The sequence below is a fragment of the Cricetulus griseus genome (assembly GCF_003668045.3).
Source record: "Cricetulus griseus strain 17A/GY chromosome 1 unlocalized genomic scaffold, alternate assembly CriGri-PICRH-1.0 chr1_1, whole genome shotgun sequence".
Classification (NCBI taxonomy): Eukaryota; Metazoa; Chordata; class Mammalia; order Rodentia; family Cricetidae; genus Cricetulus; species Cricetulus griseus.
Window position 1 is genome coordinate 146,063,513 of NW_023276807.1, and position 72,089 is coordinate 146,135,601.

General features: G+C 35.0%; 1 pseudogene; it reads right to left on the reverse strand.

Annotated features, from left to right (window-relative positions):
• Window positions 1-24,937: 24,937 nt before the first annotated feature.
• LOC100766196 lies at window positions 24,938-27,041 on the reverse strand (annotated as a pseudogene).
• Window positions 27,042-72,089: the final 45,048 nt, after the last annotated feature.

The window sequence follows — 72,089 nt, forward strand, 5'->3', positions numbered from 1 at the left end:
AATGAAATATTAAACAATAGTCATGAGTGCATGGAGAAAGAATTCATCTTGAAAGCTACTTTGGAATTTTAAGTCCTTGTTTTCCAAATTCTTTTTAATGGAATGATACAATACATAATGGATGAATGGCTGGCAGTGATGTCAGATCAACAAGCAAAGATAAACACAAAAATGACACAAGACAGAGCACTCCTGTTCAATATCCTTCAAGTCACTTCAGATTCAGATTACTTCTAGGCACTTGGCTTCTGAGCTATCACCACGAATATCTAAATTGCTTCCTCACAGGTTCTACAAAGCACTCTCTATACTTTATCTTCTCATTTTAGATGGCACCTCATTGAATTTCTCCTAGCCAATTTACTTTCTGCAAAGCTCACATTTCTCTAACAATAGAGAAATTTCTTTAGATCTACTTTTAACTTCAACATAATAGTATGGTGGCTTTCTTTTAGTTTTACCATCAGCAGAAATGCTCACATTTTACACTATGGAATCCACTTTTACTAAATAGCAGAAGAGAAAGTGTTATACCACGGGTAATGGGAATATTAATTTTCTCCTCCATTTACACGATTATTTCACTGCATCTCCAAAGAAAACTAATATACTGATCAAATCTAATTAGCTTCAATTTACATGAAATTATAGTGCATGCTGTCGAAAAATGTTAGAAAAATGTTAGTTAGAATGGAAAAAAGTCATGAAAATTTGGAATATTGATCTGCCACACAAAGTTACTTCAGTGTAATAGTAACTTCAGACAAAATTATGATTTTATAATAGGAAGTACTTTTCAATGAAGAATATTACATTTTAATTATAACTTAAAGTGCTGGCATAAATCATGATATAAATATTCATATTCGTTTTTTCTTTGGAATAAAAATGTAAAAAGTTTCTAACAATATTGCTGGCAACACTTCTCAGAGATAAAATTATAGTGACATTATTTGTTTACCTTTTTAAGATAATTTTCTTGTGACCTCTCTCAAGATACTAACATAAAATGTGATTATAAAATGAAAGGCCAATTGCATCAATCATTATTTGAATAAAATATCTAACCTAATTAACTTATAGAGTGAAAAGTTTTTGTTTTATCATATTTTGTTCACTTTTGGTTCTGTAAGAATCTAGTTGAAATTTTAGTGTCCTGCTCTTTGGGGACCTCCAACTAGGTCAATCCTGTTGGGAGCTTTTGACTAAGTAAACCACTTTGTTCATAGCAATGAAGCACACAAAGAGAGGACAGGCCAGCAATCTTACAATTCCTTTTAGATGATTGTTTTTCATGAAGTAAGAACCTCCTAGGGAGGTGTCAATTTACAAAAGCTGAACCGCTACCTGAGAGCACCCTGGGTATAAAGCACTTAAGCTGCTTTTTAAATGGTATTCAACCTCATGTGCAATCTTCCCAAAGACAGACTATAGGTAGTTGAGCAGAGTGTCTGCTAGCAGCTATGTCATTGCAGGTTGGTGCTAAAATATGTAGGAGTGGAACTGCAAGATTCAAAACATACTCAAGAAGATAAGAGGAACGAACTGACACCCACATTCAGGAGGTTTGGTTAGGTCCTATGTTGGTTTGTCAGCTGCCCAACTGGGGTCCCTGAGCTCCCACTTGAAACCAAATTTTAAAATCAAGGAGGCATTAGCAGAGTAGGGTGAATGAAGAAAGTAATAAATTATATTACTATACCAATTAGATGCTAGAAGAAAGCATTAAGCTAGCAAGAAGCTTTCCAAAACATTGGAAGCTAGACAATAAATAGAGGTTTTTGAGATGTGAAGAGAGCTTTGCAGGTATCTATTTATGAAAGTGTTTAAAGATTTAAGAAATTTAAAGTTTATTCTGGGAGGAAATAGAACTACTTAAAATTATAAGTAAGAAATTACTCATAATGCAACTTGAGATACTAAATAATAAAAGAATATTTTTCAAAGGAATAAGAAACCTGTTATATATAAAATAAATATGACAGATACATTTTAATTTATGAGATAATATAGTTGACAGTGTTCATGATCATATGTAATATATCTCAAGTATAGGACTATTTTTTTCTGTAAGTCAAAATCAAGAATTATAAAATTCCTTTAATAAAAAGAAACAACTTCCCTTGCTTACAAAAATTCAAAAACCTATTATTTTCTAGGAAAAGTGTCTATATACGGTTATCTTTTCTACAATCACGGTAAAAAAAATCATTCATGATTCAAGTTTTCCATGTATGGAATTCTTTGCATTGCTAATATTTTTAACAAGTTATATCAACCCAGAACAATTTTAGCATTATAAATAGCTTAGTCAAAATAAATTTAGCCAAAGACAAAATACAAATTTAAAAAACAGTTCATCTGCCTTGTTACTTTTGCAAGTTGGTGCTCAATGCTCTGGTGAGAGAAGGCCCAGTATAACCAGGCTCTCCAATGTCTAAGTCTTTGATACTTTTCTAAACTTTTTGGATGTGTGTTCATATGTGGATTATACATTTGTGTATAGGTACACATGTTCATCTACATGAATGTGGAGGACTGAAAAGGATGTTGGGAGTATTCCATATCAATGTAAAGGAAATTTATGTAAACAATTTTAAATATGTATTATTTAATTTAAAAACAATCTTATCTTACATATCAATCCCAGTTCCCTCTCCCTCCTATTCTCCCATGCCCCCCCACTGACCCGCAATGCCAACCCCCATCCACTCCCTAGAGAGGATGATGCCCTCCATGGGGGAATCATCAAAGTCTGTCACATCATTTGGCACAGAACCTAGGCCCTCCCCTTTGTATCTAAACTAAGAAAGCATCCCACCATGGAGAATGGGCTCCCAAAGTCCATTTGTGCACTAGGGATAAATACTGGTCCCACTGTTAGAGGTTCCATAGACTGCCCAGGCCTCCGAACTGACACCCACATTCAGGAGGTTTGGTTAGGTCCTATGTTGGTTTGTCAGCTGCCCAACTGGGGTCCCTGAGCTCCCACTTACTCAGGTCAGTGGTTTCTGTGGTTTCCCCAGCATGGTCTTGACCCCTTTGCTCATCCTTCCTTCCTCTCTACAACTGGATTCCAGTTGTTCAGTTCAGTGCTTAGCTGTGGATGTCTGTTTATGCTTCCATCAGCTCCAGAGCAGCTAGGAAACAAAGAGGAACCAAAGAGACACATACATGTTCTCCAGAAGAAGGGGAAAGGGATAAGCTCTCCTGAGCAAATTGGGAGCATAGAGGAGAGTGGTCCCAGAGGGAAATAGGAGGAAGAGGAGGGGAGAAGAGGAGTGGGAAGAAGAACATGAGGGATCAGGAAGTTTGAGTAAGTGGAAGAATAGAGGAGAGTAAGAAAAGAGATACCTTAATAGAGATAGCCATTATAAGTTTAAAGAGAAATCTGGCACTAGGGAAATGTCCAGAGATCCAAAAGATGAACCCAAGTAAGAATCTAAGCATTAGTAAATGCCTTTCCCCTATGAGATTGATGAGTACCTTAAATGTCATCCTAGAGTCTTCATCCAATTTTAAATATATTTGAATCAGATACCTTTATTTTGTAAAATTCCTTAGATAAAACTAAGACCAATACTCTTTATCATGCAAGATCTATGTTTTCATGGGAAATACATTTCTCTTTGAGTTTATAAAAATGTATCACATTTAGACTGCTTTTCTATATCCACTTTTACAAAAGACCCAAAGAAGAGGTGTCAATTCAACATTTTCTGTGTAGACATTCACCTTTGCCAAGCAATCTGGTGTTCCTCACAGTACACCATCAATATTGCAAACCAAGCATCCATATTTACAGAGAAACCTTGACACTGCCTTTTGTGCATTTATCTAGAGATCAATTTTTCCAGAAGTAAAGTGGCTACACATTTATAAAACTTTGCTGTGACACATTATTTTAAGTCATTACATGTCTGTGAGCTCCTGTTTCTTAAATTTTAAAATCATGTGCAGCTTACAGAATAATATTTAGAAATATACCTAAAGCTTTTTTTTTTTAGTTTTTTGAGACAGAGTTTCTCTTTGTAGCTTTGGAGCCTATCCTGGCACTCACTCTGGAGACCAGGCTGCCCTCGAATTCACAGAGATCTGCCTGCCTCTGCCTCCCGAGTGCTGGGATTAAAGGTTTGTGTCACCAATGCCTGACAAACTATTCCTAAAGCTTATGCCAACTCTTACTGTGATTTTTTATAATAAGTATTTATTTATGAAAGATGTTACCATTGGAAAGATAAATCAGAAGAAAATGTTAATTGTTAAGAATAATTTATATGCATTTATATGAATTGAAATTTAGTTCTATTGAATTACATATATGTGTGTGGTGTGAAAGTGTGTGCATGTTTCATGTGAGGATCATCATATGTGTGCAGGTTTTGTATGTCTGTATAGATGTAGATGCCTGAGATGATGTCTAGAGCATTTCTCAGTTATACTCTCTCTTATTCATTGAAGCATCATTTGTAAAATGAACCCAGAACTCTGTGCTACGGCTGCTATTGCTAGATGGCTTTCTCTGGGCATCCAGTATGTAATAGGATTTTGCCATGTTTTTAATGTTTTCCAGTGTATTACCTTTCTTTTTTATACAATGTTGGTCACAACCTTTTGTATTTTACTGAAATGCAGACATAATGGCAGCATCATGATGATGTATATATCTGCTAGTAAAATGAATTCAATCATTTTACATCAATTTTGTAATATGTACATTAAATTCTATTTGTTTTGTGTGAAAATTTGTCAAAAACTTGGACCTTTTACTAACTTGAAATGCTCCTTTATAATTATTAATATTATGAATTAAGTTTTTGAATATTCAAATCTGTAACCATTCCTACTTATCAGCTTTTCCTACTTACCTGGGGCAGATTACATTTTATTGTAACTCATTTTCAACAAATTTATTAGGCCTCATCAGCTTTAAATTATCAGTAATTTTGTTAGTTACTTTTTTATGTGTGATAAATACCGTGTTCAAAAGCAAATAACAGAAGAAACTGCTTTGGCTTACAGTTGCAGAAAGAGAATCTACAATGCTGGGGAATCTTAATAGCAAAGAAGGAGTCTGATCACATCTCTGTTCACAAGTGGGAAGCAGGAAGTGAACTGTAAGACAAGTCTATAATCTTTCAAATTCTACACAGTATACCTAGATACATATATAAATTTGTATAAAGTATACAATACAGTATTGTATTATGTAGTCCCTTTTAATTGGCCACTTTGTGTTGTGGCCCTGAAAAATAATTTATATTCTTTATCATTTCACTTTTCAAGCTTTGAAGGGGGAGCAGTATCACTTAAGACAGAGTTTGTTAGTGTTAAGGCAATACACACATAACATTTAAATGGCTACCTGATAATTAGCACACAAACCTTGGACAGGTTATTCTCATGACATTTACATGTAGACAAGCAATAAAGAATTTTTAAAAAATGTTATCAGTTAAATTAAGTGCTAGTATGATGGTGATTATTATAATCATGATGATGATGATGATGGTGGTGGTGGTGGTGGTTATATTAAATAAGATATCTCTATGTAAGCCATGTGGCCTGGGACTAATATAGATCAGAATAACCTGCACCTCACAGAGATCTACCTCCCAGGGGCTAGGTTTAAAGGTGTGTGCTATCATACTGAATTATCATGTGTTCTTCATTGTGAAATCCCTTACCCCACATCAAAAATCAGAACCTTTCCAAACGCCTCAATATTCACTAATTGTAAACTCCTAGGTTACTGAACACAATATACTCACCATTTTCTTTGTCCCATTACTTCTCATTTCATTCTCACTTTTAATATTTAACTCACTCAGAATTCATGAGAAAGATGAGATTTTATAATCCAAAAAAGAATAGGGTGTCATTTCACTGTTTTTTGCAGTTATAAGTTGCAGAGATGAATAGATTTTATTTCATGTTTTACAGAAGAAAACCCTAGAACAAAGAAATGATTGGACAGTAAGTCTACCAAAACTTCCATTCATTATTAACCTCTCTTTTTTTAGGATAAAATAGGTAGAGATTCCTTACTATGTGGAATTCAATCTCTACCATGTCACTGAATCTCAAAAAGTATTCTTTGTATATTTAAAAATCTAGATATTTTTAGTAAACCTTATTACTGGGAGGCATAGGCATGAGGATCTCTGGGAGATGGAGACCATCCTGGTCTACAGAGCAAGTTCCAGGACAGGCTCCAAAACAATACAGAGAAACCCTATCTCGAAAAACCTAAATAAATAAATAAATAAATAAACGTTATCATGTCATTACTTTTGATAATTCATTATGGTCATGTGATTATTTTCATAGATCTACTTTAACAACTTATCTACTATTGGGAGGGTTATGGAATTCATAATTCCTTTATAAAACATCAGTGTGAGTTTGACCTCTAAGGCATTGTGGTAATAATTCAGGATACTTGTATATCTTGGAAGTAATTCTCTTTCTTAAAGATGTTTAACTTCTTCATAATGATAAGCACTGGAAAATGTGGCAAAATAGAATCAGCAAATGACTTCCAAGAACATTAGGCAGAATATAAAAATTTGCAGTGGACTTTTAATTTTGAATTAAAATAATTCTTTTTAGTAAACACATTTTTATAATCATTGATGATATTGTCAGCTAAATATTTTACTTTACTACTTTGTGGCCTAAAACTCTAGTTTATTTACAAGCCAACTGTTATGCTTATCATACATTTCAACTTGCCATTATCTAGAATCATTTTGGGAAATAGCCTCAAATCAGGACTGACTAAATAAAGTTGGCTTGTGAGCAGGTTTGTGGTCAATTGTTTTGATTGTTGATTTATTTGAAAAACGAAAACCTTTGTAGGTTTTACAGTTACCTGTATAGGCGGCCCAGGAATACCTAAGTGAAGGAAGATGGCTGATCATATCCAACTAATCTAGCATACATGAGAAGCTAGGGCAGTATATGTACATTCACTTGCATGTTCTTGCCTAGATGTGAGGTGATTATCCACTTGTGTCCCTGTCTTTACTTCTTCATAATGATGGATTATATCTCAGTTTTGTAAGCTAAGTAAAGCATGCTCTCTCCTTGTCTCTTTTGGTCAGCATATTTTGTCACAGTAATAAAAATAAAGCTACAAAATCAAAATTTATAAGATATTGGAGTGTGTCTGTATCATTCTTCTGAACTAACCATAAGAACACTAAATCAAGATAATGAAATGTTTGTCACCAAATTTTGTTTGGCAGAATTTGCACAACCACATTCATCTGTTGATTGATTGATTGATTCATTCATTCATTCATTTATTCCATGACAAATATGTGCTGATGCCTAGGATTCAATGTCCATCAGAAACATGTCATTTCCATTCTCCTAAGTGTAGGGCAATAGGAAGTCATTTTGAACAAAAATAGGAATAATATCACAACAAGATTTTTAAAAGAAAACATGAGATTTTGACCATGTAAGATATATAAAAAGTCCCCTAGCAGCAAGACTGATTATGTTCTATGCTTTATTAGGTTGAATTCCTGAGTTAAAAAATAAAAAAAAATTATTTGTTAATCATCTTATTTTAGCATAATTAAAATGTTCTATGATAAATGTCTAACATAAAATCATTTTTCTAAAAAATAATTACTAATATGCAAGATATATAAGCTATCTGTATGTATATGAAAAACTAATGCTGATCACTTAAAATTGGATTAAACTTGGTCATCTGCATAAAATATAATAACTGTATATAAGAAAATTGAGGTTCATTTTGTTCATAAATGTTTTTGTAGACAAAACACTCCAAAGGAATTTATAAGGTTTCTTTTCTAATCAATAACACAGAAAGTGAAAAATCTATTTTGACTACTCCTATGTGTAGCATCATACACTTAAAAGACAGTGTCTACTGGCTCAGTAATGGTAGCCATAAAGTATAAAATGTGTACACCTATTAATAAATGAGAAGGCAAGAGTTTTAAGTTACCTCAGAACACTTAACATGAATTTTTCAGGTATACATCATTTTTTCCCAAAATACAATAGAAAAAAGCTTTGTATGTAATTTTATGAGCCACATTATTTCAAAAGATTATAAAGGATGAGTTTCAGAATTTGAAACCAACTAGAAATCTGTCTCCCATACTGATCTTACAATCTGAGACCTACAAAAAGTTTTGGGTATAAGACTCTATATTATGAACTAAAATCTTTAGCAAAAGCTCTGAAAATTAGTGCAGTAAAATACTAGGTTATAATAATGAAGTTTTGTGAAATTACAACCATATCATTATATATCAGATTACATTATGTGTTTGTATAAAATATGTTACATATGTACATATGTAAAAGTGTGTGTGTGTGTGTGTGTGTGTGTGTGTGTGTGTGTGTGTGTGTATAGTTGAATAAATTTTAAATGAAGTATTTTGGGAAGTGTACAGAAATGATATACAGCTCTACTGAAAAAATGTTAGTTTTTTTTTTTCTTGAACCTCTACAACTTCATTAAGATAATATTGTGTAGTGAACATTCCTTAACCTCAAGGCCAACATATTTTAATTCATTTACTTAGCAACAAGTATAAACATAAAAATAAATCCTTATGATTGTAGTTAAGAAATTGGAGAACTGGAGGATTTTATGATTTGTTTTAGGTACTACTTGTTGAAAAAGGATGTGGGCATAGGGGTTTGGGACCAGAGTTTACACTTTTACTCACAAGTTTTTATATTGGCACAAAGAAAATCAGATCATTAACATAAAGGTTGATAGTATTGTTCATATTTATTGTTCATTATTAGTCCATAAGTGACAAGTCTTTTAATCAATATAAATTTAGATTACCAAGTAGATCTTGGCTAAAAATTCTCATTTGTTGATAAATTTTTCTGTCACCAGCGCCAGTGACCTAAGAACTGAACCAGACGAGAGACTGTGGATTAAGAAAAAAACTCAGGTCATTTGGTAGAATCGAATGCCATCAGTTTATTGCAGCCAGCAGTTTATATACAAGAGGAGATGGAAAAACATCAATTTCTAGCAGAATGTACCCCCACACCCTATCATAAACAAGGAAACCATAACCCCCGCCCAAATGGGCAAGGCTTAGAAAACAGGAGGTACCTGTGTTTATGCTGGAAAACAATTCACAGACACCCTGTGGGGGCAGGGTCCCAACATTTTTCCTTGGCATTTTCCGTGTTTCTACAACCACCGAAAGAAAGATCAGTCTACTTTAGAAAATAAATTATAACTTCCATATGAAACTCCATTAAGATTGTATATATAAATGGCTTGTTTAGAATTTTAGGCACTATGAATGCAAGTCCATCTGTCAAAGACCAAAAAAAGTAAAATAGGACTCAAGGGATTTGGTGACTACAAAGCAAAGCAACAGTGACAAGCCTGTCTTGCCCACGCTGGTTAAATGATAAGTGTTCTAATTAGGAAGGTACTAGGGCTGTCTTTTTCTTCAGAGATGGTTTTTGTCCCTAAGAGAAGTACCTATTTCATAAAGATTTCAAAGTCCATAGTCACTTTGATTAGTAGGACTTTGTAGTCTACAATGTTCTCACTGTACCAGTGAGAAAGAGAACCCATATTTACCTTTAATAATAATAACAAATTTGTCTATACATTTAGTTAATTTCCTTTCTTAAAGATTCTTTTATTTTCATTTATTTATTATTTCTTTATCCAGTGTGTGTGTGTGTGTGTGTGTGTGTGTGAGTGTGAGTGTGTGTGTCCCCACAAGCATGTGTGTGTATTGTGTGTGTACATTCATGAAGTTCAAACTATAATTTTCAGAAGTCAGCCTTTTCCTTCCACCTTGTAGATCCCAAGGATTGAATTCAGGTTGTGAGGCTTGGCAGCAAACACCTTTATTATCTGAGTTTTCACTAGCCCTAGTTGCTTCCTTCTCTTGTGTGTAGCATTAGCCTGTGATTTGCTTTTGACAAATGAACTAATATGATGATGTATTGTTACTCTTCATATTATGTCACCCAATAGATGATAACTATACGCTAACTTTGTGTTGTGGTTGGCTGAATCTTAAACAAAGGCCATGACCATCATCAGATGTTAGCGTAGTCATTAATTTTATCAACATTCCAAAGCAGTTGAAATAGTTTTGTTTTGCTTATTCATCTATCTATCTATCTATCTATCTATCTATCTATCTATCTATCTACTCATCATCTAATTTATAAGGAGGCATCATGCAGCCAAGGCTGCTCTTAAACTCACTATATAGCCAAGCAATTTTGAATTTCAATCACCTTACTCCAACCCTCTCGAGGCTGAGAGTACATGCTTACAAAACCTTACCCAGTATGTTAGTTGCCAGGTATGAAATGCAGAGTTTTGTGTATGCTTGACATCTACTTACCAAGCAACTTCACATCCAGAACACAGAGTTTTTAAGAAATTTTTTCCTTAGATGTGTCTCCTGATGGAAGTGTAGCCAGGTTTAACACCTTGGTCAGAGGCCTGTGCAAGAGCCTCTTAGAAAAACAGTCTGCCTTGCCTGGAGTCTATCCACCAAGAAACTGCAAGAAACTACAATAAGGTGTCCTTGTCTGGGTAGTTAGGTATAATATAATTTGTCAAAAAAAACACAAAACTGTGAAGATTTGACAAAAAATGGCCCCCAAAGAGAGTGGCACTAATGGGGGTGTGGCCTTGTTGAAGTAGGTGTGACCCTGTTGGAGGAAGTGTATCACTGAGGCAGTGGGCTTTGCAGTCTCTTTTGCTTAACTGTTGATTAGTGTTACAGGCTACTTTCTGTTGCCTTCTAATCAATATGTAGCCAGCACCATATCTGCCTGCAGGACAACATACTCCCTGCTATAATGATAATGGACTGAACCTCTGAAATGGTGAGTCACCTCAATGAAATGTTTTCCTTACAGTAGTTGCCATGCTCATGGTGTCTCTTCACAACATTAGAGAACCTAAGACAAAAATTAATTTAGTAAACATCAAACATTCTTTTGCCTCTTAATTATTAGCATAACTACCTAATGTCTACATTACAAGTGCCTGCAGGTTTATTATTTCACTAGAAAAAAATAAGCAAATGTCTGACACATTTATTTCTGTTCAATTTTATCACAAACATTCAAGTATAAGTTATTTAATCCATATTTATAATACTAAATATATTATAATATGCTAATTGTATAAGTGATCACATAATTAATTGAATGAGTAATTTATTGCTTCTATTTAAATGATGATGAAGCTGCAGGTTGGGAATAGTGCATGCCTTGTAAATTATAATGCCAAGACATGAATTATATAAACTTGCTATAATTTTGTAAGTCCTGAAATTTTTGCAGTCTTAAGTATTCCTATTGTTAGATTATTGCATTGCTGAGTAAGGAAAATAAGACAGTTAATCTGCTGAAAGGGATGTCTACTATGCAATAAGATTTTATTATGCACAAACTCCCAGAAAGCCCAATTCTCAAATTTGTACTCAATTACAGTAATCATATTATCCCATTGCAAGTAATTTTATTTCCCCTTCATTTAAATTGCATTTTCAAACATGCATTTCAATGATCCTGTTTAATATGGTTTTAAACCTGAATGCCTCAAAATCATTTTGTTGGAAATAGGCAAGAATATATATATATATATATATATATATATATATATATATATATATACAGGACTTGACTCAATGATGTAAGCTGAGGGAAATATTTTGCTTATTACCAGAGATTAAAGCATCAAAATTCTCTTAACTGCTGTATTTATTTCTATTGGTTCATTGCATTCAAACTTCCACATGATAAACAATAAGAACAATGTGGTTTCTAGCTCTGTCATCTATTTCTATTCATCTGAAGTTGCAAATAATTTCTCTTGCTAGGCTTTTTATTTTAAAACTCCTAATACCACAAATCTTGGAGGAGAAGAACACAACAACCACCACTTTACTAAACTAGCATTATCTCTAACTACATTCCATTTATTTGTCCTTATGCATACAGAAACGCAGCATTCTCTCTTTAATCAAGGAATTTTTTCTTTCTAATAAAGGGCAACTACTATAAAAAAATCAAAGTACAGAGTTGTGGAAGTCCTTCCCAACAAACACAACTCTGACATCTAAGGCTCAGGGAACGTTCTTGAAAATAAGAGAGAAACATTGTATGAGCTGTACCTGATCTTTCTTTAGATTGCCAGTTCCCAAATAATGACATGCAGACTTTATTTAATTATAAAAGCTTGGTCTTAGCATAGGCTTCTTTCCAACTAGCTCTTAAACTTATGCTAATCCATTTATATTAATCTACATTCTGCCACATGGTTCCTTGCCTCTCCTCCATACAGAATATCCAATTACCTCTACTCCTTGCTGGCAAAGCCTGCACTCCTCACATTCTCCCAGAGTTCTTATCTCTGCCCAGAAGCCCTATTGATCTCATTGCCTAGCTACTGGCCATTCGTCTCTTTATTAAACCAATCAGAAAGTACCTTGGGAGAGACACACCATCACAGTGTATAAAAAGATTATCCCACAACACAGAGCCAGAGGAACACGGAGTTTATTGTGTGACAATGTCTCTCATAGGAATGTCAGAAGCTACCTTCTTGAACTTTCATCAGTATACATGCCTCAGCATGAGCTGGACAAGGATGATATCTAAGACAAGGAAAGATCAGGTTAAATAGTCTTCCCCAGGATAGAACACACCAACTGGTTTCCAATACCAGTCAGTGCTGGTATACATACATATACATACAAGTAACATTATACAGAATGATAAGGTAGTATTTGTGTGTGTGTGTGTGTGTGTGTGTGTGTGTGTGTGTGTGTGTGTGTGTGTCTGTCTGTCTGTCTGTCTGTCTGTCTGTCTGTCTGTGTATGTGTGTGTACCTGTGCGTGTTGGCAATTAATGAAAGAAGGGACCATGAATTTGGAGCTGACACATCATTTCTTGGTATGAGTTTTATTGAACCAATCAAATAAGAAGTCATACCTTTAACAGATGCTAATTTCAGATGATAGCTGAAAAATGATACTGATATTGATGTGGACAGAGCAATTAATGGACAACCTCACTTCTTTTTGGTATCTTGCTGTGGCTTTGCAAGCTTTTTCACTGATTTTGCTAGCTTTTGCTTTTGAATGAAATTCTTTGGCAAAATGCATTTTGATATTGAAAGCTCATTTTTGTGCCACTATTAGTTAGCACTCTACTTTTCTTTATAGGCTATATGCTACAAGAAAGAAGACCTTGTAAATGTTCCAGATATCTATCTTCTCCTACTCTCCTTCTGTCAGATCTATCTCAAAACACTTAGATTTAATATGCTCCATTTCCCCTCTTCTCTGAAAATTCAGAGGACACCTGCTAACCACCAGCTTTACATGTTATCAGTGTTTGAATTTAGAATTTAGGAGACCTTTGTGTGAAACCCAACAATTCCCAACTGCCTGATTCTAGACTGATAATGCATTTCTTCCATGGGAAATGAGTTTAATTGTCTATAATTTGTAGATACCCTATGAGAATTCAGGAATTGTCAACAGCCCAGTATTGATTCCCTCTGACTTTTCCAGAAATCTTGCTTGTATTATATACCATGCACTCATAAGTATAAATAAAGTTTACAGCATTTGAGTTGCAAATAATTCAGTTGCAGAACAAAATAAAAGATAATACTTTGAAATGTTATTCTAAAATGCATAATTTTTATTTATTCAAGCTTTATTATACTCAGATGATAGAAGATTTATTGATCTATAGGTGAAAGCTGTATACAGGCATATACAATATATTCATACATATGAATATATTTAAATAATACAGTTTTAATTATATATAGATATATAGATAGAAGACAGAAAGATGTCAGGTAGGTAGAAAGGTAGAGAGATGATAGACATACTTACAGAGAAAAGATATACAGACAGACACATAGATATATGATACATAGATAGGTGATAGATAGATAGTATCTATAGATAGATGGATAGATAGATAGACCAAAGCCTCATGCATGTAAACAAATACTGAGAATAAACTATTATCATTAACTTTAGTGATGTGCATTACTTGATAATGTGAAAAATGCCAAAGACCTACTTAATCATAATCAACAATGAATGAGTGGGCTAATTTTTAGTTTGTTTAGTGTTGTCTTTAATAAGGAACTACAAAGACATTAATACAAATGAAAAGACTTTAAAAGTTGCATTAATTTATATGTTATCAGAGTATATTACTTGATGCAGTAAATTTTTTTAAATCGTTTTAACTTAAACTGATGAGTTTACAAACCTCATTTCCAAGGTATAGCTTTTCATCCAGGCTTTCCAAGCAGGAAATGGAACGAGAAGCATATTTTCTTAGACACAATAAGCCATGAAAAACATTCAGTCTCAGTAACATTACTTAAAGTTTCATTTTACTGAATGTTACATCAATAAGCCACAGATTATTTAAGTGTCATAAAAATGCTTGCAAAAATTCTTTCAAACTTTATCATTCATTGTTTAACTATAAACAGCCCTCCATCATGAGTTCTCAGAAGATTCCCTAATGGGACTGTGACTAATATACATTGTATCTAGTTACATCACTGGCATTGCATTAAGCTTGCAAATGAACTCCTCTCTGCCACATCAAACAGCCAAGGCATCAGCCCTGGTTTATTTCCTACCACAAATAATTACTGATTATAGCAGATTTCCCAGCCAACCAAGTTTGAAGAATCTGCAGTAATTTACTGTATACTTAGTGCTACATGTAAGCCACCTTCCAAAACAGCCTCCCTATTGTAGGAAATCTGCAAGTTTTCTGTTTTAGGAGTGCATTAGGGTTTCTTTCCGCTTCTCTTTATCACTGTCAACATCCTCTCCTTTCCCAGAAGCTCATTGGTGAGCTTCATCTGCATGGATCTCCAGTAATTTTTGGTTCCACAAATTTTTGTAGAGCCCCCCAACTAGGAGATTCACTACGTTTTCTGCTGTTTTTCTTTTCTTTTTTTATTTGTGTGTATACTTAACATGGGTTTTCATCTAACTCAGACAGATATACAATCAAGCATCTTCTTATCTTTTACTTCCCCTTGACTTGAAAATTTCTAATTATTCTATCCATGTTTATCTTGCAAACACTCTTGTTCTGTAAGCATGTCCTCATAATGGTGCTGGAGATTTCTAACTTAGTCCTGCAGTACAACATTTATGAAATCAGATTGAATATGAAACCCACGAAGCTTTAGTTCTTCCCTGAATCCACAAGTTTATCATAACTAAAGTATTTTATTCTTTTATTTTGGAATAGGTCAGAATTATAACTAATATACATAACAAATTTTAAAATATGCATGGTAATTCAGAAAAATCCTGTTAAGTGTCTGACTTTGTGTGCTGAAAAATAATACTGAAAATTATGAAATTCATTCTCTTTACTTTGCTAATAATAGACAGATCAAAAGAGGTTTTTTAATTGTTCAAATTTAATTTGTTCTTACCCAATTTCAGACATGTACATATGTATGATGAGAACTCTACCAAACTGTCCATTCCTTTCCATAACCTACAAATCTCTCCCCAATTAATCGTGATTTATTTTGTTGCCCATTGATTTTAAAACACAGCTACTTGTCTGACCTTGGGTTTGGAAATATCTTGTATACCCTGATGAGCTAAGCAATGGGTACAAAGATAGTTATTCATCAACTCCTAAATCTATAAAATTTTATATATGAAATAATTTAGAGTGTTAAAGTTCCGGAATATTGCCTATAAAATTAAAAGCAAACATCTTCCAGATTTAAACTACTTGCTTGTTTTTGTTTCTTTTTAAACAGTTTTAGTTTGTATGTGTGTGATTGTAAATGATAATTTTGTTTTTCTCAGGCAATCAATCAAATTTGTCATATACATGCCCACATTTACTTTTCTTGTTTTTTTTTAAATCTGGTGTCATTATATTTAAAGACACTTTATTCTGTTGTTCCTTACACATTTGAACATCACTGTCTAAAGTTGTCAGATAATTTACCGTTTCACCTGACACAGTGGTTGCTTTTTAACAGTCTCTCATAATTGTGAGAAGAGATTAATTTACTGAGACCCACTCATTAGCTCTCTTGTCAATCTAGTTAAGTTTTCCACATGTACACACCATTACTGCACAGTGTCATGCACCACTATGCGGAAATACTCCTTAATTGCATATGTAGAGTTTCAAAATGATATCCACAAGAATGTTGGCTCCAGTGGGGCCTAAGCTGTTTCATGGAGAATAAAATTTATTACATTAGTCAGCTCTCTGTCCTAGATTCTCATTTTCGTTCTTGCTGCCTCTCCTCTCTCTCTCTCTCTCTCTCTCTCTCTCTCTCTCTCTCTCTCCCCTCCCTCTTTCTCTCTTTCTCTTCTCTGTCTCTTTTTCTCTCTCTTTTCTCTCTCAATGAAACAATTTATAAAGACATGGTCCTCAATACTTTCTGTTAGCATTAGTTATGTATTAATAGCTGGCTTTCCCATAGGTAGTTAACATTACTAGCAGAAAATCTCTCCTCACAGACAACTATGTCAGGATGCTACCAACACTATAGGTCAGAGATTCTCTGTTATTATTTAATTGGGCAAGCCAATTAAAATGCCTTTTTTGGTTTTTTGCTATAACCTTTCCAGAACAGTGTCTTAAATGTGAAATGTCAACTGCAGACAATGTGTTGAATATTTGATACAAAGCTGGTGGTTCTATCATGAGAGCTTTTAGAAATTTTAAGACATAAATTCTGGTGGGAAAAAAAAAAAACTGGTCACTAGAATGATACATTACAGCATATTTCACATTACCCCATCTGCTCACTCTGTGCTTCTTAGATTGACAGGAAATGGTTAACTTTCCTATACACCCCTACCAACTTGAGGGGCTGCTCAATTGCATGGAACCAACAAACATGGACCATAGCTTCTTAAATTGTAAACAAAAGTCCTTCCTGACTGACTTACATGTCAAACATTTCATAACAGTATAATAAAAGTAATAAATACACAAGATTTAAAAGAATATTATTTAAAAAATGGGGGGAGTGACTAAATTTTAAGACTAAATTTACTACTATACATTGGTTAAATCTTCTCCAAGGTAAGAGACAAACTACCTTACTTTTCTTTTTATAAAAAGGTCTAACAGTATTCATTTTTATTCCCTAAGTAATTTATTTTGCTTTAATGCACAGAATATAACATTTAACTTTTTTTTCAACTTTTTTATTTGAATTAGTAACAGGATTGTTTTACATGACAATCCCAGTTCCCTTCTCCCACCTGTCCTCCCCTACCAGCACGACCCCCCAACTAAAACCCTACGTATCACATATTCTTTCTGCTCCCCCTGGATGATGAGGCCTTCCATAGGGTGTCATTAGTGTCTATTGTATCCTTTGGGATAGGGCCTAGACCCACCCACATGTGTCTTGGCTCAGGGAATATTCCTATACATGGAACGGGCTCCCAAAGTCCACACCTATGCTAAGGATAAGTACTGAATTTCTTCTTATCTATGGAGGTCCCATAGATTTCCGAGGTTTCCTCACAGAAACCCATGTTCCTGGGGTCTGGATCAGTCCCATGCTTATTCCAGCTATCAGTCTGGGGAGCAAGAGTTCCCTGATGTTCAGTTCAGCTGTTTCTGTGGGTTTCACCAGGCTGGTCTGAACCCCTGAGGTCTTCACTGGTCCTTCTCTGAATCTGGGTTTCAGTTCAGTTCTGTGATTAGTTGTGGGTGTCTGCTTCTACTTCCACCAGCTGCTGGATAAAGGCTGTAGGGTGGCATATAAGTTAGTCATCAATCTCATTATCAGGGTAGGGCATTTAAGGTAGCCTCTCCTCCGTTGCTTAGATTGTTAGTTGGTGTAATCTTTGTAGATCTCCAGACATTTCCCTAGTGCCTGATTTCTCTTTAAAGCAAAAATGTCTCCCTCTATTATGATATCTCCATTCTTGTTATCATCTATTCTTCCCCTGACTCAACCTCTCTGCTCCCTCATTTCCTCTGCATCCCTCTTCTTCTCCCCTTCTCATTCTCCTAGCTCACTCCCCCATCTTCTTGTGCTCCCACATTTCTCAGCATATCTTGACCCTTCCCCTTCTCCAGGGGACATGTATGTCTCTCTTAGGGTCCTCCTTGTTTATTAGCTTCTTTGGCAGTGTAGATTGTAGGCTGGTAACATTTAACATTTTAACCTTACACTTCATGTTGCTAAACATAACCAGCATTTTCAATAAACACCTTAATAACTCTTTCCATCCTATAAAGATGATCATTTATAACCATCAAATTTCCATATCCTCACATTGCAGTGGCCCCTACAAAACTTAATATTATAATTTTCTAAATTTAAATACACATTTCTGACACCTTAAAATAATATATATTAAAAAATGATAATTTCTTTAATAAGTAATACAGGGAAATGTGAATACCCATATACAAAGAAGAAAAACTAGCTCTCTGCTGCTCTCATGTACAAAATTAATTCAAAATGTTTCAAGAATTTAATACACATTGGCAACTTTTAAACTACTAAAGAAGGATGCTGAAGTATCGACAAAAAGAAATGACTTTCTTAATTGGACCACAAGAGACTTCAGGAAATAATAGCAAGAACTGACATTTGCAATTGTATCAAATGAAGAAGTAACTATACTTAAAGAAATCAAAGTGAAGAGAAAGCTTTCAGATAAGAAGAAGATATTTGCCACATACCTCCTCGGCATTTTACAAAACTAGAATATGATAGTGCTAATCTTGTGTCTGCAAGACAGTTTCCTAAGAGTTACCCATCCCCTCTAGCTCTTACGACTATTTCTGCATAGACCCTAAACCTTGAGGGGAGAGAATGTGATAAAAATTAGCTTATTTACGACTGGATGTTCCAAAGCTTCTTATTTTCTGTATATTGACTAGTTGCCTGTGCTAATTCCCAACTTTGGCAAAAGAGGCTTTTCTGATATAGGCTGAGCAAGACAATGATCAATGGGCACAGATTGTTATTATTCATTGTTTCACTGCTACATTACTTTATTTGAGTAATTTGTGCATTTCCACTAGGCCAGGTTCTATCTAGTCTCAGGTTTTTTGCCTCTTTAGCAGTGTCATGTTTGGATATCATTTCATGAAGTAGGCCTTAAGTCCAATTAATAAAATGTTTGTTACTACCATAACCAGTGCATATTAATGCAGTAGTTTATCTTGTGCACAGGTCACTGAAGTAAGTCACAGGGTTGGTAGCTAAGTAATACTGCTATCTTTCTACTACAGTAGTATGAAGAGTGCCTTCCAATAACATCAACACTAATCAGTAGGCATAAAGCTTCTCTTAGGCACTGTCTTAACTTCTCTGGGATCTATGATATAAGTACAGCTGGATTTAGCATTAGAACCTTACAAAAATATGTGGAGAGATTTCCACAGCCTGTTAGGATTGAAGGTTGACATGGTGCTGTTTTGACAAGTGACCCCACAAGACATAGTTCATTCCAGGCACTGGAAGTATTACTTAGTGACACAAGATGTCTAATTGGGGTCTTGTCTCCACCATTATTTGATGTATTTGATGATTCCATTTAGATGACTTTAATTAATATATAGATTTAGGAAGCTTCTTCAATGGCAGTTTTCCATACAGTTTTTCAAATGGCCTTTAGTGTTAGTTGTTTCTCCCATATTCCTTCCCCTACTCTTCTCTTCCATTCATTCCCCATTCCATTATCTCATTCTAGTATCACCATAGTCATTTATTCCCTTTCCCTTTCCTTCGGAAATCCTCTCTTCCCTCCTTGTCCCTTTATACATTTCTTTTCTCTTTTTGTTATTTAGAAGGCTTAAAACCTAACCCCCATAAAAAAAGTAATACTTTCTTTTTGGAGTCTAGACTACCTCACTTAGGTTGATTTATTTTTAGCTGCATCCATTTGTTTGAAAATTATATACTTTTCATTTTATACAAATAAATATTATTCCATTATATAAAAATGTGCCATAATGTAATTATCCAGTTATCAGTGGATGTACACTTAGGCTATCTTCTTTTTCTGGCCATTATATAACAACAATGAGCATGGTGAACAAGTATTTCTGTAGTGGGATATTGAGAATTTTGGGTATATATCTGTGATAGTTTGAATGTATTTGGCCCCATAAGCTCTTATGTTCTACAGCTCTATATTATCAAATCCATATTATGCCCTTGGGAATTAAGTAACACACTGAAAGTGGAATATGTCTATGTGAGAAAAAATGATGAGGCTAAATCAATATCTTCAGGGGTAAATCTGGGTAAATTTTGAATGTGTTTTTCTTTGATGAACTATTATGCCATGTGTGACCACTTTTGCCTTTCAGCCCAGAAAGGTAGCAATAAAAAAACATATCAAGAAAATAAATAACCCAATTAAAAATGTGGTATAGAAATAAGCAGAGAATTCTAAAAAGATGAAACATAAATACCTGGAAAACCTTTAAAGACATGTTCCTTGGAAAGTGAATAGATTTACCTTGAGATCCAGCTAACCCAATGTTGTGTATTGTCTTAATCATGGTTTCTATTGCTGTGAAGAGACAACATGATGACAGTAAGCCTTATAAAAGAATACATTTAATTGGGATAAATCCCTTACAGTTTCAAGGTTTAGTCCATTATCATCATGGTGAAACATCTAGACCTGCAGGCAAACTCGGTTTTGAAGTAGCTGAGAGTCCTACCTCTTGTACAGGCAACAAGAAGTGGACAGACTGGCTGGTATCCCGAGCATATAAAACCTCAATCTTTAATTAGCAGGCCTAATCTTAGCTGAATTCATGTGCTAGCACACACCTGTTATCCCAGCAGGTGAGAGGGTGAAAGAGATTATGGGAAGTTGGAATTTGAAACAAATCTAGGGTAAACAGAGTACCAGCACAATGAAGTCAACCAAATAAGCCTAATTAAAACCTGCTAATTGACTACTACAACTAACTGACAAAGGATATTGAACAAATTTAAACATTACCTTGCCATTAAGGTATAATTTTCAAAACTGGATTCTTATTTAATGTTTCAAATTATCATTATTCTGAATTAAGGCAGTCCCCTCCTTCGGGGAAGTATAGTGAATGGAGAAAAATTGAATTATCTCATGGTTGCTATCCACTGATTTTCTTTCGGTTCACTGTGCATTGCTCTTGAATTGTCTCATTTTTCTCAGTTCTTGCTGTGGTTAAAAGCTGTTGTATTCTTAGCTCCATACAAAAGAATGGAGAAGTGTCATTTATTAGTATTCGCATAGCTCAAAAGCAGTCCACTCTGTGCTAAATGCTACAAATTGGAAGAGCTGTCTCCGAATAAAAGGATGTATGGTGTGGTAAAGTGCCTCAACTTGACTCAATTTAAATTTCTCAGATGTATCTCTTGAATTTCTCAACAATGAAGTTAAAAGAAAGAAGCACCTGTTAGGCATCTCCTGAAACAATGGGATACAGCTCCATTCTTAAGTGGTGACATTGTCTTGCTAAAAGAAAAGTAAATCTGAGAACAGTTGCTAGGGATATTGTGAGCACTTGTGGTGTCTATGGAAACTGAGCCTACACAAAGCACACTGTAAGGAGGAATCACGAGATGCCTGGAGGATTGCCCAGTGTCAGGAAGATAAAAAGGATACAGCTTCTCAGAATGTATAAGACAGAGAATTAAAATAAATATGTTACTGAATGTGTCTTTGGATACTACTAAAAGATTTTAATTCTGGTGAAATTGTGAAGACAGAAAAAAATATTAGACCTTAGTTAAAATTATGAATACAGTCTAAAATTTGAAAAATGGTAAGATAGTACTTTCATGGCATTAGCCCTCAAATGACCTATCCCCATGTATTATGCATAAATCACATAGAAAACACCTGTTAATGCGATCATATTATATAGTTCTTTTTGATATGTTGAAGTCTCTGGTGAGATTCTGGGCTTCTTTCATTAAAACTCTTTGGCATACAATTGACATAGCTCTGGAAGCTTGTTTTAACTGATATAAATAAATCTATCTGAAATTGTGACTGTTACTTAGAGAAAAAAGGCAATTCACCCCTTGTCTTTAAGAAACTAATGACATTAGATATAATGTCACAGAATTCCTCCAGTCTGCAAATGGTGAGATGGACACAATAAAATTTTCAGTTAGCAAAATACACGGTAAAATAAAGGTTGAAATACAATATATCACGCATTCCTCACTATAAAAAAAAACATATCCTGGGGGTGCATACATATCATGTAGAATTACCACATAGCCAGAGTTGGGTATGAGCACACTTAGGTAATGGGTTCTAAGTTGTAGATTGTGAGAAATTGAGATCTTAAATTTATCAGATATACTAACACAAATTATGATTTTTTATTTGTTTGTGACAATGTTTCTCTATATAGTGCTGACTGTTCAGGAACTCACTCTGTAGATCAGGCTAACCTCAAACTCACAGAATTCCACTAGCCTCTGCCCTTGAATGTTTGGTACCACTATACCTGGCACGAATTATGTTTAATTAAAGTTCTGTATGAAAAACAGTATCTAAATTTAGTTAAATGAATTTATTAAAAGACAAGAAAAATATTTTGGGTTAATAGATAAAAATGTAAACTTTTCTAGTGTCTATCCATTAGCACATACTTCAAACGACCTAGGTATGCTGAGTTTCTAAAGTTTTATGTGTTATTCAGCAAAAATTATAGTATCCATCAGAGAGGAGTAATTTTGTTATATCTGTGCAATTGTGCTTTTTGGAAACTATAGTTTCAATAACATATAACACTGAATTATTAAGAACATTTGTAACACTGCAGAATTAAAATCAGATGAGGCTGTTATAAATATTCAACCAATTGGATGATTTTGGTCAACTAGTAAATTAAAAGACTGAAAACAAGAAAAGGAAAGGGTTATGTGGGACTGACTGCTACACTGAGAGGTCTGATTGCAAGAAATAAGGAAGCAAATCTCCAGGGTCCAGTTTGGGCCCTGCTGAAGTCCATTAGTTCAGGAAGAACTACTGGAGTTCAAACCAATCAATCATTTCACACTCAACCTCTTGAGGTCAGATTCTGCCCTCAATTACATGCACCTAACTTTCATTCAAGTCTCAGGGAGTTATACACACATTGAAGAGGGCAGGCACTGGCTCTGTAAGTTGAGTGGGGAGTAATTGATGACTTTCTCCTTGCTTGCTTGGCTCAGTAAGCACGGCTTGCAGCTCAGACCCACACTCCTGAGCAGAGCAGGAGGGTGCTGTAAAAAATACTCAGCCTTGAGTGCTAAACTCAAGCCTTGGCAGCAGGTCTTCAATATAAATCTGAGAATGCTGCCTCCACTTCACGTGTATACATTGTTTCAGGTACCTTGCTTAACATTTTTCCCCCATTTTCCTCTGCCCTCATTATGTATTCTTTCATATTTAATAAATTACTCATTTTCCTCTTTTGCCCCTTTTCTTTGAATCATTCATTAAATAAAGTGCTTGAGACAATCATATAAGTCAAGAGTTCTGTCATAGACAATTCTGTCATGATTCTGTGGCATCGTTGTTTTTACTAATATTACATGATATTACTAATATTTATGAAAGGGCTCTCTTTCAACTCAGTGATGTTTTATTTAGAAAATTTTATTTTAAGGTGTTTTTATAGCTCTAATCATATATTTTCCTCTTTGAAAAATATTAATAAAGTTCAGGATTTATTCTATGATAAAAGTTAAGTTTAAGGAAAACACTTAACAGAATTGATGATACACAAATGAATGTCAACAGAACCAGAACACTTACCTCATTAAAATGTTAGCTTCCAGAGCCAAATAAACATTGGATTGATTTACCTTAATTAAAGATGTAAATTTAAATAAATATGTGACTTTAGTATTTAAGAAATAGTGCAATAAGTCAATCATATCAGGAATTATACGTTTCAAAAGAGCTAAAATATTACATAGTTGAATAATATCTCATTATACATTCGAACATGTGCCTTATTATAATTCCAGTAGTAACATCAAATATATTTTGTTATTCTAATGGTGAGATGAATTGTTATGAGATACCTACACACTCATTTGTTAAAAATTCTACTACATGAATTGTACTATAATGTTAAATACCACAAGAAAAAGATGAATGTTAAAATACTGAGTGGTTTTCTGAATTATTGCAGTTATCTTAAAAACATTTAAGAATTCATCATTACCCACATTCATTAAATTATATTTTAACTGCTTTCTTTTTACATATTTTCCTCCTATCATGATGCTAGCTGTTCTATGATTCCAATATGTTCTTGTCCTTCATGGAGAATTTTACTGATTTTGATTTTAATATCACCATTAATAAAACACCCAATAATTTCAACAAGCTGTGTGAAATGACTATTATATGTGCAGTACATTTTAGCTCTTCATTCATTCTTCAGAGACTGTCCTTTAATACATTACTCAAAAAAGACCAAAGAAAATGAGGTAAACTTCTTCCTGATTGATGCTTCAGTATTGTCTATTACACAGTCTATGTCAAGTATTGTTTCAAGGGAATTGTTTCAGCTGGACTTTCAAGGAAATCCTGACATGGTTAAGAATATATATATATATATATTCCTTTTTTGCCTTTAGGGACATTTTTACTTGGAAAATTACAACACTAGTACAAATCGAGTCTTACACATTAAACATTTGCTTGTTGAAAGCAATTCATAATATCAAAATTAATCATGTTTTACTTTTATCCTCACAGGAACACAAAAATGATAAAGGAGAACTTCAAACAGAAAAAATTAAAAAGGTAATACAGCTTTTCTTAGCAGTCCTTGGGTAGTTATGGCAGAAGACTTTCCATCGTTTCTTTCTTTGAATGAAGACCTTGAACCAAAGTCTTGTTTGTTTCTAATATCTGCTTCTGCCTCCCCCTCTATCAGAACGGCTTCCTCCATGGCCATCTCCTCTTGTTGCTCCTCGGCTTGAACTGCTGTAGGAATCAGGTGGAGGAGGGTACCCGCTTTCCATAAATGGCGGGAGACCCCGTTCTTGCTGTCAACATGATCAAAGCCACTTGAGTATAGATCACTTCTGCTGTTTGAATAACAGTCTCGACTTCCACCCTAGCCATCACATGAGCTGCTGTTATCATCATAGCAACTGCTTACTCCATAAAATGGAGGCAGCCCTTGTATAGGGGGTAAACTGCGTGAGTCACCACAACTCTCATATGAATCTTTGTAGGAACCTCCACTCGGATCATCTGAGTGGTCATGATCCCGACCATATCCATCTCGATCACCATAGCCTCTTGATGGGGAGTTGTCACATGAACTGGAATGATTATAATCACGGTAAATATAATCTCTTGGCAGAGGTGCATAATCTCTGGTGTCACAGTAGCTTGGGTAATAATCTCTGCTTGAATAGCTGTCTTTTATAGAATATCCATCATCACTTGGGGACAAATAAACATCTCTACGAGATGGCAGGGGTTCCCTTAGTGGAGGGCCTCCATAGCTATCTTTTCTGCGTGACACTGAGGCTCTTCCTCCCATTCCACTGCTGCTTCGAACTGGATCTGAAGGCATTGATCTTACAGGAGGGGGACTGCAACTTTGTGGTGGTGGTCCTCTTTTTTACTAGAAGTGGTCCCCTGGAAGAACTCATGTTAAAGTTCATGGAATAGCTACCATTATCCATGTATCCTCCACGTGAAGGGGGTCCCATAGTTCCCCCACTTCCTCCTCGTAGATCTCTGGGAGGGTCTCCGCTTCTTTGAGGTAAAGGTGGTCCATGCCAGCAGGACCACCTCTCAAATGATGGTTTGGTAGCTTGCTCCACCTTGATGGATTTCCCATCCAAGGACTTCCCATTCATATCTCTGGCTGCATCTTTAGCATCTGCTGGGCTTTCGAAGGTGGCAAAGCAAATCCTCTTGATTTGTTTGTTTCATGGTGTTTCATCAAAAGTATTTCCACTATTCATCCATACTTGCCACATACTGCTTCCAGGACTTTCTCATTTGTTTCTATATTGAGCCCGCCAATGAAGAGCTTCCTTGGGCGATCTGCTTCTTTCCAGCTGAGAGTTGGAGGGTACTGTGACCATCTCAAGATCCTAGAAGCTCGCTAAATGGGCCTTCCAGTAGCACACCAGTGACAGCTGCCCCAGGGCTAATGCTTCCCCAAATTGGAAGCTGCTTTCCTGCACTGGTTGCCACATGCATCTGCCCTTATTTCTCTTTTTTAAAAAGGGTATTTCACTCAACTCTTTATTCATACTATTTGTGATACTTTTTAAAAGTCATAAAAATGGATTTAATTTTTCATTAGTGCTTTGAAAATTTCTAACAGTTTTTAACATTTCAATTTTCCTCCCATCTCTTCTTAGATCCACTCCCCACCCAATCCATACTTACCAACATTGTTGCTGTATTTCTTTTAAACCAATAAATATAATTTATGTTGCCCATATACTCTTGGATGTATGACTTTCTCCTGGAGCACAGGAGACAACCTATCAATGGCCACAATTCTAAGAAAAAATGACCTTCCTCCCAACAGCTATGAAGTGCTAATTCCTCCTGAGTAATTGAGAGCTTTGTTGCATCAGTATCCTATTATGACATCACCATTTTAGGAGACTTCAAGACTGCTTCTCCTTCCTCTTTCTCTCTCCATGTCTCCCTCTTTCACTCTCCATCTCTTACCTCTCTCTCACAGTTTCACTACTTGTCTTTCTCTCTGTCTCTCTGTATCTCTCTGTATCTCTCTCTCTCTCTCTCTCTCTCTCTCTCTCTCTCTCTCTCTCCCTCTCGTGTGGTGTGTGTGTGTGTGTGTGTGTGTGTGTGTGTGTGTGTGTGTGTGTTATCTGCTTGTGTGAGGAGAACTCCGGTCAATTCCAGTTGTCATTCCTTATGTATACATCTTGTTGCTGAGACTGAGTCACTTAGTCTGGGTATGTAGAAATAAAATGAGAATTAGAATGATTAATTTACTTACCTCTTCATTTTTAAGCTTTTTCTTTCAGTTAATAACTGATGATCATATTAACCACACTGTCCATAATGTGAGACCTGTACAGAAAAGTTTTTTATTTGATTTGGTTTTAATGCTGTCACAATTTATGAGCACATTCAATAACTGCACTGTTCCTAGACTGATCAAGGAGCAGTGGCTCCAAACTGTACATATTGTCCCCAATTATTCTTCTTAATACTATTGGTTCATAATGTGAAGAACATAAGAGCAAAGAAAAATTCAAATAGTGGAAGCAGTATTTTAATCATAATTCTTTTTTTCTTAATTCGGATAGTGTAATGACCTCAATAACTTCTACAACTAATGACTTTAATAACTTCTACTCTTAGCTAATATGATGTTTGAATATTACAGATTTTGAGAAAGGGTTATTGTTCCATACTATCTTGTGACATCAAATGCATTTCTGAAGATGTGTTTGTACAGGAAAACAAGGAGGAAAATACAGGATAGGCCATAGACTGATTAAGGGCAGAGCTAAGGAAGAATGCAACAATAACCCTGGGCAGCACTCATCCAGGACAAGATGTGGGAACAAATTCAATTCTATAGTCTGTGAACATTATACCTTTATCCTTCCAGGGCTGGTGTTGGTCTTTGTTCTCTAGAATTATAAAATAATAAGCTAGTAATTTTTCATCATTTGTAATAGAAACAATAAAAATAATCAATTTACCTTGATAAAGTTATTTTGTATATATAATCAATGGATAGTCCAGCACTTCATTCAAACATTCTTATTAAACATGAAACTCATAAACAGTCCACTTGCTATCTGTGAATTGTTCTTTCACTTGCTAAAAAAAAAAGTCTTTCCCCAAGAGTCTCAACCAACTTTTAACCTAGTACTGTGATCTCATATCTCACTATCCATTTACTGAAGCTCACAAAAACACCTTAGCAGTAGGAAAGAACTTTCTTTAAAAAAACTAGTGTGTAACCCTGTACAATAAATGAACTTTTGGAGGCATTACCATCCCTGACTTCAATATCTATTATAGAACTTTAGTCCCAAAAACAGCTTGATAGTGACACAAAAATACACCCATAGACCAATGGACTCAAGTTGAAAACCCTGAAATGGACCCACACACCTAGAAACACTTTATTTTGACAAAGAAACTAAATTATACACTGGAAAAAAGAAAGCATCTTCAGCAAATGGTGCTGGCATAACTGGGTGCTGACAGGCAGAAGACTGCAGATGGATTCATATATATTGCCATTCACAAAATGTAAGTCCAAATGGATAAAAGACATCAACATAAATCTAGCCACACTGAACCTCTTAGAAGAGAGAGTGGGAAGTACCCTTGAAAGAATTGGTGTGGGAAACTGCTTCCCAAACATACCACTGGCAGCAGTGACACCGAATCGATAATTATTAAATGGGACATCCTGAAACTGAGAAGATTCTGTAAGACAAATGACACAGTCAACAAGACAAAACAGCAGCCCACAGAATGGGAAAAGACATTCACCAACCCCACATCTGACAGAGGGCTAATATCCAAAATTTGCAAGGAACACAAGAAGCTAGTCTCCAAAAACCAAATAATCAAATTAAAAAGTAAGGAATAAAACTAAATAGAGGATTCTAAAGAGTAATCTAAAATGGCTAATGGACACTAAAGAAAGTGTTTAGTCTCAGCTGGAATACCAGCATAGGACTGATCCAGGCCCAGGAAGGTGGGTTTCAGTGAGGAGACCTCAGAAATCTATGGGACTTCCTGTAGTAGTTCAGTACTTGTCCCTAACATAGATGTGGACTTTGGGAGCCCTTTCCACATAGAGGGATACTCCCCGAACAAAGAAACACAGGGGTGGGCCTAGGCCCTATCCCAAAGGATATGATAGACTCTGATGACCCCCTATGGAAGGCCTCAACCTCCCTGGGGAGCAGAAATGATATGTGATAGGTAGGTTTTAGTTGGGGGGGAATGGTAAGGAAGGAGGGGAGGGAGAGGGAACTGGAATTGACATGTAAAACAATCTTGTTTCTAATTCAAATAAAAAATAATCTTTCAAATAAAAAAATAATCTTTCAAAAAAAAGTACTCAGACACTGAGATCAACAATTAATAAATGGGACCTCCTGAAACTGAGAAGCTTCTGGAAGGCAAAGAAACAGTTAACAAGAAAAAAAAAAGGGCTGTGGTGAGTGTCCTCTCTGCTCCTTCCCAATTCCTGCCCAACTCCCTCTATCACCACTTGGATTTCTTTGTGCCTGCACCTTGCATAGAGTGGACCTGCCCAGACAAGAAGGATCTCCCTGAGTCTGGAAACACCTCTCTCTCGGTTCCCCCATGCCTTGACATCTGCTGAGGTGGGTGTCCAATCTGCTCCCACCCAACTCCTACCATCACTCCTTCCTTCAATCTTTCTGGGCCTGCTCCAGTCATAGAGTGGACCTGCCCAGACAGGGAGGATCTCCCTGAGTCTGGAAACACCTGATTCTTGGTCCCCCCTATGCCCTGTCGTCTGCTCAGGGAGGAGAATACTAGGAAAGGAATGACCATCCAGAGCTGCAGACACTGAAATCTTGGCCCACTTACATCACAGGGTGACAAGAGGAAATTGAGAGACTCCCCAACTGTACCCACTGGAAGAAGACATGGAAAGAAGATAGAATAAGTACACACTCAACAACAAAAAGACCAATGTGACACCAGCAGAATCTAGGAACTCCACACCAGCAAGATCTGAAAAGTACAACACAGAGGAAGGAGTGCTGGACCTTACACATTACTTTATGAAGATGATAGAGCCCCTTAAAGAGGAAACAAGAAAATCTCTTAAAGAAAAAACAAAAACAAAAAATTCAAGAAATAAATAATTCTCTTAAAGAATCTAAAGAAAGCCAAGAAAAAACAACTGAACAAGTGAAGGAAACAATTGAAACAGTTCAAGGCATGAAAGCTAAAATAGAAACAATAAAGGAAACACAGAATGAGGGGATGCTGGAAATAGAAAGGCTGGATAAACAATCAGGAACTAAGGATGTAAGTAAACCAATAGAATTCAAGAGATGGAAGAGAGAATCTCAGGTGTTGAAGACTCATTAGAGGATATACAGTCATCAATCAAAGAAAATCTCAAGTCCAAAAATTTCATAACACAAAATATGCAGGGAATATGGGACACTGTGAAAAGGCCAAATCTAAGAAAAATAGTTATAGAAGAAGGTGAAGAAATACAGCTCAAAGATACAGAAAACATATTTAACAAAATGATAGAAGAAAACTTCCCCAACCTACAGAAGCATATGCCTATGAAAGTACAAGAAGCTTACAGAACACCAAAAAGACTGAGCTACAAAAAGAAGTAACCTTGAAACACGATAATCAAAACACCAAACTTACAGAATAAAGAAAAATTAAGAGAAGCAAAGGAAAAAGGACAAGTAAGATATAAAGGAAGACCTATCAGAATTACACCCAACTTGTCAATGGAAACCTTGAAAGCCAGAAGGTCCTGCATAGATGTTCTACAAATACTAAGGGAACATGGATGCCAACCCAGACTACTGTACCAAGCAAAACTTTCAGTTACTATAGATGGAGAAAACAAGGAATTCTATGACAAACCCAGATTAAACAATACATACCCACAAATCCAATCCTACAGAAAGTACTGGAAGGAAAATTCCAACTCAACAAAGATAATTAACTCACAAGAATATAGGCAATAGATAATCCCAATTTACCAAAGAAGAAAAGAAAAAAAGTAGGTGAAATCCACAGAAAATGACACCACCAACAATAAATCCAAAACAAACAAGAACCAACTATCAATGGACAATAATATCCCACAATGTCAATGTCAACAGGGCTATTAAAAGATAAAGGCTATCAGAATGGATACAAAGACAGAATACCTCCATCTGCTCTATAAAAGAAACACACCTCAACTTCAAAGACAGGCATTACCTCAGACTAAAGAGTTGGGAAAATATTTTCCAATCAAATGGGCACAAGAAACAAGCTGGTCTAGCAATTCTAATATCTTACAAATTAGACTTCAAGCTAAAATCAGTCAAAATTGATGAAGAAGGGCATTTCATGTACATAACAGAAAAAGTACATCAAGGTATTTTACCAAAAGACAGGACCACCAGACAGAGACTTAACAAAGAAACAAATGATGTAACAGAAATCATGGCCCAATTGGTTTTAGCAGACATCTATAGAACATTCAATCCAAACACAAAAGAATATACCTTCTTCTCAGTGGCACATGGAACCTTCACTAAAATTGACCACCGAATTGGCAACATAGCAAACCTCCACAAAGACAAAAAAAATGAAAAAAAAAACCCTGCATCTTATAATACCACCATGCTTTAAAGTTAGAATTCAACAACAAAACAAATTGCAGAATACCTACAAACTCATGGAAATTGAATAATGCCCAATTGCACCATTCCTGGGTCCAGGAAGAAATAAAAAAAAAATTACAGACTACCTAGAATTTAATGAGAATGAAGACACAATATATTCAAACTTATGGGACACTTTGAAAACAGTGCTATGAGGAAATTTCACAGCACTAAGTGCTCACATGAAGAAAGTGTAGAATAGTCACACTAGAGAATTGACAGAACAACTGAAAGCTTTAGAACAAAAAGAATCACACTTACCACGAATTAGTAGATGCCAGGAAATAATCAAAATGAGGGTTGAAATTAGTACAGTAGAAAGTAGGAAAACATGACAAAGAATCAATGAAAGAAAGAGTTGGTTCCTTGAGAAAATCAACAAGATAGACAAAACTTTATCCACTACTAAGAAGAAAGTTCTTACTTCTAAATGCTCACATGATGAAACTAGAGAATAGTTGCATAAGAGAGTTGACATCACAACTGAAAGCTTTAGAACAAATGGAAGGTAATTCACCCTAGAGGAGTAGACACCAGAAAATCAAACTGAGTGAAGAACTCAATAAAGTTGAAAAAAGAGAAAACAATTCAAAGAATCAATGTAACAAAGAGTAGGTTCTTTGAGAAAATCAACAGGATAGACGAAACTTTATCCACACTAACAAAAAGGTAGAAAGACAACATGCAAATTAACAAAATCAGAAATGTAAAGGGGACATAAGAAGGGACACTGAGGAAATCCAAAGTATCTTCAGGTCATACTTTGAATACCAATACTCCATAAAATTCTAAACTCTAAATGAAATGGGCAATTTTCTGGATGTCACTTACCAAAACTGAATCAAGAGCAGATGAGCAACTTAAAAAGACCTATAATGCCTAAGGAAATAGAATCAGTCATTAAAAGTCCCCCAACCCAAAAAAGCCCAGGGATAGTTGGATTCAGTGCAGAAATCTAGCAGAAATTCAAAGAAGAGTTAATACCAATACACCTCAAAGTGTGCCACACAATAGAAGCAGAAAGTTCATTGACAAACTCTATTTACAAGGCTGCAATTACTTTGGTACACAAGCCACACAAAGACACAACTAAGAAAGAATTATAAACCAATATCCCTCATGAACATTGATGCAAAAATACTCAATAAAAACTGACCAACCGAATCCAAGAACATATCAGAAAAATCATCCACCATGATCAAGTAGGATTCATCCCCGGGATGAAGGCTTCTTTGAACATTTGAAATTCTATCAATGTAATCCACCATATATACCAAATGAAGAAGAAATACCACATGATCATTTCACTAGATGCTGAAAAAGCCTTTGACAAAATCCAACACCCCTTCAATATAAAGGTCCTGGAGAGATCAGGGATAACAGGAACAAACATGAACATAATAAAAACAATATACTGTAAGCCCACAGCCAACATCAAACTGAGTGGAGACAAACTCAAAACTATTCCTCTAAAATCAGGAACAAGACAAGGCTGACCACTCTCTGCATATCTTGTCAAAATTGTCCTTGAAGTTTTAGCTAGAGCAATAAGACAACAAAAGGAGATGAAGGGATACAAATCAAAAAGGAAGAAGTCAAGCTTTCACTATTTGCAGATGATATGATAGTCTATATAGTGACTTGAAAAACCCTACCAGGGAACTCCTACAGCTGATAAACACCTTTAGCAAAGTGGAAGCATGCAAGATTAACTCAAAAACACCAGTAGCCCTATAATATATGGATGATAAATGTGCTGAGAAAGAAATTAGAGCAACATCACCCTTTACAATTGTCACAAACAACATAAAATACCATGGGGTAACACTAAACAAAAAAGTGAAAGACTTGTATCATAAGAATTTTGAGGTTTTAAAGAAAGATGTTACAGAATACAGCAGAAAATGGAAGGATCTCCCATGTTTTTGGATAGGTAGGATCAACAAAGTAAAATTGGCAATCTTGCCAAAAGCAATCCACAGATTCAATGCAATCCCCATCAAAATCCCAAAACAATTCTTCACAGACCTTGACAACACAATTCTCAAATTTACATGGAAAATCAAAGACTCAGGATAGCCAAAACAACACTGTACAATAAAAGAATTTACAGGGTCATCACCAACCCTGATTTCAAGCTCTACTATAGAGTTATAGTCATGAAAACTTCTTGGTATTCGCACAAAATTAGACAGGTAGACGGAATTGAGTTGAAAACCCAGATATTATCCCAAACACCTGATTTTTGACAAAGAAGCTAATGCTATACAATGGAATAAAGAAAGCATCTTCAACACATGGTGCTGGTATAACTGGATGCTGGCATGTAGAAGACTGCAAATAGACCCATGTCTATCGACATGCACAAAACTTAAGTGCAATGGATCAGAGACATCAGCATCAAACCAGCCACACTGAATCTATTAGAAGAGAAAGTTGGAAATACCCTTGAAGGAATAGATACAAGAGAATGCTTCATGAAAATTACACCAGTAGCACAGATACTGAGGTCCACAATTAATAAATGGGACCTCGTGAAACAGAGAAGTTCCTGTAAGGCAAAGGACACAGTCAACAAGACAAATGACAGCCCATGGATTGGGAAAAGATATTCACCAACCCTACATCTGAGAGAAGGCTGATCTCCAAAATTTACAAGGAACTCAAGAAGCTAGTCTCCAAAACTTCAAATAATTCAATTAAAAAGTGGGATTAAGAACTAAATAGAAAATTTTCAATAGAGGAATTAAAAGTGGCTGAAAGACACATAAGAAAGTGTTCAACATCCTAAGCCATCAGGGAAATGCAAATCAAAATAACTCTGTCAGAATGGCTAAAATCAAAATACCAATGAGAGTTCATGCTGAAGAGGATGTGGAGAAAGGGGAACACTCCTCCACTGCTAGTGTGAGTGCCAACTTGTACAGCCACTGTGGAAATCAGTATGGCAGCTTCTCAAGAAAATGAGAATCAGTCTACCACAAGATCCAGCAATTCCACTCTTAGGCATACACCCAAAAGATTCACATTCATTCAAAAAGGACATCTATTCAACGATGTTCATAGCAGCATTATTTGTAATAGCCAGAACATTGAAGCAACCTAGATGCCCCTCAGCTGAAGAATGGATAGAGAAAATGTGGTACATTTACAGAATGGAGTACTACTCAGCAGAAATTTAAAAAACCAATGGAATCTTGAAATTTGCAGGAAAATGGATGGAACTAGAAGAAACCATTCTGAGTGAGGTAACCCAGTCACAAAAAGACAAACATGGTATGTACTCACTCATATGATCCCCTGGAGAAAGGAAAAAGAAAGGAAAAGGGTCAAGATCTCCTGAGCAAATTGGGAACACAGGAAGTGGGGAAGGGAGCTAGGAGAACGAGAAAAGGATGCAAAGTACATGAGGAAGCAGAAAGGTTGAGTCAGCTAAAGAATAGAATATAACAAGAATGGAGATACCATAATAGAGGGAGACATTTTAGGTTTAGAGAGAAATCAGGCACTAGGAAAATGTCTGGAGATCTACAAAGATGACACCAGCTAACAATGTAAGCAATAGAGGAGATTGATCACTGACTTATATGCCACCCGATAGCCCTCATCCAGCAGCTGGTGGAAGTAGAAGCAGAACCCCACAACTAATCACTGAACTGAACCGGAATCCAGATGCAGAGAAGGATGAATGAAGAGCAAAGTTGATCCATCCCAGGCTGGTGAAACCCACAGTAACAGCTTACCTGAAAAAGGGAGATCTCTTGGTCCCAAGACTGATAACTGGGAAACCAGCATGGGACTGATCCAGACCCCCTGAATTTGTATGTCAGTATGGAGACCTTGGAAATCTATGGGGCCTCTTGTAGTGGATCAGTACTTACCCCTAGCATAGGAATGGATTTTGGGATCCCATCTCACATGGAGGGATACTCCCTGAGCCTAGACACAAGGGGGTGAACTCTGGCCTTATACCAAAGGAAATGACAGAGTAACAAAACTGGAACTGTAGATTTCATCCAGTAAGAGGGGATGTAGAAACCGAAGACTTCCCTGAGAAGCTCTTCAGCCAGCTAGTTTATATTATATAATGTGACAGAAAACTGATAGATTCTACCTCACACAGGTGAGTTGCTGAGGCCCAAACCACTATATTGTCCTATGAACATGTGTGCCTTCATACACAAACACATTGTAAACACACATATACAAATTAAATAAATACTTATTAAAATAATTTGTGTCTGAAATATAAAAATCTGTTTAGACACAAAATCCAAATGCATATCCCTCTTAGAATTATTTCAAAATTGAAAGTAAAATTGAAAACACCTGTGGAAAATGAAACATTCTGTAATCTTCAGAAGCCTGTCTTTCTTTGGTCTTCTTTACGAAGAGTCAGTATTTATTCTGGTAAATTGTGTCTGAGTCCCTGAACTGGAAATCTTGGATGGCCATGTGAAACTGAAAGAAGGCCTCATGACCTTTTTTAGTTCCACAATTCAATGCTTAGTAGCATCTCAATGGTATCATGGCAACAGAGTAAATTAAGATTGATATTTGGATATTCAGGATAAAACATTTATACCACATAAACAGGTAAGTCAAAAAACAAAGGAGTAATTGGCAGTTAAAGTATCAAACACTAGGTGACCTCATATTGCCTCAGAATGTTTGTTCTAATTATACAATAAAATTACTTTAATCTTATTAATTCACAGCAATCACTTGTTTTATCCCAAGATACATACATCTCCATGAATTTTATATTATTAGATTTTGCTATTACTTTAATATATTTACCTCAAAATATTCCACATAAGGAAAAAAATTCTATCAGGAATTATCAGGCAATCTTTCCCTAGAGCAGGACCCTGGCATTTTATCTCATCCTCATATCATGTCAATTTTTCTGCTTTTAAATTTGGTTTTTGCTGCTAAGAGCCTTAAGTGTTGTTTCCATTTCTGAGTCAAGGGATGTAATAAGTTGGAATTTATGTATGTTGACTATTGAGAGATTGAACTTATCAAGTAAATACATATAAATCCCTTCTTATTCTTTCATTTTCATTTATTTATGTTATAATATTTAAGATATTCGATGTGAACAGCAGTCAATCTCATGTTGCTTCTGGGTATGCAGTCTGGGGAATGCTCAGTAATGTCCAGCAATTAACTTTGTGCTTAAAACAGACACATATTCCTTCCTTCCTACCTCAGTTTTCCAAAAATTGAACTCTTCAGGAGAGCGGATATATATAATGAGTGTATGTAAATGAGAAAGAGAGAGAGAGAGAGGGAGAGAGAGAGAATAAACACATGGAGGTCAGACAACATTTCATGAAATCTGGTCCTCTCCTTCCACCATGTGTATTTGGAAGGTAGAACTCAGAATGACTGACATGGTGGCACACTTACCCATTGAGTCATATCTCAGTGACTCCAAATATGTTTGTATAATACAATTTTCACTTAAAATTCCTAGACATGGGTAATTACTGTTAAATTCTAAAAAAAAAAAAAAACACTGAAAGCTGAAAATTAAAAAAAATTATTCCAAAGAACTTGACATGAAACAATACATGTTATTGTAGTTGAGACTAAAAAGAATCAAATATATTAAGTTTCATAACTAGATTGACCTAGAAGGAATCTGCATGAGAATGAAGTTTTATATAAGAGCTAATCTTACCAAATAATAGGATAGCTTACTTCAAAATATTTGGTCCACCTATAAATTATTTGAAATAAAACTTGGTGGGCATGAATGATGAAATAATGAGTATAATTATACACACAGCAGAACATTTCCCCCAGCTAAGAGATACCTAAGTTAAATTTCTCTTAAGTTATTTGAATTAAATAACAAAATTTCAAAGTATTCATAGTTTATTTTGAGTATGCATCAGGATCACAGCCAGATGAGCATAAAAGAACTTCATTCAAACATCTGTGACATTATGCAGAATTATATATCTCTCTTCCATTGGAAGAGATACCTACGAAATATAAGAGCGGTTGATTCCAAAGTCTAAATGTTTCCTGTGATTTCAGTAAAGGTACCTAGTAAAGAGTCTGAGAGGATGATTCAGCATTCTCTACATTAACATGATCCATTGGTGGTAAAACAATGTAACTGCACTACAAAACTCGGGCCACATTTATGAATTTTCTGCTTAGACGCCAGCAAGGGAACATTCATTCAGGAAGAACTTGCTCTTGGTTTAATTAACTTTTCATATTTTTAAAGCTTATTAATACTGTGAGGAAAGGGACCATGTATTTTATTTTCAACTATTAGTTCACAAGTTGTGTGGCCAGCCACAGGATTTCTAAACTCATCTGTAGACTCAATTCCACTTATTAATATATATTCAAGTACTAGAATCACAAAGACAAAAGTTATGTTTACCAGATAATACAAATTATATTGAAATAAGTCCTATTATTATTATTATTATTATTATTATTATTATTATTATCATTATTATCATCATCATCATCATCATCATCATCATCATCATCATCATCATTATTGTGTCCAATTATTTTTCTGGAGCAATTAACTACTTTTCCTAAGTCTAGATTCCCTGTAGCCAGAAAAAAGCCTAGAGGCTCGAGGACAAGGCAACTGTCTTTTCCTCAGATCTCCCTATCATCTCTCCATAGCTTAATGCTGTTATTTTGGTACATGAGCTCATACTTTAACTGCTTTTATGATATTATTTCCTTATTTATTTATTTGAATGTATGTTTTCACAATGCCTCAAGGCCCAAAATGATTAATTAGTACATCCACAAGTCCTCATTTATGCTGCTGTGGCTTCTTTGTTCCCAGGCATCACTGTGATGAAAGCCATACACTTCCTTGCCTTTTCCCTGACTGTGTAACAGTGTGTGTTCTCTCCATTAGAATTCCTCTTGGTATGCTATGCCCTGTCTTCAATTTTTCTAGGGATATTAAACATCTACATTTATTGCTGTCCTAACCATAATAGCAAGGATATGGATCAGAATAAATACTGATTAATATATGATTGGATAGTGGCAAAATCTTTAAATAGAATTTTGCTTAATTAAAGGGATATTTTAATTGTAAAATATGAAGGAAATGGATGAAATGGGAAACTTTTACATTATGTGAAATAAAAATTTAAAAAGATAATGCAAGGAGAGGAGAGATAACTCAGTGGTTAAGAGAACTAACTGCTCTTCTAGAGGACCTGGCTTCAGTTCCCAGTGCCCACATGGCAGCTAACAACTGTCTTTAATTCCTCTTCCTGTTCAGGGTTTCAGGGAACTCAACACCATGGCAAAACACCAATGCACATAAAATAAAAGTAAACGAATTTCAAAAGAGATGCCATGTTCTGTCATATATGCAGAACATACTTTTAATTACTATATATATTTAGTATGTGTTAGTGACTAGAGATTGCAGCTAGTACACTACCACAGTTCTGATGGTGAAGAAGCTTCCTAGAAAGAGTAGTGAAAAGGGTAATATATCATATACAAACTTAATGTGGAAAGGAAAATACTGATAACAGTAGAGAATGTAAGTGGGAAAGTGTTAAATAATGATCAGAGATGGACAGCCACGTCTTGTGGAAAAACTCTAACAAGATATGTATAAAATACCATTTTCAAATCTATTGCTTTATGAGCTAATTTACACATTAATGGTAAACAAATAAAAAGTAAAGTACATTTAATTTTTCAAAAAATTTTAAAATAAAGAAAAAAATAATGTAATGTTAAAAGAGGTAGATACAAACCAAGTAGGAAACAAAAAGTAATCTTACAGTTAGTATCAGAGGAAGAGGCCAGGTGTCTGTCTTTAACAATATGCAGTATTTTCTGCTTATGTTTGCTTCCTTTTATGAAAAAATCTTGGCTTTTTTCCTCAATTTTGACCATCTAGTCATTTAGCAAAAAGCACAGATGCTCACTTGCTTAAGTAATTATATACAAATGATTTTCATTACTTTAAAATTATCTCACTGCTGGATAGTGACAATTTTTTAGAGTGTACATCACAAGGCATATAAGTGATAGTTATTTCCAATGTGAATCTTTCCTGCAAATAATAAGAGGACAAGTCTAGATTTAACATCCTTCAGGTGTTGAAAGTACAATTTTATTAACATTCTTGTTTTCTCTGTTTCTAAAATAATACCTCTATACCAACTATTGCCTATATATTTTTTAAATATTCTTTAAATTAGATATTATTTCAACTGCTAGTCAACATGGGAAATTATGGAAGATGATTGCTTTTTTTGTAATTGTCCTTCCATTACCTAATATTATATATTTGTAGAAAGATATCGTTACAGGAAAACACCATCTATATAGAGAATAGTAAATTCAGCAAATCATTAAATAGAATAGAGGGGGTTGACTCTAACAAATAAAGTGCTTGAAGTTATATTGAAGGAGTATTTAAAAGCAAATTAGTTCATTGACAATTCCAAAGTACTAGGAATAAAAAAAAATAAGAACTAAATCCAGGTACTACACAGTGTTGTAATTAAGTATAAATTTGTTCATGAAAATCTCACTTCCATCTAAATGAGATATTAAACATTTCTAGAAAGAATTATTTATCTGTTATATTCTTGCAGCTTATCAAGGTATTTTTAGGATGGGCCATGAAATATATATCTGTGTTATGTGCATGTGAATTTGTATATGTAGGCATGTACATATATGTGCATTATTAACTAAAGCAAATGAATGTATCAATCACATGATCTCATAAAGAGAGTTCAAACTCAACGAACAGTAGTATATTTACCATTTCAATTTTTTGAGTATCACAGAAATATTCTTATATGAAAAACTGAGAGCATCCTTATAGTTAATAATAAGACAAAAGTCTCCCTCACAGTAAGAAATTTTAAAAAATCGAAACAGAGTTCAATGAAATAGAAAAAAAATAACACAAAGAAAAAATTTTAAAAAAACTTAATAGTTGGGTCTTCCAGAAGATAAACAGAGTTATATATTCTTGAACTAACTAACCAAAGGAAACAAAGTGAGGACCCCAGTTACCATCAAAAAGGAATAGGAAACACTGCAATTGTACAGACAGCAAAGACTTTAGAGTAATGGAAGGGGATATTTAAAAATCTAAACTCTATTAAGCTACAAAACATAAAATAAGTTATTTTCTACATTCATCCAAACTACCAAAATTAAAACAAGAAGTCAGCAACCTAAACAGATCCATAACAAGTGCAGAGATGATTAGTAATCAAATTTTGCTTTCCAGGTCAAATGTCCAGGAAAAAAATCACAGCAGAATTAGATCAGACTTTCAAAGAAGATCTACAGCTTGTGACTCTTAAACAATTTAAAAATAATACAAACAGGAGGAGTACTTCCAAATTCCTTCTATGAAACCAATGTTATTCTAATACCCAAACCAGGCAAAGTCACAAAAAAAAATGGAAACTGCAAGCCTATGTTCCATATCAATAAGAATCAAAATATCCAATAAATCAGAAATCAGAAAACAGGCAGACATCACAAAGATGTAAGGATGATTCAACATATGCAAATCAATGATTGTAACAAAACACATAAATGGACATAAAGATAAAAATGCTTGCTCATCTTAGTAGATAGAGAAAAAGTCTTTGACGAAATCCAATATCCCTTCATGATAGAATGTAGGTTTAGAAAGAACACACCTCAACAACATATCTATATAAAAGAAACTCACAGTCAACATCTTGCAAAATGGAGAAAAGTTTGAAGCAATCCCATTGTGATCAGTCAGGAAACAGTAATGTTAAATATCCCAGATCTTTTCCAATATGATGCTTGAAATACTTGCTGAATCAATAAGGCAAGAGAAGAAAATTGAAGGTATTAAAGTATAAAAAGAAGTTAAACATTCCCAGTGTGCAGATGTAAAATACTATAAAATAGAAATCCCCAAATATCTAATAAATAATAAAAATATTAGGAATGTGGCAGGATACAGAATCAATTTCCATGCACAAATCAATAGCTTTTCTTTATATCACCAATAATCATAAAGAGAAGTTTATTATGAACACATTACCATTCACAATAGCCTCAAAGAAAATGAAGTATCTAGGAATAAGCCTAAACAATGAAGTGAAGGACATCTACAATAAAAACTTTAAACTTATGAAAAACAAGACACTATGAATTGGAAGTACATCCCCATGCTTATGGGTTGGTAGAATTAACATTATAAAAAGACCATTCTGCCAAAAGCTAATTACATATTCAGTGCTATTCCAATGAAAACTCACCTCATTCTTCACATAAACAAAAAAAAAAAAAATACAACTAGAAAAGACCTCACCGATCAAAAAATCTGCACACAAATTACAAATTTGGATGGACTACAATTCCATATCTTACTATATATGATATAAAATACATCCAGTGTAATAAAAACAATATGGTTCTGTAACAAAGCAGACATATAGGCAAATTAAAAAATTGAAGCACCAAACATGAACACATCTAACTTCAGCAAAAAGACATTCAGAAGTAAAAAAATCCTTAATAAATAAATGGTGTTGGGAAGGCTAGATGTCCACATGTTGAAGGATGAAATTGGACCTGGCACCTTGCACTCAAAATAACTTCAAATGTTTCAAATACCTAACCTGAAACTTCTAGAAGAGAATATAAACAGTGCCTTACATGATATGGATAGAGAAAAAAGCTTGCTGAATGAAACATTATTTGCCTAAAGATTAAGGCCAACATTTGAAAGTCTTTTCTACCTCAAAATGAACAACAACAACAACAACAATAGGGAGTTCTCAAAGAAGAAAATTAGCTAAGAAATGTCTTAAAAAGTGTTCATCATCCCTAGAGATTGAGGATATTGATATTAAATATCTTTTAGTTTTGATCTACATTCAACAAACACTAGTTAGGATATGGGGAATATTCATTCATTGTTAGTATGATTTCAAGCTGATGCTGCCACTATGGAAATCAGTGTAAAAAATTATCAAAAAGCTAAAAATAAATCTCCCATTTGATCTAGCTTTTCTGCTCTTTGGAATGTGCCCTTAGGAGGCTCAATAAACACTTGCTAAGCCATGTTCATTGTTCCTCTATTCAATAATAGCCATGAAATGAAACAACATAATCTTCCTTAGCCACCATATGAATAATGAAAATAAACTATAAAATACTATAAATATATCAGCAAATATGAAATCATTAAATTTGTTGTTACATAGATAAAACCAGAAAAGATCATATCACACGAGGTAACTTAGACATAGAAAGAAATTAATGAAAGTTACATTTTGGAATATATATATATTCATATATATAAACACATATATAAACACATATATCCATGCAATAACAATGAAAAAAGATGCCATGAATTTGAAGTAGAACAAGGAAGTCTTTATGGAGGTTTTAAAAGGACAAAAACAAGGAAGAAACACTGTACTCAAACTACAAACTCAAAAATAAAAAGAATTTAAAGAAAAGAATTCTCCAGAAAGGATAAAAGACGTTTGGATACATTATAAGGAAAAAAACCTCTTTCACTGCTAACAGACTTCTAATTGGATTTGTCTCTCACTGTACAGTTCTATTGAAATGTTGGCTTTTGGGGCCTTAATAGAACCCCCTGTATATTCTACTTAGAATACCCCTGGCTTTCTCAAGAGTATTTGTAGTGTTACATTGCCAGAAACCTACTGATAATTTCCCCCAAGATATCATCCAGCATACTCACAGTGGTTAACCCACTTCTTGGTAGCAATTCTCTATATCAGTCAGTTATCCACTGTTTTCACAATGTCCTGATAAAAATCTTCTTGAGAAACTGATTCTCATGAATATAGGAATAAGTTCTCTAAAACAAATTTGAGATTATTTCTTTCTATTTTTCTTTCTAATGTTTCTTTCTTAACCTCCTTCCTTTCTTCTTTCCTCCCTTGCACCCCCTAATCTCTTTTTCTCTTTCTACTTTTGCCAAGCTAAGAAGATAGAAGCTTCCTTACCCATCACTGATTCTTCCACAGATTGTAACTAACACTTATTTCATAGATGTCACATGCTGTGTATTCATTGTTCTTAAATTCAACCAGTGGCAGTTCAAATGTTGGAAAAACTATTTTCAGTATGATAAATACACAGAATTTTATTTTTTATCTAATGTAACAGTACAACAATCTTATATAACATTTGTATTACATTGCTTAACATAAATGAGCTAGAAATTGTTTTATGAATACAGAAGAGCATACCAAATCTATAATCAGTTTACTATGGGATTTCATTTGAGGGAATTCAGCATCTGAGATTTTGGTGTCTATGGCACTATATAAAGTTTGGAAAGGACTACTGTGCATACCAAGGAATATTTATGATATGATATGGCATGGATGAATTCACTTCTTCTGTTGAACATGAAGAAGTACTGGTTCCTCAAACTGCCAATTTAGATAGAAATTCCCTCTCTATTTCTAAAAGGATATTATGTTCATCTAGGTGAGACAAAATGCAAAATTGATCACAAATTATAAATATTATAGCAATCAAATTAGAATGATCAGTGCTCTACTCATTAAAATGTACATAATAATTATTTAAATACTATGGTTCTTATATTATTGGTTGACTATTGTATATTTTTTGAGATATATAGGTTCACAAAAAATAGAACTCTGTAAATTTGTTACCAGTATGATTTTCTATACTATTGTGTTTCATATATGAAAGAAATTTGATTCATTCCATGATAAACACACAGACACACACACATATATATTTTATGCATGTGTGTTAATATTTTGATTCAACAAATATCATACCACATTGCATATTCAAGATGACTATAATATTAGAAAACTCCCAGAAGCTTAAATAAAAGCATCTCAATCAGGGCATTATAATGACCCCAGATTTTAGCAAGGTTATTACTAGAATGTCAAATCTGGTAGTAGGCACCACCTTTACTCATAGCCAATATTATAAAAGAAAGCCCCAGAGAAAGGGCATTTGCATGTCAATTTAGAACATGTGCATAAGACATCAAGGGAGATCCATCAGGTTGGAGTCAGCACACAGGCAATAATGGACAGGACAGATATTTAGGCTACTTAAATCTGAGTAATTAAGTCCTCTAAAAATTTAAGCCACAGCATTAACCTATAACACACATTAATTTGAACAGCAATCACAGAATATGTATATTTCATTTTTTAAATATCATAACATTACAAGATAATAATCTACAAGACTTTGTCTTAATGATGATGCTATTTGAGATTACAATATTCTTTTAGTAACTTCTCAACCATTTTCCTCACTTCTTCACAGTGCTTAAGAAAATGTCAAAAGCATGATGGCAGTGTCAGACTTCAGAATGTCACTGCTCAATTCTAGCCATCTTTTGAGTTACCAATCTTCCTAATCTAATTATATAAATGGTAATTACCCATAAAATTAGCAATTACTTCTGAGATGCACCTGTAAAGATAGAATTGCACTTATGAAACCTGAAGCCTTGCTCAGTAGAGATTAAATTCAATGAAATCAATGAGTCTAAAGGAACCTCTTTGTGCCAAAGAGTAAGTCTAAAACCTTTCTAAATATTCTGGGATCATTTTCTCTACTCAACTACAATTTATTCAAATTTAGTTTTAGGATTTAAACTAATTTGTGACTTCACTTTTATCTCTAAGGAAGCTTAATTTGTGATTGAGTTTTGTGATGCTAAAGATTTGTGTTTTAAATATACAAAACGTGTATTAATAGGAATAGCAAAAGAATGCAGCCAATCTCAAGGTAACCACTTCAATAGGTTCTGTAGTTTCAAGGGGTTGCTATGTACTGGGTTATAGTCACTGACTATGTGACTAATTTACTTAGTTGTTCTTTAAACATACGAAAAGGAAGTAAATATATAGTAAGAGAACCCAGACTTTCCAACAGTAGAAATTCTTAAAAGAATTTTGCCCTTCCCAAAGAAAATAATCAGTAACATCTAGAAAGATGTGTGTCACAACTGATAGCAATGAGTGTTACTAACATCTATTCTGCAGAAAGCAGAGATTTTACACATCCTATACCACACAGGCAAGTAAGAGTCATCTGTCCATCCTGCCAAAAATGGCATCATTAAATGTTTCCTGGTATGCCTGAGCAAGACATGAAAGTCAAAAACACTATCATAGAAGTAAAGGAAATAGCATAGAAGAACAAACTTTGATATACTTTGGTAATAGGTGCTTACTTACAAAACAGTGTGAAATATATTAAAATCTGCATTGTAAACCCTGGGAAATAATTGTTATCAATTTCGAGATAGGCACTAGTGAGCTATGTAGAACATATTTATTTAGACTATTTCATTTAAATGTGTATTTGCTAGATTTCTAAATGTATTATCTCAAATAATCTATTTTCTTTACAGTTTCATTGTTGCTGAGGAAAATATTTTTATAGAAAATAGTATTTTTTCAATACTACTGGAAGTAAATAAAATCCACAAAATTGAATAGACCACCAAAAATTCAAATAATCAACTCAGTTAAGGAGGTAGTATTCTTTGGTTGTGACATGATTCATGTTCTTTACAGAAAAATCTTCAAACTAGGCCTTGAATATTGAAATCTTTTTTAAAAATGCATTATCTTTGTGTGTGAAAATCTTAATGCATCTCCAGTTTAGTATAAAGATATAATTTTAATATAAGAAAAAGCACATTAACCCCAAGAATTATTTTTGTCTGTAGACATTCTATGAATAACTTCCTTTATAATCTGTTGCTTTTGTGCCCCAGTCATTCCAGATCTCTTCTCTCCATGGGTGAATTATCAGCTTGAAGGTTTTTATTTAGTACCTCCGATTTATCTTTAGGACATGTTAAAACTCATCAGCTTTTTGGGGAAGATGATGGCATACAATTTCCAAACTTTAGCAATGCTAAATTCTGAATCATGTACAAAGTGTTAAAAAAAATGAAGAAGTATGAATAAAATCAATAAGCATATCTGTGTTTGTTTTTGTTGTTGTTATTGTTTTGAGACAGGCTTTCTCTGTGGCTTTGGAGGCTGTCCTGGAACTAGCTCTTGTAGAACAGGCTTATCTCGAACTCACAGAGATCCGCCTGCCTCTGCCACCCGAGGGCTGGGATTAAAGGCATGCGCCACCAACGCCCAGTTCATATCTGTGTTTTTTAATCTGACGAAAATATCAGATGTTTTGCCTAATATGTCTGATAAACCATCTGTGTTGTTAACAGAATAGATATATGTTCAATTAACATTCTGTACATTCTGGGATAGACATTTTAGAAATCAATTTGAATAAATAGGTGTTTTGGGTACTACTTTTTATAAAATTCTAACAAATATATCACTGCGGATTGTTTATATTTATTATTCTGAAACCCTTGGCTTACCATATTTACTTTAAAGTATCCTTCAGGGCTGAAGAGATGGCTCACCAGTTAAGCTCACTGACTGCTCTTGCAGAGTACCCAGGTTTGATTCCTAGCAGCTTCCTTGTGGCACACAACATCCTGTAACTCTCTTTCCAGGGAATATCACTCCCTCTTAGGCCTCCAAGGGCATAAATGCATGTAATCAAAACACTCATGGTCCAGGCATTGGTAGCACATGCCTTTAATCCCAGCACTCTGGAGGTAGAGGCAGGCAGATCTCTGTGAGTTCGAGGCTACACAGAGAAACCCTGTCTTGAAAAATGGAAAAAAAAAAACACTCATACATATATATATATTATATATAATATATATTATATCATAATCCACTAATTTCATTCTGACATACAGCATATTTCTAACTGTATGAGCATAATATTGCAATGAATTTTCAAATATTTATTATTTTGAGAGAATCATCACAAAAATTGAGCAGCATTTTGCAAATTTGTAGTTTATAGCACAAATGACCCTTCTATGTTACTTCTAAAGAAGATTCAAAAGAGAAGAGGAGTGTATATGAACATATGTATGGGCATGCTTATACATGTTCATGTGTGTGTGCATGCCTGAGTGCGTATGTGTGTGTGTGTGTGCGTGTGCGTGCGTGTGTGTTTGTATATGCTTATATATCTATGTGTTTATTGTAGTTGAAAGTAAATTCCATAGTGACTTTAGTAAAAAACGCATTCAAGTTATTAAGCTAAACTAATTTTTCTTATACATGTGTATTTAACTGAATTGGCCCAATACAATAGCAAAAAATGCATTTTTATCTAAACTAAATTGAAAAATATCATGACAGAAATTACAGATAGCATGAAAGTGATATCTTTTTTTGATTTCTCTACCTCTGGGTTCATGAATTGACTTTTGAGCATGCTAGAAAGTGTGAAAAGGATGCTATCTAAAACAAAACAAAACAAAAAAAAACTGACTCCCTTGATAGTTCAGACTTCCTTTGTTAATTTTTATTTCTACACTTTGCTAAGGTATAACATGTGAGTGTCCAGTATTTCATACATTCTTGCTTAACAAGTGGACCCTTGACCCTTCTCTTGTGTCAGAATGGTCATGTGGTAAAGATTTCATGACCAGTGAAAAGAGTTGGATATGCCTTCAAGAACAAACCATAGGCTGTATTCAGTCATATGACATGACACAGGACAGGCTGTTAACACACTAGCACAAATAGAGTTAGCCCATCAAGGTAGTTGAAGGCCTGAATTAAATATAGTTCAAAGCTGTATATGCATCCTAGTTTGGATTGTATACTAGGTTGTAAATCAAGTACAACTTAACAGTACTTAGTTATAACCTTCACCTAAGTCTCTGCCAAATGTAGCAAACAGATGTTAGCTCATAACTGTTCAGAAATTATTCTCTCTCTCTCTCTCTCTCTCTCTCTCTCTCTCTCTCTCTCTCTCTCTCTCTCTATCTATCTCTATCTCTATCTCTGTATGCATTGAGTCCAGAAACTCAGGAAAGGTAAGCAACTTCTCTACTGCTGATATACATTCTGGGTCCTGCAATATTTTTCTCAAAAGAGCAAGGATATTTTCTTATATGTTGCCAGAATATTGTTCCTCATTTTTTAAATAATTTATTTAATTTTTCTTTATATGCTCTGTGTGAAGGTATCAGGTCCCCTAGAACTGAAGTTACAATTAGTGGTGATCTGCTATTTGGGTGTTGGGAATTGAACCTGGGTCCTCTGGAAAGCAACCAGTGTTCTTAACCACTGAGCCATCTCTCTAGGCACTTGTTCCTCATTCTTATTGGCTAAAAATTAATACCACTCAAATATAAAGGAATAAACATCCCTAAAAATCAGGTAGGTTTCTTCTAGGACTAAGTGTGTCAGCTTCTCCCAATGTACATGGACCTGAAAGGAGGGGGGTATCACTTAAGCAATAAAGAGTTCCTTTAGAAAAGAAGGGACATAAGAGGCAACCAATCACCTCTCACATCATACCAACTTTCATTATCTCATAAATGGCCCCTCTGTGGTATGTTTCTTCTCATGATATATGTTTTAAATATAGACTAAATTTAAAAAACAAAACAAAGTTTAAACCTGGCATGTGACATGCCCACTTGAGCATCAAACCACAACTGATTTGGAACAGAGCCACTGCAAAATGTTCCAAGGAAGAAAAAACACAGAGAAGCTTTGTGAAACATCCATCTAAGAATAGAAACATGCATTTTCCTCTGTGTGAACAAATTACATTATAGAACTTGCTTTGAGAAGTCAACAAGATGTTAAAATGCAGTTGTAAAACTTCAGCTCCATACAATAGTTTTCTGTAATCATTTGCACTAGTTGTTAATGTAAAATAGGGAGCTTTTAGGTGACCTCCAGATAAAGCATTACTGAGGCTTTAGAAGAAAGACTGGTCATTTTTATATTTGATTACAGTACAGCTCCTTATATTTATAATTGTTCATTCAACATTTTCATGTTGACAGGGTTTTCCATTTTCAAAATGATGCTTAATATTTGTACTTACCAACTGATAAAAATATACATATGCATTTGAACTTTATTCTATGTCTATAAAACCATTATCTCTATTTAATGGTCAATTGAATAGTTTCAGTAATAATAATTCTAATAATAAATAATAATAATGTCCAATTCCTAAGAATGGACAACACTCAAATAGCCCTTAGTTTTAGTTGTTCCTCTCTGTATTCCTTTCTCATTCCTTCTTCCCATTTTACCTCCCCCACTTTTTCCTTTCCCATTCATCCACAATTATCTCTTTCTTTTCCTCTTCCTAAAAAGCCTAGTCTCTTACTCTTTCCCTAACCTCTGCTTCTATGAATTGTAGGATTGTAGCTCACTTGTTGAATACATCACAGCTAACATTCACATATAAATGCTTACTATAGTTGACTTTCTGAGTCTGTGTTAACTTACTCAGCCAGAGACTCCATATTACCTTATTATTACCTTATATTCTTCCAAGGAAAGGGGATATTTCTGTTATTACACTTTCTTGAAACTTCATGATGTATTGATCTATAAATTTTAAGACCTAATTTGGATGTTTTCAAGAGGTTCCATAATATGCTTCAGTCCTTCTCCTAAAGTAAGGTTTATTTTATTAGTTCTAGTTAGGGAACAAGCTTATTTCAAGTCCCTTATCCCTCTCCCTCCCCTCACCCCCAACCCTCCTCCCCCACCCCCAGCACCCCCCACCCCATCCACCCACCATTCCCCAGGCAGGGTAGGGCCCTCAACGGGGGCTCTGCAAAGTCCATCAAATCATCCTATGCTGGTCCTGGGCCCTTCCCCATGTGTCCAGGGCCAGAGTGTAACCCTTCACATGGGATGGGCTCTCAAAGTCCCTTCTAGCACCAGGGAAAAATACTAATCCACCATCAGAGGCTCCCTGGAGTGCAGAGGCCTCCTTATTGACATCCATGTTCAGGGGTCTGGATCAGTCTTGTACTGGTCTCCCCGACAACATCTGGGGTCCATGTGCTCTCGCTTGTTCAGGTCAACTGTTCCTGTGGGTTTCTCCAACCTGGTACAGACCCCTTCGTTCTTCATTCCTCCCTCTCTTCAACTAAATTCCCGATTTCGGCTAAGTGTATATCTGTGGATGTCTGTCTCTGCTTCCTTCAGCCACTGGGTGAGGTCTCTAGGATGGCATAAAGAGAAGTCATCAATCTCATTTTAGGGGAAGGGCTTTTGGGTTATCATCTCCACCATTGCCTGGATTGTGAGATCGTGTCATCCTTGTAGGTCTCTGGAGATCTCCCTGGTTCCAGATCTCTTCTCAGACCTATAGTGGCTCCCTCTGATATGGTATCTCTCATCCTGCTCTCTTTCCTCTATTCTTCCCCCAACTCAATGTTTCTGCCCCTCCATTTCCTCTCCTCTTCTCCTCTTCTCTTGCTCTTATTGTAGCAGCTCCTTCCCCCCACCCTCATGCCCCCAATTAGTTCGGGAGTTCATGCCACTTCCATTCCTGGGGACCATTTATCCCTTAGAGTCCTTCATGTTTCCTAGTTTCTTTGGTGAAGAGCATTATAGACTGGTAATCCTTTGCTCTATGTCTAAAATTCATATATCAGTGAGTACATACCATGTTTCTCTTTTTCTGACTGGGTTACCTCACTCAGGATGGTTTCCTCTAGTTCCAGCCATTTGCCTTCGAATTTCAAGATTCCATTGCTTTTTTTTCTGCTGAGTAGTACTCCACTGTAGAGATGTACCACATTTTGTCTATCCATTCTTCAGTTGAGGGGCATCTAGGTTGCTTCCAGGTTCTGGCTATTACAAACAATGCTGCTATGAACATGGTAGAACATATGTCCTTGTTGTATGTACATGCACTATTTGAGTATATACCCAAGAGAGGAATGGCTGGATCTTGAGGTAGACTGATTCCCCTTTTTCTGAGCAAATGCCATACTGATTTCCAGAGTGGTCTTACAAGTTCGCACTCCGACCAGCAATGGAGGAGTGTTCCTTTTTCTCCACATCCTCTCCAGCATAGATTGTCATTAGTATTTTTTATTTTAGGCATTCTGACAGGCGTGAGGTGGTATCTCAGAGTTGTTTTGACTTGCATTTCTCTGATGGCCAATGATTTTGAGCACTTTCTTACGTGTCTTTCAGCCATTTCAGATTCCTCTGTTGAGAATACCCTATTTAGTTCTGCACCCCACTTTTTAATTTCATTGTTTGGTGTTTTGGTGGCTAGCTTCTTGAGCTCCTTATATATTTTGGAAATCAGTCCTCTGTCAGATGTGGGATCTGTGAGGATCTTTTCCCATTCTGTGGGTGGTCGTTTTGTCCCACTGACTGTTTCCTTTGCCTTGCAGAATCTTCTCAGTTTCAGGAGGTCCCATTTATTAATTGCAGACCTCAGTGTCTGTGCTACTGGCGTAATGTTCAGGAAGTGGTCTACTGTGCCAATTTGTTCAAGGGCAATTCCCACTTTCTCTTCTAGAAGATTCAGTGTGGCTGGATTTATGCTGAGATCTTTGATCCATTTGCACTTAAGTTTCGTGCATGGTGACAGGTATGGATCTATCTGAAGTATTCTGCATGTCGGAATCCAATTGTACCAGCACCATTTGTTGAAGATCCTATATTTTTTCCATTGTATATATTTAGCACCTTTGTCAAAAATAAGGTATCCATAGGTGCAAGGGTCAATATTAGGGTTTTCAATTCGAATCAATTTGTCAATCAGTCTATTTTTGTGCCAATACCAAGCTGTTTTCAGAACTATGGCTCTATAGTAGAGCTTGAAGTCGGGGATGGTGATGCCTCCAGAAGATCCTTTATTGTAAAGAGTTGTTTTGGCTATCCTGGGCTTTTTATTTTTCCATATAAAGTTGAGTATTGTTCTTTCAATGTCTGTGAAAAACTGTGTTGGGATTTTGATGGGGATTGCATTGAATCTGTAGATTGCTTTTGGCAGGATTGCCATTTTTACTATGTTAATTCTACCTATCCAAGAGCATGGGAGATCTTTCCATTTTCTGGTATCTTCTTTAATTTCTTTCTTTAAAGTCTCAAAGTTCTTATTGTACAGATCTTTCACTTTTTTGGTTAGTGTTACCCCAAGATATTTTATGTTGCTTGTGGATATTGTGAAAGGTGATGTTTCCCTGATTTCTTTCTCATTGGATTTATCATCTGTATATAGTAGGGATACTGATTTTTTTGAGTTAATTTTGTATCCTGCTACCTTGCTGAAGGTGTTTAACAGCCGTAGGAGTTCCCTGGTAGAGTTTTTCGGGTTACTAATGTAGACTATCATGTCATCTTCAAATAGTGAAAGTTTTACTTCATCCTTTCCAATTTGTATCCCTTTGATCCCCTTTTCTTGTCTTATTTCTCTAGCTAGAACTTCCAGTACAATATTGAAGAGCTATGGAGAGAGTGGACAGCCTTGTCTTGTTCCTGATTTTAGAGAAAACGCTTTGAGTTTCTCTCCATTTACTTTGATGTTGGCTATTGTTTTGGTATATATTGCGTTTATCATGTTTAGATATGTTCCTATTATTCCTGTTCTCTCCAAGATCTTTATCATGAAGGGATGTTGGATTTTGTCAAAGGCTTTTTCAGCATCTAGTGAGATGATCATTTGGTTTTTCTTTTTCAGTTTGTTTATATAGTGGATTACATTGATGGATTTTCATATGTTGAACCATCCTTGCATCCCTGGGATGAAACCTACTTGATCATGGTGGATGATTTTTCTGATATGTTCTTGGATTTGGTTGGCCAATATTTTGTTGAGTATTTTAGCATCAATGTTCATGAGGGATATCGGTCTGTAGTTATCTTTCTTAGTCATATCTTTGTGTGGCTTGGGTATCAAAGTGATTGTAACCTCATAGAAAGAGTTTGGCAATATCCCATCTGCTTCTATTGTGTGGAACAGTCTGCGGAATACTGGAATTAGATCTTGTTTGAATTTCTGGTAGAATGCTGCAGTGAAGCCATCTGGCCCTGGGCTTTTTTTGGTTGGGAGGCTTTTGGTGACTGCTTCTATTTCATTAGGGGTTATAGGTCAATTAAAACTGTTTTTCTGATCTTCATTTAATTTTGGTTAGTAATATATATCCAGAAAGCTGTCCATTTCCTTTAGATTTTCCAATTTTTTGGAATACAGGTTTTCAAAGTATGACCTAAAAATTCTCTGGATTTCCTCAGTGTTCGTTGCTATATCCCCCTTTTCATTTCTGATTTTGTTAATTAGCATGCTCTCTCTCTGCCTTTTGGTTAGTTTGGCTAGAGGTTTGTCTATCTTATTGATCTTCTCAAAGAATAACTCTTTGTTTCATTGATTCTTTGTACTGTTTTCCTAGTTTCTACTTTGTTGATTTCAGCTCTCAGGTTGATTATTTCCTGGCATCTACTCCTCCTTGGTGTGTTTGTTTCTTTTTGCTCTAAAGCTTTCAGTTGTTCTGTCAATTCTCTAATGTGACTTTCCTCCAGCTTCTTCATGTGAGCACTTAGTGCTATGAACTTCCCTCTTAGCACTGCTTTCAGGGAGTCCCATAAGTTCGGGTATGTTGTGTCTACATTCTCATTAAATTCTATGAAGTCTTTAATTTCTCTTTTTATTTCTTCCTCAACCCAGGAATGGTGCAATTGGGTGTTATTTATTTTCCACGCAAATGTAGGTTTTCTGCAATTTGTATTGCTGTAGAATTCTAGCTTTAATGCATGGTGGTCTAATAAGATACAGGGGTTATTTCAATACTTTTGTAACTGTGGAGATTTGCTTTGCTGCCAACTATGTGGTCAATTTTTGAGAAGGTTCCATGTGGCGCTGAGAAGAAGATATATTCTTTTTAGTTTGGATGGAATGTTCTATAGATATCTGCTAAACCCAGTTGTGTCATAACTTCTGACAGATCCTTTGTTTCATTGTTAAGTTTCTGTCTAGTGGTTCTGTCCAATGGTGTAAGGGGGGTGTTGAAGTCTCCTACTATAAGTGTGTGTGGTTTTATGTGTGGTTTGAGCTTTCGTAATGTTTCTTTTACAAATGTGGGTGCTTTCGTATTAGGGGCATAGATGTTCAGGATTGAGGCTTCATCTTGATGGACTTTTCCTGTGATGAGTATGAAATGCCCTTCTTCATATCTTTTGATTGCTTCCAGTTTAAAGTCTAATCTGTTAGATATTAGGATTGCTACACCAGCTTGTTTCTTGAGCCCGTTTGATTGGAAAAATTTTTCCCATCCTTTTACTCTGAGGTATCGCCTGTCTTTGAAGTTAAGGTGTGTTTCTTGTAAACAGCAGAAAGATGGATTCTGTCTTCATATCCATTCTGTTAGCCTATATCTTTTTATGGGTAAGTTAAGACCATTGACATTTAGGGATATTAATGTCCATTGTTCATTGGTTCTTCTTTGTTTTGGATTTATTGTTGGTGGTATCATTGCATGTGGATTTTGCCCTCCTGTTTCTTTTTGTGTTTGGTAAAATTAGATTATCTATTGCCAGTGTTTTTGTGAGTGTAGTTATGTTTGTTGGGTTGGAGTTTTCCTTCCAGAGCCTTCTGTAGTGCTGGATTTGTGGATATGTATTGTTTAAATCTGTTTTTGTCGTGGAATATCTTGTTTTCTCCATCTATAGTGATTGAAAGTTTTGCTGGGTACAGTAGTCTGGGTTGACATCCATGTTCCTTTAGTGCTTGTAGGGTATCTATCAAAGACCTTCTGGCTTTCAGAATTTCCACTGAGAAGTCAGGTGTGATTCTGATTGGTTTGCCTTTATATGTTACTTGGCCTTTTTCCTTTGCTGCTCTTAATATTTTCTCTTTATTCTGTAGATTTGGTGTTTTGATTATTATGTGTCAGGGGGACTTCTTTTTGTGGTCCAGTCTGTTTGGTGTCCTGTAAGCTTCTTGTACTTTCATAGGCATATCCTTTTGTAAGTTGGGGAAGATTTCTTCTATGATTTTGTTGAATAGGTTTTCTGTACCTTTGAGCAGTGTTTCTTCACCTTCTTCTACACATATTATTCTTAGGTTTGGCCTTTTTATGGTGTCCCATATTACCTGGATATTTTGTGTTAGGGATTTGTTGGACTTGAGGTTTTCTTTGGTTGATGAATGTATATCCTCTATTGAGTCTTCAGTAGCTGAGATTCTCTCTTCCATCTCTTGAATTCTATTGGATATACTTACATCTTTAGTTCCTAATCATTTATCCAGCCTTTCCATTTCCAGCATGGTCTCATTCTGTGTTTTCTTTATTGTGTCTATTTCAGCTTTCATTCTTTGAACTGTTTCAAGAGCTTCCTTCACTTGTTTGGATGTTTTTTCTTGACTTTCTTTAGATTCTTTAAGAGATTTATTTATTTCATTTCTTGAATTTTTTTGGTTTGTCTTTTCCTCCAATTCATTTAATTTTTGTTTGCTTTTTCTTCTATTTCTTTAAGGGATTTTCTTGTTTCCTCTTTAAAGGTCTCTATCATCTTGCTGAGATAATTTTTGAGGTCCATCTCATCTTCATGTTCTGTGTTGGGCTTTTCAGATCTTGCTGGAGTGGAGTCCCTATATTCTGGTGGTGTCATATTGGTCTTTCTGTTGTTGAGTGAAATCTTATTCTGTCTTCTCCCCATATCTTCTTTTAGTGTGTGCAGGTGGGGTCTCTCTGTCTCCTCTTGTGACCCAGTGGTGTATGGGGGGCCAGGAATTCAATGTTCACAACTCTGGATGGTCTTGACGCTCCTGGTAGTCTCCTCACTAGTTCCTAGTTCCTCGGTCGGTCAGCGGAATAGAAGAGTGGGGTGATAGAAGATTCGGGGCACAGGGAGATCCTCCCTGCCTGGGCATGTCTAACCCAAGCCAGAAGGCACAGGCGGGTGTGGGGGGTGGGGGTGGTCGGGGTGTATGATGTTTTGGGTGGGAGTTGGGAGCAGGCAGAGACTCACTCACGTAGTTCCTGGGTCGGTCGGTGGACTAAAGTAAGGTTCTTAATACTCTGCAGGGCATCAAAAGTTGTTCCCAGAGCCATCCAATGGCTTGGTAGTATCAGAAGAATATGATCATTTAAAGCCCCCAAAACAAATCTGAAAATTACACAGTTAAAATGAGTATTTTTATTGTTGTGTTGAAGAAATACTACAATTAGGAAATAGGGTTTCACTTGATGTTGTTGTAGTCAGATTTTGAACTCGATTTTCTGATAAATTATAGTTAAGAAGTTGAAAACAAAGATCATTTAAAATGTAATTTGTGCTTCCTATTATTTTTAGTGTGCTTCTGAGTCATAATCTGACTCCTTGGTTATTATATTACATTAATATTTTTGAATTCTTAACTTGTTACCAATTTGAAAATAAAGAAAATCTTTTCCTATTTTACCTAAAATGTTAGTAGACCAGGGTGATAACTCAGTCTCTATGTGCTTTCTACTCAAGAGGTTTCTGTCTTGTTTTGACAGAAAAAAATGAGATGTATTGGCATAATTGTAAGATCAAAACCTGGAAGCAGAGACACTTATATTGTTTGGTTCCTTAGACAATCAAACAGAATCTGTGAGTCATGCTCCAAAAATAAAGAGGGTGATGATTGAGAGGGAATAGCAAACAAGATTGGCTTCTTAAACTATATGCATGTGTACCAAACACTTATACATGCAGGAATCCATAAAAAATAACATAAGTATACCCATACACACACCCACAAATAAATGTTTGAAAATGTATTTGTTTTCAAAGTTTAGGATGAGATTCATATGTACACTTATGATCATGTCTCATTTCTAACGTACTTAACAAACAAGACATGCAAATTTAGTTAACAATTTTTAAACTCCAAATTAGAAATCCCTATCTAAATGCAATTTTCCTAGTTTGCATAGATTATTTTAGCGACCAACAGCTACAAATCAAATAACTCTGGGAAGCTTATTACTTTGAAATGTTTCTCAAGACATTTTATGTTAATCCCATTACAATGGACTACAATCAAGCAATTTCATGGCAGTAATTTTCAACATTTTGTAGAAACTGTAGATGGATTGGACTGAATCCAAAACCCACTCCAAATAAAAAAAAATCTCTCAAAAGTTATTTTCTTGATAACAGTAAATGCTGAAATATATTCCATAAAATAGTAACATAAAAATAATATTATTCACATTCACTCTAGAAATTATGAATTTTGTTTTAAATTCTTTGTGATAGAGGATATTTAGTATAGAAATATTTTCAAATAAGAAAGATGAAGTCCAAATAACTGTTATGTTTTTCTACAGATATTCTCTTTATGGAGCTGTATACATTTTTATTTATGAAACTTCCAACTAAGACCAGTTTCATAAAGTGTGAATTGGTAATATAGAGTTAAAGGATAATTACATTGTTTTTGTAAGTTTAATTTTGAGTATGAAATTTACAACTATTTTTAGGATATTAAAATGAAAAGGTGATTCTGGAAAGAAACGGAGTGAAATATTTTTAATAGACATGAATATTTATCGTTAATCCTCTGCATCTAGTTCTTCCATCATTTGACAATTACAACAGCAGCCTCCCCTGTCCTCAACAGACTTTTTGCAAAATTGCCACCAGATTCATGGAACCACTTATAATACTAAACCATGTATTTCAATTGCTTTTGATTTTTATATAAGCACTTTTTACTCACTGTGCCCTTTCCACTTACACTTTTCAGTTCCACTGATATATATATATATATATATATATATATATATATATATCATTTCTTTTATTTAAAAAAATATTTTATTTTTATTAGTTTAAAATAGGAACAAACTTGCTTCACATGTCAATCACTTCTCCCTCTCCCTTCCTCCCCTCAACCTTAACCAGCCTTCCACCCCATTATCTCTCAGCTCCCCAGGGTGTGTAGGGCCCTTAATGGGGGCTCTCCATAGTCCACCACATCTTCCTGGGACAGGCCTAGGCACTGGGTTTTCCAGTGTTTTATTGAGTATTTTTGTATCAATGTTCTTGAGTGGTATTGGTCTGCAGTTCTCCTTCTTAATTGAGTCTCTGTGTGGCTTGGGTACCAAGGTAATTATAGAATCATAAAAAGAGTTTCAAAATGAACATTATGCTTCTATTGTGTAGAACAATTTGGGGAGTATTGTTGTTAGCTCTTCTTTGAATTTCTGGTAGAATTCTGCACTGAAACCATCTGACCCTGAGCTTTTTTTGCTTGGGAGACTTTTCATGGCTGCTTCTATTTCCTTAGGGGTAACAGGTTTGTTTAAGTTGCTTATCTGTTCTTGATTAAATTTTGGTAAGTGATATCTGTCCAGAAAATTGTCCATTTCCTTTAAATTTTCCAATTTTGTGGAGTAAAGGTTTTCAAAGTATGACCTGAAGATTCTCTGGATTTCCTTAGTGTCCATTGTTATGTCCCCCTTTTCAATTCTGATTTATTAAATTGCATGTTCTCTCTCTGCCTTTTGCTTAGTTTGGATAAAGGTTTGTCTATCTTGTTGATTTTCTCAAAGAACCCTTTGAATTGTTTTCTTTGTTTTGACTTTATTGATTACTGCACTCTGTTTGATTATTTTCTGGTGTCTACTCATTCTGCATGAATTTAATTCCATTTATTCTAGTGCTTTCATTTGTGATGTCAACTCTCTGGTGTGACTGTTTTCTAGTTTCTTCATGTGAGCACTTAGAGCTCTAAACTTTCCTCTTAGAACTGCTTCCAAAGTGTCCCATAAGTTTGAGTATATTGGTCTTCATTTTCAATGAATTCTAGGAAGTCTTTAATTTTTTTCATTATTTCTTTATTGACCCCAGGAATGGCGCAATTGAATGTTTTTCAATTTCCATGAGTTGGTAGGTTTTCTGCAATTTGTGTTCTTCTTGAAATATAACTTTAAAGCATGGTGGTCTAATAAGACAAAGGGAGTTATTTCAATTTTTTGTAACTGTTGAGGTTTGTTATGAGCCCAATATGTGGTCGATTTTAGAGAAGGCTCCATGTGGTGCTGAAAAAAAGTTATATTCTTTTGTGTTTGGATGGAATGTTCTATAGATGTCTGTTAATCCAATTTGGTTAATAACTTCTGTTATTTCCCTTGTCTCTTTGTTAAGTTTCTGTCTAGTGGTCCTGTCCATTGGTGAGAGTGGGGTGCTGAAGTCTTCCACTATAACTGTGTGAGGTCTTATTTGCGATTTGTTTTTTAATAATGTTTCTTTTATGAATGTTGGTGCCTTTGTATTTAGGGCATAGATGTTTAGAATTGAGACTACTTCCTGATGGATTCTTCCTGTGATGAATATGAAATGACCTTCTTCCTCTCTTTTTATTGATTTTAGTTTGAATTCTAATTTGTTAGATAGTAGGATAGCTACCCCAGCTTGTTTCTTGGGTCCATTTGATTGGAATATCTTATCCCAACCCTTTACTCTAAGGTAATGTCTGTCTTTGGAGTTGAGGTGTGTTTCTTGTATGCAGCAAAAGAATAGATTCTGTCTTCGGATCCATTCTGTTAGACTGTGTCTTTTTTTATGTGAGTTAAGACCATTAATTTTGAGGAAAATTAAGGACCATTGAGTGCTTATTCTTGGTTTTTTGTTTTGTTTTGTTTTGTTTTGTTTTTGATTTGTTGTTGGTAGTAGTATTGTGAGTGGATTTACCCTGATTTTTCTTTTGGCTTTTGGACTTCCTGTAGGGCTTGATTAGCGGCTACAGATTGTTTAAATCTGGTTTTGTCATGGGATACCTTGTTTACTCCATCTATAGTGATTGAAAGCTTTGCTGGGTATAGTTGTTTGGGCTGCTATCCATGGTCTCCTAGTGTTTGTAGAATATCTATCTAGGACCTCCTGATGGGTCTCAAGGTGGGTGCAGGTGTGTCTTAGGCACTTGCTCTCCAGGTGAGTGGGAGCAGTAATAGCACTGAGATGTCAGCAGACTCTGGGTTGTTTGGTCCTCAGGGGCTGAGTTGACCTGCCTAGAGACCCCAGGACAGGTGGTTCCAGAGTGGACAAGCAGAAGTTGGGCCCAAATCAGGGGCTAAAGCAGCTCACCTCTGCCCTGATTGGGGGCAAGAATATCCAGAGATCTCAACAGACTTAGGGTTGCTTGGTCCTCAGGGGCTGAGTTGATCTGCCTGCAGACCCCAGGACAAGAATTCCCAGAGTCTAGATTGTACTTCTTTCTTCCAAATTATTATGTTGAAACATTAAGTCATTTATTTGTTTTCTTATGGATTTTTAAAAAACAAATGTTCTTAGAAGTATAAATGCAATCTTAGGACTGCTTTCATTGTGTCCCACAATTTTCCTTGCATTGTATTTTCAATTTCATTTAATTCTAGAAATCTTTTTTATTTCTTTTGTGATTTCTTCCTTGGAAATTTGGTATTCAGTAATGTGTTGTTTAATCTCCATGAATTTGTACACTTAGTAAAGGTTCATTTGCTGTTGATTTTAAGTTTCATTGCACTGCAGTCAAATAGGATAATTATCGGTATTTGTATGATTTAGTAACATTGGATTAGTATCCCTGCATGTAATCCATTTAAGGAAGTATCATGGGATTCTGAGTAGAATGGATAATATTTGGTATTCAGGTAGAATATTCTGTGGACAAATGTTAGGTGACAGAATAATTGTTTTGTGTAGGCAATATCTGCTTTTCCTATATACAAGGTACAGGCATTGTTTAAAGACACACAATATAAAAATACATTGAAATTTGTTTTAAACTTTCCTGGAAGTAATGTCTTTTCTCTCCACTCTTTTAAGTAAGGTGATAGAAGGAATATCTGCATGCAAAACTTCAATTTGTTCCAGTGGCTAGTGATGTTTCTGTTTTAACAAAATGCAATAGGATTGAAAAAATTAAACATTGTTGGCAACACAGGCCATATTTTAAAATTGATTAGTTCTTATCAGATAAGAGAAATAAGGATAGCTCACAGCACCAATGATTATCATTGAGCAGAAGTGGGAAGAATCACATCCTAAATGTATGTAAAATGACAATTTTAGAATGTTGAATTTCACAGTGCCTTCAAACACTTCCATGTTCATTATTTTTCAATCCTTGTACTACTGAAAAACTTTAAAAATCCAGTTTAGGATAAATGTGATGAAAGAAATGAGAAGACCAAAAGGTGACCTGATATCCTTTGGGGTAATAGAAAGACCACACCCAGCATCATTTCATACTGTAAAAGGAAAATCCCTAAAGTATTTTTGCTTCTAGAAAGACACAACAAACTAAAGCCTCTACAGATGTGTTTCAACAGAGTCAGGGTTTCTGCAAATGAGGCCATTGGAATTGTCAATGTTGTACACATTTATGGCTTTATAGTTCTGAAAGATAAAGGGTTGAGAGAGCTACTGATGCCAAGGAATGCTCACTAGAGAAGTCCCTGCATGAAGGCCCTGGGAGGTCATTGTGTAAAGTGAAACCTGGATTTCATTGGAGATATCAAGATGTTGAACAATTTAGACTCAGGTATTTCTGCCAAGGATTGATGCACACAGAGAGTCCAACTAATGAAATAGGAAGATGTACCTTGCACTGAGCAAAGCCCACAGCAGAAAGTCTTCTAAGCCCTTTAACATCAGAGATGATACTATAGGATTTGGAGTATTCTCGGTGTGATTTTAGTCAAGCTTTGTGTAGTGCTTCCTCAATAAACCTTGATTCCTCCCTTTGGAGTACTAATAGGTATTTTATGCCGCTATATGTTGCAACTATTTAATTTGCTTTTTAATTTTATAAGGGTTACATTTAAAAAAAAAAAAGGAGACATTTTTGCTTTACAGAAAAATCAGGTTCTAGGGAAATGTCTAGAGATCTACAAAGATAACACCAGATAACTATCTCAGCAATAGAGGAGAGGCTACCTTAAATGCCCTCCCCTGATTATGAGATTGATGACTGACTTATATGCCATCCTATAGCCTTCAACCAGCAGCTGGTGGAAGTAGAAGCAGACACCCATAACTAATCACCGAACTCAACTGGAACCCAGATGCAGAGAAGGACAAGTGAAGAGCACAGAGGTACAGACCAGGCTGGTGAAACCCACAGAAACAGCTGACCTGAACAACTGGGAACACTTGCTCGCCAGTCTGATAGCTGGAATACCAGCATGGGACTGATCCAGACCCCAGGAACATGGGTTTCTGTGAGGAAACCTCAGAAATCTATGGGACCTCTTTAGAAGTCCAGTATTTATCTCTAGCATAGGTATGAATTTTGGGAGCCCATTCCATATAGAGGAATAGTCCCTGAGCCAAGACACACAGAGGTGGGCCTAGGCCCTATCCCAAAGGATACAATAGACACCGATGACACCCTATGGAAGGCCTCACCATTCAGGTTGAGGAGAAAAGATATGTGACAGATAAGGTTTTAGTTTTGGGGGTGTGGTAGCGGAGGATGGGTGGGAGAAGGGAACTGGGATTGTCATGTAAAACAATTCTGTTTCTAATTCAAATAAAAAAGTTGGAAAAAAGAAACAATTATAGGATTAAAGGACCAAAAAAACATTTTAGATGAATATTTATTAATAAAGCATTTATCTAGTTGAAAAAAATTGTCTTGAGTCTCAGAAGAGATTTTGGACTTTAGAGTCTTAGAGGTTTGGAGACTGAAAGATTATTGGGACATTTGAAGTTGTACTAAATGCATTTTGCATTATGATATGGTTACAAACCTATGGAGCCAGCAAGTTGAATGTGGTGGTTTGAATGACAATGTTCTTTATTGTCTCCTATGTTTGAATATTTTCCCCAGGTGTTGGAAATATTTGGCAAGAATTAATATATGTGGCCTTGTTGGAGGTGGTGTGGCTTTGTTGGAATGGCGTGTCACTGAGGGTGGGCATTGAGATTTCAAATCCCAGTGCCATTCCCAGTTAGTCCTCTATTCTCTCTGCCTCCTCCTTACAAATAAAGATGTTAGTTCCATCTGTTTCAGATATCATTCCTTTGTTCCAGCATTTTGGGTTGTAAACTTCTTAATCCAGAAACTCAATTATGCATTTTATCAGAAATAGTAATTAATATAAACAGTATGTTAAAATTAATGCATTCTTACCAGAGAGGAGAAGTAAGCATGGGATGGAAATTCATTTATATTTTGGCTTTTCTATAATATCTTAGTAGAGAAATGGATCTAACATTAACATCAGAGGAGAATGAAATGAGCATAACAGGAATATCAAGAATGCAAATTGGCATTTTTCTGAATTTTCCATGTGTCCATTTGGACACCACATTAATGGAGTAATAATTGAAGCAACTTTTTCAATGCCATTAATTACAAATTCTGACTTGATCATCAAGGCATATGAGACCAGAGCAAATCTTCAGACAAACACATGTGTGATAAATACAGAGTTGCTATTGGAACAATGGTAAGAAAAGATCATTTTCATAGTATGAAATTATTCCTGATACAAAGGATCCAAATATTATACAGAATGTCAAAACAAAACAAACAAATGTACAAACAAAGGACTCACATGAGAATGAATTTAAATAACTGGCATATAAACACAAAATGACAAGAGTTCTATAGTTTTAGTCTTCAGTGTTCCTAATGTTCATAAAAGGCCCATAAGCTATCAGCTCAGTCACCATTTTATGACATAATTGGAGGCAAAAATCTGTAGTAGTTACAATATTATAGAAATAGTTAGGCCATTGGCTCTGTGGTAATTGAAGGAGTAATTGGTCTTGATCCTCTCATTTTTATTTTAGTTCTAGTCCCTAAATTATAAACATTCCTGCTCCACCATGAATTTCCTACAATGATGTACAATGCTGCTGAAGACTCAAAGTGATGCATGAAACATCCTGAAACCATTGGTCAAAATTGTCCTTTTAAAAGTTGTTTATCAAAGGTATTCTTGTTAATCAAAAATATGCCTATTGTGCTCTGAAAACATCAGTAGATTGTGTAAAAGTGATCACAGATAGACCCAAACAAAAGGGATAGAGACCATTGTATAAATTTATGATAATATGTACTTGGTAAAGTGTGTGCATGGTATTTACAGCCAATTTAATTCAAAGTGTATGAAAACCCTGAGAGTATTCATCTCTACATATGCATTTGAATTTTAAAATAACCCTAGAGTACATTTTACCAGAACTTACAAATAAGTGAATCACCATTACTGTAAAGACAGAACTGAAGTACTTTAAATTGCAGAGGTTCAAGGAACAAAATATGTGTAAAAGACAAATGCAAAATAGTGCTTTCAGCACTGCCCTCTGAAGGAAGAAAGGCCGGTGTTACTGAAATAAATCTCTAAATTTAAAACATATTCTTAGTATGCAGAAAATTGCATGTGATTAGAATAAAAAAGAAATCTCAAGGGGACAAAACCTGGAGTAAAATGTGGACATTTGAACAATTATCAGAGGAGACAAAGGACCCGATCCTGAGAACATTCTCTCTGAAGTAATTTTTAAGCTGCTGGATATCAAAAGAGGCCAGGTTGATTCTGTCTAAAGCAAGGTTTCCAAATCCTGCTTTAAAAACTATCCCAATATGGAAATAATTCTTTGTATTTTATAGCTCATGAAGTCTTTCATCTAAGAATCTCAAAGAGGAAATGAAGTGAGTGCAATGATTGAATTTTTGAATATTAATGACTTCAAGAAAAATGGAAGCAATTAAAAAGAAATAGAAGTCTACTATAATGAAAGCTGCTTCTTAATTTTATACATAAGGTTAGTTGGATAGTTACAGAAAAATGATAGCTGATAGCAATTACTCTGTATCTGAGTTTCCTTCTATGCAAGATAATTATGCTACATGGACAGGGTAGAGACTTTTCAGAGAAATGCAAGAGTTTTGTACTAACAGGAACCTGTCTCTCTTGTTCTTATCATAATACCTCTATTCATGAAGTGTTAAAATATTAAAATGCATAACCACTGCGTTCAAGACTGTTTACAACCCAAGCCCTCTAATAGAAAAGAATGGACACTGAAACATAGCACTGTTCCTTATGATCAAGGCCACAATGGGACAGTAACTCAGTGCCCTGTAAGATATGATTTACTGGCCATTAAAGTCTCATACAAACTCAAGTGATGGCCATATATCTAAAGCAGTTTCTTCGAAAACTATCTTTCCTTATTGACTCCCCCATTGACAAGCTAAATCATCGCTGCTTCCTACAGAGTGTCTTTGTTGAAATTGTAAAATAAGCAATATTTATAGAAATATTGATACCAAACAGCACTTTCCTTTGTACTTTGTAAAGTACAAAGTATGGACAAGGAAAGGAAGGAGGTTAACATAGCCTTGCCTTGGCCTATTGACTTTGTTCTGTACAAATGCACCTAATATTTAATAAGGCATTACCATAAACTCATATTGTGATGTAAATTATTTTACCTAGACGTGTATGTTATTTATCACATGTATAGTTTTCATGGAAAACAATAGAATTTCCTGCAATTCCAAGAAGAAATGTTGTAGACAAGTCTTTAGGACTGAGTTACATATTTGAATATTTGAGAATAACTTCATATTCATTATTAAATCCTGAAAGTTTCTCCTGAGTCTTTTAAGGTTTTGTGTCTTCAAATTAAACATCTTATTTTTCTCTTTCATCCAGTAAACTCGCCAATCTTTAAATTTTTTGACACTTCTGCTTCTGCCAAGGTAGAAGAATGTTATTAAGGACAACAGAAGGAAGGGACAGATAAATACTCATTCATGCACACACATTTGGATGCAAATATATGGCAAGATTTTAATTACTTCATCTATTAATTTTTTCTATGCACTTACAGGATTTAAAATTAATTGTAATGATCTGCCAACTTAGAGTACACTCTCAGTAAATGATTAGGAAATGCCAAATGTTGGGATGTAATGTATGAGAGAAGAATAAATGTTTAAAAAATAAAAGAAGCCTACCCAGAGTGTTTTCCTAGCCTTTGAAAGAAACATGATAAATTTTATCAGTGGCTTGTAATGTTACTCACCTATCATGCTGTAGGAATGACCCCATAACAAATTTGAAGAGTCATCTCCTCATTTAAGACTTTGAGAAGTACTAATAGTTGATATTTCCACAGTAATGACAAGGGATTCTGATAGCATGATGTTTTCTAAATTTTACCTGAGATTCTATAAACTCTTGATTATATGGCCCCATGAAAGATGAACATTCACTTAACATTAAATAGCCACCTCATAATCAACCTTGCATTAGAGCTAGAGACATGACTCATCAGATAAAGATACTTGATGCTTTTCCAGAGAACTCAGGTTCAATTCCCAGCATCCACATAGCAGCTCAGAACTATCTTTAACTTCAGTTCCAGGGGTCCTGACACCCTCACATGGACAAACATGGAGGCAAGATTCCAATGTGCACAAAGTAAAATTAACGAAAGAAACATACATTATATTTAAACCAGCTTTTTTCACATACTCAAAAGTGGTAGGTGCTGCTTCTTCAAGGGTTGAATTTTAAAGTATAAAATGAATACATCCTCGAGAAAGACAACTATTGATTCTAATTTGTAGTATACTGGCTGTGCATGTTAGTATCGGTGAATTTCTAAGTCTTCAGGCTAGCAATACAGTTGTTGATTACATTCTGATGTCTTTTTTTTTTATAGTCGTTACTGTCACAGGAAAAAAAAACTACATCTAACAGTAAAATATATGAACATTCCAAAAGCCCTTAGTATATCTAGAAAAAATGATGCTTGAGAGATTTTCTTCTATTTCAATGCATTAAACAAAAGCATAGGAAGATATGCTTGAAGCAGTATTACCTGAGTCATGCAAGCTCCCATAAGCTCCATTCCTTGAAGAGTGTGTGCATATAAACAGAACAACCTTTTGAACAATTAATTGACTTTTAATATGGTTCCATACCTCACAGGAACAAAATGAAACAGTATATTTTCAATACAGGAGAATTTTATACTTAAAATCATTATTTTGTAAATTGTTTCTGTGACATACAATTTGAGTTTATAATTTGGTAGTTCTCTGTCTCATATTTAAAATAAAAGATGATAAAAGTTAATATAAAGTGTGTGCCTAGAAGGAAGCCATGTGTTTATACATGAACTGTAAAACAACAATTATAACTGAATCAGAAAAACAAAATGATAACAAACCAAGAAATACTCCCAATAAACCAGGAGGCACCTATGACGTCAAGAAAGCTGTAGGGAAGGGAAATTTTATAAAACAAAAAGTGATTACCCAAGGACACACAAAAGAAAAGTTTGAACCCAAAATGGAGTTAATATAAATATACCTATGAAATATCACATTAGAGGAAATTACCTGTGGTGTTTAATTTTAAATTTCAAACTACCCAAGTCATTGATTGCTCAGTCAGTCAAATACTATCTAAGCTGATTCCAGTAAATGGCCTGGGACGAGATTAACAATGAAAGAAAATGATTGAGAATGTTAAAGGATCATCTAATCTAATAGTGGAAGGCATTATCAAATGAAAATGGTTATCTTATCATTTTAATATTTAACTCCTGTTTCTGTGCTTTCTCTTAGTGACTAGTTGACATATTTTGCTACTGTTACTGACTTCATTTCTGTTACTTTTGCTTTCTGCAAAAATCAGAACAAAAACTAACAATAAAATTCAAAAGAGAAGACATTTAACACATGAAGAATTATAATAAATAAAAAGGAGCTATACATTTCTTTGAAAATAAATAATTAAAAGATGAAAATAGGGTTGGCAGGATTGCTCAGTGGGTAAAAATGCTAGCTGCTCAGTCTGACTTCCTAAAATTAAATCCTAGTACCAACATCATAGAATGATAGGATCACTGTTAGTCAGCAAGATACATAGTAGCCATGATAATATACAGTAAAATAAAGTAAATTATGATTTGAAAAAGAAAAAAGATCAAAGTGGGACAATTGTAGTGATAAGGATATCATTCACTCCATATAACAGTAACACTTACAGATTCATGCAACATGCTTTTTATTTTGAAACCGCCAAGCAGCTCCCAAATCATGACATGGAGACTTATAGTCAGTTTTGAATGCCTGACCTTAGCTTATGCTCCCTTCTCGCTAGATTTTTAATGTTAACTTATATTAACCTGTTTCTCTTCAACTACGTTTTGCCTCAGGGCTTTTATATTTTCTTTCTGTATAGATAAATTTCACTGCCTCTCATGTCTGGCTTTTAACCATAGGCATGTCCCTCTGTTTCTCCTTTCTGCTTTCCTCTTTCTTCTTTTTGAGCTTAGATTTGTTCTCCTATTAATTCTCTCTGCCTGCAAGTCTCCCCTATTCTTCTTCTGCCTAGCTATTGGCCACTCAGCTCTTTATGAAATCAATCATGTGCCTTAGGTAGGCAAGGTGAAACAAATGAAATTCACCTTTATATAATAAAACAGATGCAGCACAGGCAATGTAATACATCTTTGCATTGATAACAAAAGCAGCCACTACAAATTTATACATTTAAAGTAATGTTTCACAGCATACAAAAGCAACACATCTTTACATGGTTAAGTATTCCACAAGAGATATAATTTCATTTGCAACTGTTAAAAAATGAAATAGTGTCAATCTATTAAAACTTGTAGTCTACATGCTGAGACTTTCAAAACAATGATAAATTATTAAAATTGAAGTAATGAAGAAATACAATGTACTTTAAAATATGTTTATTAAATAGTAGCTATTTGCTCCTTACTGACATGGAAAATTGCCAAATTTTTCCCAAAACTCTAATAGCTTATCTGATATATACAGATAAGTTCTTTCCAATTTGGTTCTTAACACCAAGAGCAAAAACTTCCCAAAGTCCTGTAACTCCAGCTCCAGAATATCTGACCCCTTCTCCTGTCCTCCTTGGGCATCAGCATTTAAATGTGCTCAGATGCATATATATTTACACATAATTAAACATAAAATAAAACTTTAAAAGATAATTAAACAATAATTCATGAAACAGATGTAACAAACTAAAGAGAATCTTCATGTCCTGAACTTTATCCCTACATTCATTAACATTATAAAAAGAAATCCCTAACTTTTTCCTTCCCCATTTTTTACTTAGCTAACTGTATAATCAAAAATTATTGTGACTTTCTATGACCTTGGGCATCTTCTTTTTCTTACAATATCCATAAAGATGTTCCAATCAATGATAATTCCACATCTACTGTGATTAGCAGGACTCATAGCAAACAGAACCTGCCTCCTAATCAGGGCATTATGCTTTTCTACAAGCACACATGGAGTGAACTGTCAAACTCTCATGTTTGATCACTACTATCCATTTGTTTTATTCCCACTACCACAGATCCACATCATCACTCTTGAAATCTTGAAACAAATCTCTCTTTGCATCACATATTGAGGTATTAGCCTTTTCTGTCTGGATTACTCCTGTATTGTGAAACTATTTATTTGTTCCATCCTCCATGGAACATCTTTGAACTGAATCAAAAGTTATGACAGACTAAAATGGAAAAGGTAGCAACCCACAAGCACAGAAATGATGGGTCAGATACATGCTGGGATGTCTGAGGAATGCTGATGACTATCTGAAATGTAATCAGGTAAGTGCCATCTCCAAGACCAGTTGAGGCATGAAGTTTTTTGGTTTATTGTTTTTGTTGATGTTTGTTTGTTTTGTTTTGTTTTGCTTTTGTAATTATGGGAAATTGGCATGTTCTCATGGAATGTGGGCACCCTGATGTTCTGTACTGGCCCTTAAATACTGTGAGCAAAAGAATTTGCCTCTTTGAGGACACTTCAGTGTGGATGAGTGCTGGAGAAAGAAGTCTCTGAGTTTCCCTTCAGAAAAATGTGCCACAGGATTTACTAATTCAGATGTTTTCAACATCACTACTGGTGGCAGGGAGTAGGCAGGATTCAAGGAATAAGAAGAAAAGTAACTCACAAGGCCAGTGATAACTAAGGGCTAAGGGAGTGTTTTCAGCAAGATGTTTCAGCAAGTGTTTAAATCAAGTGTCACTTACACAAGAAAGTCACTAACATGACAATGAAAGGTAGAAGTTGAGAAGTTGCAGCTAGCATGCTGCAAGTAGAAGGAGACACTGATTTTGAATGAAAATGCCTTATGTACTTTGCACATCATCCTGTCATCCATAGATATTTCTAATTTCAACTCAGAAAAATAATAAAGGGAAAAAGAATTTTGTCATGATATTTTGATAACATGCCTTTCTGGGCAGATAAACACTGGATTTTTAAATAAAATACTTTTCAGGGTTTTCAACTATTATATTTCTAATTTATTGTTGCTATTGTTATTAATAATAAGATTCTTTTGTAGAAGGTACCTTAAGTATCCTTGAAGCTACATATAACAGGTCAGGAGTCTGGTACTGTAAATGATGAAACCCATATTGAATTAGTGTTTTTCTTTATAAGTAATTACATAAACAGCAAGAACAAAAACAAAAGAAAATCAACAACCACAGTCTCATAGAAGCAAGCCACGAAAAAATACAAGTGATAAGGGGAAATCTTTTCTCGTTGGAAACAGCTTTTGGAATACTTGATGACCAATATTAATTGAGGAAATCTGTAAATGAAATATAAGTATCTACCACATGAGAGAGGGGGAATTTGTGTATGTGGAGTAATCACTGAGACAAGAGGATGCCAGATATCCTGGAGTTGAACTTAAAACTATTTTTGAACTGCTACACAAGGGTTCTAGAACAGCATAAGAGTTCTCTGCAGCAAGCACTCATCTGATAGTCCATTTTTCCAGGTCCTAGTTCACCATTTATGTTCTTTGAATTATTCAATGGTCTGATGCTTTATGACAAAAAATGAGAGAAAACGAATTTTTATAATTAAGTCCACCATCACATTGAGCTGTTCAGTTAAACAAGGAGGTGAGGGCAGAGATTAAGTATCTTTCATTCTAACCTTAAGTTCTCTTTTTTATCTAATAAGAGAAAAATGGATTCAATGTTAGAATAGGTTGCTATTTCCAAGTACCGTTAGGCATAGAGTCGAGTCAAGTTCTGCACCATTGCATGTTGAAACTCTTATGCTGCTCTGTCGACTGAACATTGTGAGAATTTTGGAAAATCTGTTTTCTCTTAATTGACTCATTGTCATCACTGAATTACAAATAAGTACTTTATTAATATAATTCTGACATATTTGAAGTTTCAAGAATAACATTTTGTTATACTTATTAATTTCAAAACTGTACATGTTGAAAGGAAATAGTCAAAGAATCATGGAAATATTTTGATTATATAACTCTGCATTCTGTGAATCAAAGATAACCTGGGAAGGTGGCAATGAATAAAAATTGTAAAATTAAAATTGTTAAATGATTGAGTGAGGTATGTTTAATCAGCATACCTCAGAGATATAAAAAAATTACCATTCACTCAAGAAAAAATGATAGGAAGGTGTTTGTAAGCAGGTGTTATCTTTAGGCTGCAGAATAATCCATTGCAAATTTTCTAATTCTTTTCACTTACTGTTTATTGGAGGCCAACTTCATAATTAATATCAATATGTATCCTTAGGGCTTATTGAGATTTTTGAGAGTAGGAAGACTAATGCACAAGTACATTTACTTAAAAGATAGATATTAATTATTGTATTAATTATGAATTAGTATGTTCTTCCAAATTTTATATAATTTTTATATACTTACAATTTATTCTGAGAATTTCTGAGTGCATTTCCATAGAAA